General features: G+C 39.9%; 1 protein-coding gene across 1 annotated transcript; it reads left to right on the top strand.

Annotated features, from left to right (window-relative positions):
• Nucleotides 1-44612: 44612 nt before the first annotated feature.
• On the top strand, nucleotides 44613-58415 carry LOC147884680 (uncharacterized). Its single transcript, XM_087397760.1, has 3 exons — nucleotides 44613-44841; nucleotides 45025-45144; nucleotides 55904-58415. The coding sequence occupies exon 3, from the start codon at nucleotides 55945-55947 to the stop codon at nucleotides 58324-58326; it is 2382 nt and encodes a 793-aa protein (XP_087253886.1). The 5' UTR covers nucleotides 44613-44841; nucleotides 45025-45144; nucleotides 55904-55944; the 3' UTR covers nucleotides 58327-58415.
• The last annotated feature ends 13674 nt before the right edge of the window (nucleotides 58416-72089 follow it).

Raw genomic sequence — 72089 nt, 5'->3', positions numbered from 1 at the left:
TAAATTTGCAAGCTTGAAGTACTCAGAAATGTTATCTTGTAGGAATGTACTACGAGAGAGCTCATTCCAAAGCCAAACCATCGAACCTTGCATTTGAACATTTTCCATTAAATTACTTTGTTGGTGCGTGACTTCTCCAAAAAGGGAAGACTCTGAATAAAGCTTTCCAAAATCCAACAAACCATTGTACTTTATATTGTCCATGTCAATGTCCCGTCCAAAGTGTTTTTTGAGAGCATCCAAATGATTCTTTAGACCTGCTTTGATACTTTCATAAGATCCATTGATCCAAAAATGTGGAAATATGATGGTAAATGCTTCCATTAGGTCATTTCATGAAAACCTACTTCTGATCTCATCTACCACTGCACTTGCAACTTCACTAAGGGCATTTTTCACTCTTTGTACTTTCTTTAAAAAAGCCTCTGTTTTAATGTATTGTAGTCTTTTGTGTCGTTTGTTTTCTCTCGTCATCCTGAAAACCTGATTGTTTGCACGAAGGCAAATATATCCTTCCTGGTCACATGTTAAAAGTGAGGAATCCCCATCTAGGTCTATTAAACTTTTCCAATCTTTAAACAATTTCTCATCTTGAAAACTGGAGCTTGACTTCTTATCGTATGCTGTTGTTATACTCAAATTAGTGAGTTTTATTGCCTTGACATATTCATTGATATCAATATCCTTCGATTGCGACATTTTACTCAACATATTCATTTTGTCTAAAAGTGGAATAATGCCACACAATCCCAATATCGAATCTATGTTGGTCAGTTTATGATACAAAATATCTGCCTTTTCAACCTCTTCTTCTGCCTCCATGTGCATTAAATAGACCAAAGTCTTGTATTCATCCCATAATCTTTTCACTGGCTGAACCAAAGATATCCATCTAGTATCCACATTCTTCAAAATTTTCCTCCCTTTTGTACCCAGTGCTTCTCCAATAACTCTAAATTGATTGTATCTTTTTGTACTCTTGCAAAAGTAAGAGTAGCTTTTTTTAACTAACGTATCGATTCGTTGTACTGATGGAAATGTGGACACAACTTTGTAAGCTAGATTTGTGCGATGAGCCATACAATGTATCCCAACACAATACGGAGCATATTTTGTTTCTATATGTACAAAGACACCATTCCGACAACCTTGCAAGACTGAAGCACCATCACATGCAAAACAAGAGGAGATTTGTGAGAGTTCTATTAAACAAAAAGCTTGGAGACATCCGTTCTAAAGATTGGACCCTAGAGAGAGAGAGAGTTTGTGTGTGTTTAGATTTAAAAATCCCATCAATAAATGAACCATACAATTAATTCAATCATAAGAATAATTATTAACAGATGTCTATGAGAGATAGATTGAAATTCATTAAGAAAACTAAATTGAAGTAACATTTGACAATATTGTAATCCAAAAATTTGATATGAAAGGCCAAAGGATTGGCAATAAATTTTTAAATATATATATATATATAGAGAGAGAGAGGGAGAGTTTGCAAAGAAACAATACAATAGTGTCGAATCCGTCAGGTAGTCAATGCTCCAAGGTCAAGGTCTACTTACCTGCCACCATCCAAGAAAAACTAGGTGTTAGAACATCATAGTTTTAGTTGGGTAGACAGGTAATGCCTGTATTCCCTGGCGTGTTATTGCTTTACCTAAGAACAAAGACAACCGTCTAGATTCACAAATACCAAAATTGTGCAAATGTTATATGTATTAACAGTGTCACAAATCCATCATATTAGTCTGCCACCAAAGTGTGTGAGATTCTAAGGGGGGTAGTCCTCACCCTTAAAGGAAAACTTAAAGTGGGGGGTAATCCACTCTCTTAGTTTAGTTAAACTCATCTTGTTATTTAATAAATAAAAGAGGAAAAATAACAAATTTAAAATAAGCAAGTCTATAATCATTAAAAAATAAATATTAAAATCACCAAGGGAAAATATGGTAGAAGGTGAAAAAATCTCTTTGCAATCCTCGTTTAGAGAGCAAGAAAAAACATTATGTCCCCTTGTAGTCCACAAGTAATTAAGTGTTTTAAGAATTCACTAATAAAAGGACATAAATCGTGAAAAAAATCCACCAAAAATAATCCAACAATGATCTAATGAAAATTAATAAACATTCTAGTAAAGCCTTTAAGTAAGTCTAAAAGAAAAGCAAGAAGGTGCCACCTAGTCTATCATTAACGTGAATACAAGTATAAGTTTCATAAGTAAAAATTGTATCAGATGTGCTCCTACTTAAAGATTAATAATAAGCAAGATTTTTTCTTGAAAGAATAATTAAAGAGCCAAGAATTTGACCACCTAAAAGATAATAGTTATTTAAAAATTTAAGAATAAGAATGAGTAAGTACAGAAGTGTGTGTTTAAAACAAGCAATTAATAAATTTCTTTGAAACAAGTAATTAATTTTAAAAAATTGAACCTTAGGAGGAACAATTCCCCGTTTATTACATTTAACGAGTGAGAATTGCAACATTACTAATAACACGTGCAAGGAAGTGCAATTAAAATAGTTACAAACTATAGAAGATACTTGTGAGTTTAAATGCACATCGAGGCAGGCCATAAGTAAGGAAAGTCAATTAAGGGAGATCAATTGATTATTAGTCTATATATAATAGAAGACAAAAATTAGATTAGGAAGAAAATAGAGCCCATTAGTCTATATATATAAGAGTTGGATTAAGCACTAACTCTTGCGTGATTAGAGTCATCAATACCCCATCACTAGAACCATGGGAACTGGCAATTCCTGGATTTTTTGCACGAATTTTTTCCAACAGACTGGGAGAAGAGCAAAAGATGTAGAAAGGGCATGCGGCATGGCAAATATAGATCTATAACATTAATGTCATTGGTAGTTCGTGAGCATCAATAAATAACTAATGAAATAAGCTGAATGCAACGCATGCAAAGTTACATAACTATGCGCTATGGAAACAAGTCGAGTGGGAAACACATAAGGACTCAAGTCTTGTGGGAGAAGAAATTGAGTGGGAGTCATGTCGCCATGCTAGGGAGCTATGAAGCTATGCTAGTGGAAAGCTGAAGAAACAAAGCTTACGAAGAAAACCGCGCTGCCATAGGAAACGGAATCACGTAGAGAAGAAGGGTTGAGAAACTGTGTAGCTGACAAAGGAAAAGAGAAATAAAGTCATGAAAAGTGAAGGTAAGAGGCAACCCAACACGTTGTAAACTTCATTACGTAGAGGAAGCACAGGTTGGAAGGAGCAACAAAGGTTTGCGACAAGCACAACTACATGAAATGCTAACCCAAAGAATAAGAAGGTACCGTACGTGAGCAGCATATGTAGCTAAGGAGAGGAGTAGCAATGGGAACCAGTGTAAGAGGGTTGTAGAGGCAACAACAATAGGGCAAGGGAGAGCAAAGCTTCAAAAGGAGGAAGCTAATTAGAGAAAACGGTAGCGAAGCGGTCGGGTGGAGTAAAGCAAGGAGGTAGCACGTATACCAGAGAGGTAGACTTAGAGAAGGTGAGCCATGAAATGTATAAGTAGTAGCTGTCAAAAGAGCCAAGAAAGGAGGAGGTACGTGTGAACTACACCAAGTAATAAGAGTAGGGTGCATGTTATGTTTATAACGGGATGAACATTTTAAAGGAGCATTTAAGGCAAGGAGGGATCTAAATGAAGGCCAAGCATGGAAGAACCAGTGTAAAAGCCTCCAACAATAATGACCAAGAAGCACTTTAAAAAGCGTAGGGTAAAAGACCACTATATTTAGAAAAGCAAACAAATTCACCCAAATCCAAGGGGGGTAAATAAGGGTAATTATTATCCTAAAATACACGGAAAAAACCATGTTATAGTAAAAGACAAATTGCAACAAGTTTAAGGGAAAGTTATAATTAAATTAAAAGACCATTAGAAAGGCCCCAACCAATTAAATATAATAGCTTGCAATAAATACAAGGGGGTACTTAAGTGTAATTATTATTAAAGCAAAAGTATTTACATTATTGGAAAAAAAGAGGGGGATATTTGTTATTAAAAAGAACTCAAAGTGCTAAAATAGAGACTTGAGGGGGGGAGAGGGGGAGGAAATAAAAAAGAAGAAAAATTTAGGAAGGAAGTTCTTGAATTATTAATACAAGATATATATATACATATCATGCCAATAAATAAATAGAAAGGTGATAGTTGTACAAGGGTTGGGGTTTTGTGAAGTTGAGGTTGGGAGGAGTTGAGAAATTAATTTACACTTTTAAAAGGGGGTAAGAAATTAAATAGAAGGGGAGTTTGTGTGTAAGGGTGTGTGTATGTGTATATGTGTGTGTGCATGTGTGTGTTCGTAAAGTAAAGAAAATGTGTGTGTGTGTGTGTGTGTGAGAGAGAGAGAGAGAGAGAGAAGGGGGGGGGGAGAGAGAGAGAGAGAGAGAGAGAGAGAGAGAGAGAGAGAGAGAGAGAGAGGACAATAGATGCAACAATTAGGGAAGAGTCCATGCAAGAGAGGATGAGAGACAAGCCCATTTAGGCTTATAGTTTAATTGACTTTAATGGCAGGGCTCTATGTTGCAAGGTTACAACGAATTTGGTTTGGCCTTGGATGAGTGGAGAAGGAAGTAGAACATAGGTAAAGCATGATCACCTAAGCAGCTTCCAAAAGCAACTTGAAGCATGTGCACTAGAGTTGGATGGCAAGTCACCATTAATAATTTCTGATGATGCATACCTTCACGTGAGTGTTAAGATCTTTCATAAATTGGAGGATTTATAAATATAGTTCGTCATTGTTTGCCCTTAAAATTATGTGCATATATTAGGTGATTTGTAAAGTTTCAATGCACCTATAAGTTGATTCTTTTTCTAACCAAGGCTCTCCGAGTTAAATTTGCAAGATCCAATGTCTGTGTGTAAGAGGAGATTTGTGATGTGAGAGATCTATTAAACAAGCCAAAGCTTGGGGACATCCGTTCTAAAGCTTGGACCCTAGGTGAGAAATATAAGATCTACCCATTTGGTGATCCTATGTAGGTAGACTAACTCTTTTTGTTCCTTGAAACCTTAGATCCCAACCTTAAGACCGACTTCAAGGTAACCTTAGATCCCAACCTTAAGACTGATTTCAAGGTAACCTTAGATCCCAACCTTTAAACCTAATGGAGGCAAGCTTTAATCCCGTCGTAGATGGGTCATGCAGCTCGTGTTTATTATGGAAGGCAGCCTAAGGGAAGTTTGGTTTTTTTGAGCCGTCGTTGAGCCACTTGTACAACTCTAGGCCCTTCATCTTGGATTGATTTAAGGGGTAGAGGCTTTCCTTTTAAAAATCAATCCTTCCAAATTTTGTAAAAGCATTTAAGACTGCCTTTTGGATTGTTTTATATATAGGTGAAGAGTCAAGAAACCGCGTTTGACTTACAATATCATGCAGGAGATCTCCTACAATTATTGGGAGACTGCTACTCTTTATTAGATAGGTCTTCTCCTAAGCAGAAATCTATTGTGGATGTGGTTGCATGGAAAAATGGTGAGGCCAATCATCTCTTCAACTCGTTCCTTCCTCCTCCTCTTACTCTCATCACAATATATTGCTTCTTGTTGCTGCATTGCACGACGATGATAAGATTCTTGTCGCCTTCTTTCAGGCAATTATAGGCAGTTACTTCGAGAGCTGGAATGCAAGCAATGATACCTCGTGTGCGTGGGTTGGATTCAGCAGCAACACAAATCTCCAAGTAGAGGCGCTCGATCTCTCTAACTGGTTGGGATCTAGCGTCTCGATTGCCAATTTGACTACGCTCACTCGCCTTGATCCTTCATAAGCCTCTCTTCAATCCCCCCTGCCAGCCACCTTATTCTCCAAGCTCACAAAGCTACGATACTTATCCCTCGCCGACAACTCCATCCCCAGCCTCGATGGTTTGACGAGCCTGCAGTTCGTGGATCTTTCTGGCAATCTATTCTTTCACCTTGTTCCTCCATCGTGCACGTGCGAATTGCGATGTTCTGGCTTTAATGTTGTTGGCCTGCCCTCTAGGTAGCCTTAGCAATGATGCAACTTTGGCAAAGCAAAAATTAGGCATTTCTTAAATTTTTGAAAGTGCATTTTTCCTATTTGCTCTTCTTCATTGGACCTTAATGCAAACTTTAAAGTGGTTGACTTTCTCTCTCTCTCTCTCTTCTCTTCTTTATCTCCTCAACTCCTCTCTCTCTCTTCCTCCACACCATTTCGTGGATTCCTTTTTGTTTACTTTTTTAATCTTGGGCAAGCCTTATGAAGAATTGAATATCATTCACCTTGTTTTACTTTGTATCCCATAAGAGCTCCCTAATTCACAAGTCTCGGAACCTGTGCCCGCCAAGAGAGTGCTGGAAGGCATTTTAGACAAGTTGCATAAGTATGTTGCCCAACCTAAGTGACTCGTCGTTGTAAGATGAACTCTGCCTCCCCTAAACACCGTGCGGAACCCCCCCAATTCCAAGAGAATCACGGAAACCCTTCGTGTAATCGTGCAGTTCTTTCCATGAAAAGCGTTTGGGTTTGACACTAGCTAAGGAACACTCCAGAAACTCATTTTGGATCTCATCGTCTGTCATTTTCCGTCCTCCACTACGTCCTCCTGCTTTGCAACAACTGGTGCCCATGGTTTGGCCTTCGCTCCCTCAAGCTCTGCAAGCAGTTCCTCCAAGGTTGTTTTTGGGTTCTCCCTTTTGCGCACGAGAATCTCGCTCACCTCCACTGGTGTAATATGAGTGTCATCTATTATGTGCTCTACTTTCGAGAGCAAATGGTGATCCTCGATGCCAAGCTAGAATCTTGAAGCAGGAAAAGTGCATTAGGACATAAAAATGTGCATATCTATCCGTCTTGACCGAAGAATAGCAGGATCAAGCTTTTCAATATGGTTCGTAGTTACTACAAAGAAAATTAAACCAACCGTAGTTCTCGTACGATAGGCTTCTTTTGAGAAAACCGATACTGCTTGCGTTGAAGAAACTGACTTGAAGAAACCGATACTACTTGCGTTAATGGAACCAACCTGGAGGCTGCTTACAAGATCTGTGACGTGAGAGCAGGAATTGGTTTCGTTCTTAGAGATCTCCCACTTAGAGGGACGTTTGTGAGGAATGGTTCACATTTTCCATTGGAGCCAAGTGGTCTTGACTAAAATCTTCTCGCTGGAGAGGCAAGACCGGTTTATATTATGGGATGGGCTATGTAAAGAGGAGGTTCCAAAGGAATATTACGCTCAACCACAACAGCAAAAAGGAGATTTTACTGACGAGCAGTTCTTGTCCTTAATCAACACGTCACACAACAACCTTCATACGCACGAAGACGCGCGCTTGAGATTCGCGTGAAGTTCTAAGAGAGAGTGTAATTACAAGAGAAAGTTCAGATTCACCCAAATGAATGGAAGGCTAGGAAACCATGAGCGAATGCGATGTAGCTTGCTGTATAGTCCTGCGTTGCTTTGTTGACTCAATAACAATCGTTGCGATGATGAGCATAACAATCGTTGCTATGATGACTTGGGACGTTCGTTGCTATGAAACCATGAGCGAATGCGATGTAGCTTGCTATATGAGGAGCGTTGCTTTGCATAAAAATATTGATTTTGGAATCATTACAAAATGATCAAGGTGGGTTGTCATCTCTATTTCTCTTTGAAAGTTCTCAGATTGAACGCCCAAGGTCCTGCAGGCCTACTTCATTAGATATTTGAGCTATCCTACCCTTGACTATGTATAGAAGCCAAAGATCATGCTCCCTCTTTGATCTCGTGAGAGTCGACCCTCATCACCGCCTACTGGAACTTTTGGGGCCTCTTTACCATCCTTCTACATGATTCCCTCAATGCATGGAGTCCACGTGGACAAGCAAGTCCACTAACCAACTACCCCCCATGAGGATGAGCCTACTCTCAACATGGCCTTCCTCGCCACAATAATTACATTTTTGTGAATCTCGTGCCGGTTTCTTCTTCTAGTCACTTGCTTGATCCACCTTGTTGTCAAGCCACGTGAAGCTGCTACGTTTCTCTTCAGTCAAAAGCATCCCCACATAGTCCAAGAAGTCCATATCATCATCAAGCCTGAGAATTTGAACAATCTCACCATACTGTTCTACTGGTAGACTCTTCAACAAGATGGCTTTCTTGCTCACCATACTGTTCTACTGGTAGACTCTTCAACAAGATGGCTTTCTTGTTTGCGTCCTCTACATGTGCTCCTAGGTCACTCGATTGTCTTAGAAGTGATTGCATTCGATTGAGAAAGACTCCCAATGTTTCTGATTCATTCATCTGCAAGTCAAAGAGATCTTGATTCAGATTAGATTTTGAATGCTTCATTTGTATCCCAAAGAGCATCTCCAATGTCTGCCAACTCTCGCTACAGTTACTTGGATATCCAGGTGATGAAAGTATTCTGGCCCTAGAGCTCTACCCACATATCTGAATGCCTTCTAGTCCTTCAGCTCCCATATTGGTATCTTACCAATGTCATGTGATCTCTCCTTTATCTTCTTCTCCATGCTAGAGACTATGCTCCATAGCCCTTTCTACATGAAAGAAGCCATGTGGCCAACTGTCGTGACGCAAAGTTCTTCCCATTGAAGGTGACCACGATAGCCTCGTGCTTATCCTTCTTGGAAGAGTCCACACTCACAGTCTTTGTGGGTTGAGAAGGATTTGAAAGCATGCCTCTGCAAGTACATTGAGAGAATTCTTTTGACCATCTCATTTTCTCCTTTTTTTCTTCATGACGTTGAAGCTCAACTAGAGCCGTGCAACAACCCTAGACATGTATGAACCGCAATAGATATTATTACGAAGAAAAATGACAACAACCATGGCTCTGATACCATTGATGGCTTAGTGCCTCAAATTATTTCACATCAATTCAGCGTAGCCCTCAGTAGAGTTGTATGCATCATAGCAATAGTGTTTTAGCACTTCCAAGGATGTTAGATGGCAAGGCTGCTATGTTTGGGTCTGACCTTGTCCATGTGCTCATATTTTGGTGGGAGACAGCTTCACGGACATGTTTCATTGTTGTTAAACGCTATGCCCCACCACCTATAAGACTTTGCAGTGGGATGAGGATTACCAAAAAGCGAGCGGAGAAAAGCGAGCAAGATTAAATAGGTTTCAAGCGAGCGAGAACCTCAACCAGCATCTTATTCCTCTCAATATCATTGGAATAATTGATGTGATCATAAGCAAATTAAACATATTCCAACAATGAAGGCATGCCTGAAACTCACAATTAACTTCTCTTTCATCCCCATACTATCACATTTGAGTCGTTGTGGAGAGGTAGAGACACAACAATACATAAAATTTGCGATAAAAAAAGCAAACACTACTCAGATTGAACATCCACACAGCAAGATAATGATAGATCACAAGGTAGAATATATGACTGAAAATATGTAAACATGATCATGTGCTACATATACATATCATGTCTTTTATGCTTGTAGAAGATCATCCATACATTCGATCCAAAAACATGGAAACAGAACTAACTATGTCAAAAGGAAAAAAACACATTTTCATCATAAGGATTAATTTTGCTTGGTGAAAATACCTATGTAATCTGGACAATACCATGCTTTAAAAAACTTAGGGAGCCAAAAAAGGATTTTAGCCCTCCATACTTCTATTATGACCAATGTCTGAATGATAGTTCTATCGGAACTAGAAATGAATGCATCTAACCACTATGTTGAGTGCTCATCCAGTATCCTGTAGACTATTATGTTAAACTCAATACGTGACCACATACTCAAGCATAAGAGGAGCATGATTCAAGTGAAATAATTGGCAAAGACACTCTGTAACTAGTATCCTGCTGCATCTAACGGAAAATATGCACCAGGCGTTAACAAGCTTCTATTTCCACCCCTATAAGCAAACTCGTATCCTGTAGTATGAAAAACTTTAAGGAAAACATTGCATTTAATGCATCAATTAAGCCAGTGACTACTCATCATGCACAATTGAACAATCATCAAGGAAAGTCTAGTCAAACAAGTTGAAGCAAAAAACCAAATATCTATTCGGATCTATGCCATGGTGTATCCGCCAACCATGAGTAGCAAAAGAACCTATGAAAAAAGCAAAATAGGGATTATGCCACTCTACCATGATCACTCCCATGCTACAAATAAGGGAATACATAGTCGATTTAGGGTACTTTTAGGGTTCATTCCCAACCACTAAAAAGAGATGCTATCTATTTGTATTCATAAAATCTTTATGAACATTATCATGTTCAATATAAGGATAGGAGCCAGCTCAATGGGTAGTCTTAAACAAATATAAATACTATTCGAATTTTAACCTTATGCAAAAGCTTTATTTTAAACACAAAGTAAAACTTGATTATACATATAGATGGGAATCAAATCACCATTGTAAGTATGTATTTAGTGATTAAGTTAAAAATATTCCCTTAGAAAAATAGCTCAATCAACATAGTACCCATATTATATATCCAAAATTTACAAGATCTCATTCATACCATTAGATTGTTTTCATCACTTGTCATAAGTACTAACCTCAATTGGCATTATGTATTTGGGTCAAAATAGTTTTTAGTATAGGATATAATGGATCAATACATTTATGTAATATCTAGTGATCATAGTTTCTAATATAGGATAAAATGGAGCATAGAGTAATGTTGTCATTCAAAAATGATAATATACCTTCTTTGACCATATACAAGTATCAAGCATTCATAAAAAAAGTTAGTCATAAACTGCAATATAATGTGCCCATAATGCATGTACATTAAATCTTCACATGTTAGAATGTGAGAAAGGGAATAATTTAACTATGAAATCATGGATCAATGTAGGAAATGGGCACACATATATGCTAAGGGTCCATCTAATACAATATTGGAAATTGATGTGAGTATAAGTGTATGCACCCATCGGTGATGTATATGAGTATATGCATCCATTTATGATGTATATTGTTGTACTAATCCATGGTGCTTTACAGCTTGAGTTCTTTGTAGCGCAATTAATCACAACAATGTTGTATTTTTTGAGTATTTTTTAAAAGAAAAATGCCATAAAAATTTCATGCTGCAAAACACACACAAAAAAATGGCATTTGTAGCATTAATCCAAGCATTTCCTGCAAGCAATCTCCATCCCTCCCTTTCCTACTTACTCTTTCGACCACCTCCACCCTCTTGTTGCCCTTCAAGACTGCCTCTTGCCTCCTCGCCTCCTTGCTTCCTCACCTCCTCACCTCCTTGCTTCTTTGCCTTCTCACCTCCTTGCATCATGCTTGTTGCTGGCAATTCCAAGGCTGTCCCTCCCCTCATTGGCCAGCTCCTCTACTCCTCACGTCATCCTTCCCCTCATTTTGGTGTCTCCAATGAATAGCTTGGGGGTCTTGTTTTTGGAGGGGGGAAGCATAAGAATGGCAACACGTTAATGCGCTATCATTTTTCGTGCTTTTGCCACGCAAAAACAAGACCTGCAAAGCCCTTGCTTAAGCTTGAATGAGCCTCTTGATTTTGGGCGTGTTAAGCCATTTTTGACCATTATACCCCCAAAATCAAGAGGCTCATTCAAGCTTAAGCAAGGGCTTTGCAAGCATTGCAAGTCCAGTAAATGAAATCAATCAAATTAGGAATCGACAAACTCGATTTGGTAATGGTCAGAAATACTTTGTCTTTGAATAATGCCTTGGATCATGGGATTGGGTCCCATGAACCTGCTGCCTGTGATGACGAATGGTTCTGCCCTCGACTAAAGGTGACGTGCGTAGTAGTAAAAGGATAGCCCTCATGGAATCTCTAAGGGGTCTTGATTTTGGCCATGATTTGCACATTCTAGCACTTGAGCCATACATCAATTTCCAACACTTAAGGCATATAGTGGCTTTGCCCACGCAACGTTTCCAGTTGCAATCCAAGCATCAAGCAATCTCATATTCTGTATCCAGAGACGTCATGAGGGGTAGAGCCTCTTTTTGGTAGTCTCACTAGCAATATGTATTGAAAAAAAAAAAATGTATTCAATTATTATATTCTTCCTTGCTATATGAATGCTCTTAATGCATCCAAATTGTAGAACTACTTCAATATTACTTCTTAGTTATATTCTATAATAATCTCCATATGTATGCTCGTGAGACAACAAAAAAGAGACCTGGCAAACCAAAAATGATAGCGCATTGATGCGCTACCATTTTTGCACTACCAGGCCTCTTTTTTAATGTCTCCTGAACATAAGAACAAGCACTTGTATTCCTTACCTTTCTTTCCAATTGGGGTCTTGATTTTGGGGGTGTATGCAAAAAATTGATAAACAACATTATTTGATGCATATAGTTTTATTAAATAGATAAAATAGGCAATAAAACATCTAAATTGGCTCTTGCCATTCGATTTGATGTATGACATGACCCCATTTGGATTTGTAATTCCAAAGATACGGGGTCTTACTTTTAGGGCTTGAATGCCTGAAATGGGCAGCGCGTCAATGCGCTGCCTATTTCATACATTTAGGCCTCAAAAGTAGGACCCCATGTAGGACCAAATGAGGTCCTACTTTTGAGGCCTAAATGCATGAAATAGGCAGCACATTAACAAGCTACCTATTTCAGGAATTCAGGCCCTAAAAGTAGGACCCCGTATCTTTGGACTTACAAATCCCAATGGGATCATGTCCTATATCAAATCAAACGGCAAGAGCCAATTTAGATGGTTTTCATGCCTATTTTCTCCATCAATCAAAACTGTATGCATGAATATATACATCAAGATATGCATCAATATATACATATGTATGTATGTATATATATATATATATATACATATATATATATATATATATATATATATATACATATATATATATACATATATATATATATATATAGATACATACATACATACATACATGTGTGTGTGTGTGTGTGTATACACACACACACACACACACACACACACACACATACACACACACACACACACATATATATACATATAGATATATATGTATGTATATACATACATATATACATACTTACATACATACAACAAAATTAGGACCCCATTGGTTGCCTATCTCATGCATTTTGTTGTCTCATGAGCATAAGAACAAGCACTTGTGTTCCTTACCTTTCTTTGCAATGGGGGTCTTGATTTTGGGGGGGGTATGCCAAAAATTGATAAACACCATTATTTGATGAATATAGTTTTAGTTGATGGAGAAAATGGACATGAAAACCATCTAAATTGGATCTTGCCATTCGATTTGATATATGACATGACCCCATTCGGATATGCAAGTCCAAAGATACGGGGTGCTACTTTTAGGATCTGAATGCCTAAAATAGGCAGCGCATTAACGCACTTCCTATTTCATGGATTTAGGCCTCAAAAGTAGGACCCCATTGGCAACACAATGGGGTCCTACTTTTGAGGCCTAAATGCATGAAATAGGCAGCACGTTAACGCGCTGCCTATTTCGGGCATTTAGGCCCTAAAAGTAGGACCCCATATCTTTGGACTTACGAATCCAAATGGGGTCATGTCATATATCAAATAAAACAGCAAGAGCCAATTTAGATGATTTTCATGTCCATTTTCTCCATATATCAACATTGTATGCATCAATATATACATATATGCATCAACATATACATACATACATACATATATATATATATATATATATATATATATATATGTATGCATGTATGTAAATGCATATATATACATACATACATACATAAAAACATCAAAAGTAAGACCCCATTGGTTTCCCATGTCATGCATTCTGTTGTCTCGTGAGCATAAGAACAAGCACTTGTGTTCTTTACCTTTCTTTGCAATAGGGGTCTTGATTTTGGGGGGGTATGCCAAAAATTGATCAACAACATTATTTGATGAACATAGTTTTAGTTGATGGAGAAAATGGACATGAAAACCATCTAAATTGGATCTTGCCGTTCGATTTGATATATGACATGACCCCATTTGGATATGCAAGTCCAAAGATACGGGGTACTACTTTTAGGGCTTGAATGCCTAAAATAGGCATCGCATTAATGCGCTGTCTATTTCATGCATTTAGGCCTCAAAACTAGGACCCCATTGTGTTGCCAATGGGTTCCTAATTTTGAGGCCTAAATGCATGAAATAGGTAGCACGTTAATGCACTACCTATTTTAGGCATTCGGGCCCTAAAAGTAGGACCCCATATCATTGGACTTACAAATCCAAATGGGATCATGTCATGTATCAAATCGAACGACAAGAGCCAATTTAGATGGTTTTCATGTCCATTTTCTCCATATATCAAAATTGTATGCATCAATATATACATATATGCATGAACTTATACATATACATACATATATATATATATATATATATACACACACACATACATACATACATACATACATACATACATACATGCACACACACACACACACACACACACACACACACACACACACATATATACACATATAGATATATATGTATGTATATACATACATATATACATACTTACATACATACAGCAAAATTAGGACCCCATTGGTTGCCTATTTCATGCATTTTGTTGTCTCATGAGCATAAGAACAAGCACTTGTGTTCCTTACCTTTCTTTGCAATGGGGGTCTTGATTTTGGGGGGGGGTATGCCAAAATTTGATAAACAACATTATTTGATGAATATAGTTTTAGTTAATGGAGAAAATGGACATGAAAACCATCTAAATTGGATCTTGCCATTCGATTTGATATATGACATGACCCCATTCGGATATGCAAGTCCAAAGATACGGGGTACTACTTTTAGGATCTGAATGCCTAAAATAGGCGCCTATTTCATGCATTTATGCCTCAAAAGTAGGACCCCATTGGCAACACAACGGGGTCCTACTTTTGAGGCCTAAATGCATGAAATAGGCAGCGCGTTAACGCGCTGCCTATTTCAGGCATTCAGGCCCTAAAAGTAGGACCCCGTATCTTTGGACTTACAAATCGAAATGGGGTCATGTCATATATCAAATCAAATGGCAAGATCCAATTTAGATGATTTTCATGTCCATTTTCTCCATATATCAAAATTGTATGCATCAATATATACATATATGCATCAACATATACATACATACATGCATATATATATATATATATATATATGTATGTATGTATGTATGTATGTATGTATGTATGTACATGCATATATATACATACATACATACATACAAACATAAAAACTAAGACCTCTTTATTTTCCCATGTCATACATTTTGTTGTCTCATGAGGATAAGAACAAGCACTTGTGTTCTTTACCTTTCTTTGCAATGGGGGTCTTCATTTTGGGGGGGTATGCCAAAAATTGATCAACAACATTATTTGATGAATATAGTTTTAGTTGATGGAGAAAATGGACATGAAAACCATCTAAATTGGATCTTGCCATTCGATTTGATATATGACATGACCCCATTTGGATATGCAAGTCCAAAGATACGGGGTACTACTTTTAGGGCCTGAATGCCTAAAATAGGCAGCGCGTTAACGCGATGTCTATTTCATGCATTTAGGACTCAAAACTAGGACCCCATTGTGTTGCCAATGGGGTTCTACTTTTGAGTCCTAAATGCATGAAATACGTAGCGCATTAATGCATTGCCTATTTTAGGCATTCAGGCCCTAAAAGTAGGACCCCATATCTTTGGACTTACAAATCCAAATGGGATCATGTCATATATCATATCGAACAGCAAGAGCCAATTTAAATGGTTTTCATGTCCATTTTCTCCATATGTCAAAATTGTATGCATGAATATATACATCAATATATACATATATGCATCAACATATACATACATATATATATATATATATATATATATATATATATACATACATACATACATACATACATACATACACACACACACATACATACATACATACATACATACATATATACATACATACATAAATATATACATACATACATATATATATACATACATACATATATATATATACATATATATAGATATATACACACACACACACACACACACACACACACACACACACACACACACACATATATATATATGTATGTGTGTATGTACATACATATATACATACATACATACAAACAAACATCAAAAGTAAGACCCCATTGGTTGCCTATGTCATGCATTTTGTTGTCTCATGAGCATAAGAACAAGTGCCTTTCTTTGCAATGGGGGTCTTGATTTTGGTGGGGTATGCCAAAAATTGATCAACAACATTATTTGATGCATATACTTTTAGTAGTTTTAGTACACTTACATACATATACATACATACATACATATGTGTGTGTGTACATACATACATGGATGCATGCATGCATGCATACATACATACATACATATTGATGCATATAGTTTTACTAGATGGGGAAAATAGGCCCCACTCCAATTTTTGTGGAGAGACAAAACAAGACAAATAGAGCAAGTCCAAGAGGTCACTAGGGACACCCACTGGCAAATGGAGATGCCCATATGCAATTTTAGCACCAATTTTGGGATGTAAGCTGCATAGTCGTGTCAAAAAAAAGTTGTCAATTCTTGCATTAAATGTAGGGTGGTGAATATATCCTATTCCGTCATGGGGTTGGAGAAGACGGAGGCAAAAAATTGAACCTCCAAAAAGACTTCTTTTACCGGTCTATGGGGACCGGCTCTTACTAGTGTTGAGAGTGGACAAGACAGCTACTGTTGGTGTGATATGGGAATCTCCCATTCTACAATTTTAGCACCAATTTTGGGATGTAAACTGCATAGTCAGGTCCAAAAAAAGTTGTGTCAATTCTTGCATGAAATGTAGGGTGATGAATATATCCTATTTCATCAAGGGGCCTACAGAAGACGGAGGGAAAAAATTGAACCTCCAAAAAGACTTCTTTTACCGGTCTATGGGGCCCAGCTCTTACTAGCATTGAGAGTGGACAAGACAGCTACCGCTGGTGTGATATGGGAATCTCCAAGTCTCAAGTTTTGGGGTACATGAGATTAGATCATGCTAACAGTAACTCTAAGAGGTTCCAAAGGCAGGCAACATTCTTCATCATAGCTAGCTCAAATGCAAGGCAGTGAAAATGCTAGGAGAGTTGCTAGGTAGCATTGATTTTGGGAAGGGATATGATGATACTTTGTTGTGTTATGTAGGATATTAATTTCCATTAAATTTGGGACATGTTAGATATAACTTCATAAAATCCTAAGTCATGAAATTAATACATTACAAGTTCAAGCATAAATGATAGTCGTGAAGTTAATGCATTAAATATTCAAGCCTAAAGAAGAATTAATCAAGACCTAATGCACCGTACCAGAGACTTTGGCCTTACCCTCATTCCATAGACTTGCCAACGTAAGGCCAAAATTTTCATTCTTAAGAATATGTGGAAAGACCTTACATTTGGCCCACTTTTGGCAAAAAATTTCATTCTAAAGAATAGGTGGAGTGAAATTGTGTTTGATAAATACAAATCAATGCTCAAGTTTGGACATAAATAAAGGTATCCTTTTGAAGATATTGGAACACATGAGAGAAATAATATTGAAGATACATGAATTTTTAGACATACTATTAAAGACAAATGAACATATAATGGATGAAATCCTATTGATGATACATGAATTTTCAATAGAAATGTCATTCAAAAGATTTGATGGATTGAATGTAGCTTTAATACATTATCCCTTTTACAAGGGTGTTTGAGTTTGAGGCTTGAAACATAAGAATGAATCTGTGTTGAAGGCTAGTGGTTTGTTAAGGATATGTGAAACTTATAGTAAAAGTACTTACAATGGAAGGGATTATATCAAGATCCTATTAAGGACATGTGAACATATAGTAGAATAATTCTACATAAAATCAATGGATCAAACTTAATGGCTCAAAAGCAAAAAAGGATGATGGTGCAACCTAGGGGCTACTCTACGGCACTATGGCAGCAATCTTTGTAGTTACTATCAAAGGTGGTGTTACAAGGAAAGAGATGCGAACCACTCCACATGACCTAGATCTGTATGACCTAGGTTGCACCGACTTGTTTCTTTCATGGATAAAAAGTGACCCTTAGGTGATGCTATAGCACTCCCTTTTTTGGTCCATTATTATAGCACAATTGGGGCCTTTTGACCTAATACTAGCTACCCATCAAATATTTGTTGTAGATGTTAGCGGTAATTACAAAACTACTAGTGGTAGTTTTGTCACCACCATTAGTAATTTTATTAGAGTGTTCCTTAATGGTAGTTCTCCTACTACTACATACAATATTACCAATAGTAGTCCTAATCCCAATGATAGTACACATAATATTATTATGACTGTCCAAATTTAATCATCATTATATCTATGAATGCATATATATAGGTCTATCTATATCTATACCTATTTATTCCTCATCCAATACGTTTGCATTTATTTTTGGTGCTTTGCTTACTTTGAAACTAAAGATAATGTGATTTCATTATTGTTTGCATTCTTGTCAAACATGAGGAGCTCGAATGCATAAGAGTTGGGAGGCACATTATAATTTCTGTGCAGATTTGAGCCATTGAATAGCCTATTGATTCTGATTGTTTTCTTTCTTTTTAAATCCTTAATTTGGTTATTTCACACCGAACATCGCCATATCAATTCATATTTTTTTCTTCTAGTAATGTCCTATCGCAGCATAGTCTAGGGTTGATCATACAAGATAAATGGGTGCTCACATTTAATATATTTTTGAGAGTCAGAGGATAGTGGCTGTAGACTACAAAATCATCACTTTGAATAAATTTGGCAAGATTCTTCTAATAGAAGGAATAATTTCTATTGTACTAACGATGAAAGAAAATTATCAAAAGGCTGATACAAGGCTCAAAATCACACTGGTGCTACTAGGCTTAATAGTTGTAGGCTAGTAGTAGTACTAGTGTATTTACTAAGTAGTGTGCGTGCCTCTCCTCATTAAAATTCATAGTCTTCAAAAATATATAATACATGAGTCAAAATATTCTAATTAGTTTTATCATCCTAATGTTGAAACTAACTTAAATTCATAGTCTTCAAAAAGGTATAATACATAAGTCAAAATATTCCAATTAGTTTTATTGTCCTCATGTTGAAACTGACTTTCTCTTCCTTCGTCTCTTATGAGCTTCAAACCTTTAATCCATTAATCTCTCAAATAGTAAGAATGGTCTTGTATTAAGAGGCGATGATATCTAAAGTGATCTACAAATACTAAGAATGGTCTTATATTAAGAGGTGATGATATCTCAAGTGTTATACAAATCGTAAGAATGGTTTTGTATTAAAAGGTGATGATATCTCAAGTGTTTTACAAATAGTAAGAATGGTTCAAGTGTTCTACAAAAGTATTAGGTACCTCTTTGTGGCTGAATGGAAGGAGTGATGATATCTCAAGTGTTCTACAAATAGTAAGAATGGTCTTGTATTAAGAGGTGATGATATCTCAAGTGTTCTACAAATAGTAATAATGGTTTCGTATTAGGAGGTGATGATATCTCAAGTGTTCTATAAAACTATTAGATACCTCTTAGTGGTTGAAGGGAAGGGGTTGGAAGTATGGGCAAAATCTCTAGGAATTACAGAATGGTTGTAAGAACAATTTTGAATGTCATAAATGACACTTGGGTTTTTCAACATACGGGTGAACTATTTTTAAACATTCACTTCATCGTTGATAACACTTTTAATAAGAAGAACCATTTTGAATGTCATAAGTGTTGATGCAATCCCATGCTATGAAGTCTACAGACAGTATTTTTTCCCTGCACATGGGTGAAGTGATGTTTACGTTACTAAGTTCAACATATCAAGCAACACATTTGTTTTGATTATTGAAGGAGTTTGATAATAAGACCCATTTCAAATGCAAAAGAATTGTTGTATCAGTAATGGAATCTGCTTTGGAGTGGAAATTTGGTTTCTTTCAAACCCACATACTATTGTTGCATAATGTGAGTATGGCTCCAATTGGAAGTTAATGTAGACTATAATTCGCAATATTGGTATAGTTACACATAGTAACATAAGTTTTATTTTCGAGAATCTTCCCAAATAGTGGTTTCCACAAAGCTATGTTGAGTACGTCGATACGGAAATTGTGGGAAAGCTCGCTCGCTTTTTTGGGCTCGCTCGCTTTTTCTCGCTCACTCTGTCGACTGCCTCAAGTGGGATCTGTGTCCTTGCTCCTGAGTGATGTCAATCACTAGTTTGTCTTATGGCACTGAATTTTTGAGGGCTCACTCCTATCGAAGCTTTAGCTACTTTTACCTTCTTTTTACAATTCTCTTCCTTCTACTTCCACTTTAGTTTTGCCTACTGCTATTGGAGTGCCTCTTTGCTACTGTTTCTCCGCCTCTACTTCCTTTTGTCTACTGCTATGTTCCTCCTTCCTCTTTTTGGGCAAGGGCTTTGTGGGTGTGTTCCATGGTGTTGGAACTGACAGTAGTGTGCTATCTTTTGAGGCATCGTCATAAGCTTCTGGGACTAGATCATTTGAAAAATAATGTATGATTGGCATAAAGAACATTGGGTGGCCGATTTTGTCTTTAGAGTGCATGCAAATATTGATGATCTCCGTGAAAAAATGACCAGGCTAGTTGGTTTCCTCAGGTGTATGCAGGCGCGCAAGATGATTTGGCAAAATTACATTGTGGTGCTCATTGTGCTGTATTTGAGCTAGTAGTGTGACCACACGAGTGGCTTTGGCGATGGCTACCTTGGTGATAGAGCTGATAGGGATCCCACCCTTATGCATTTTTGTATTATACTTGATGAGTCCTTGTAGCTGCTGATCCATCCGTCGAAGCATTGCATAAGGCTTGGGAATGCTAGGGAATAGAAATGCCATGCAAAATGTTTTAGCCGAGAAGTGATAAAAATGGTATTCCCCATCCGCATGGAGCCAACTAATCATCTGCAATGTGTTGACCACAAAGTCGACCACTTGCCATGATTCAAGTGGCATGGAAACTTGTTGGTTACTAATTCAAGGCCCATGGCTTGGATCATGGGAGCCACTTCTGGGTCTTGGAGTGCTTGGTAGTTGGCCACAATATGGCAGTAGAGGTGGAAGTCCTTGATGTTGCATTTGAACTGTGAGTGAATCACAACCCCCCGTATCTGCTCCAACTATTCTGGTCCAAGGGGAGAAATGAGTGATTTGTAGATTGTGTTTAGAGTAGTTGAGCTGAGGCCTTGGGCTCATGGGTGGTCTGCATTTCAAGCTGATCCATTTGGGAAGGAAGGGGTAGGGAGAGAGTGCAGGAAGTGGAGGGAGTAGTAGAGGGTGGAAAGCTAGAGGAGGCTTCGTTACTTGGGAGTAGTTCTTCGGCTAAAAAGAGGTCTTCTGCACTAATAGAGTGTGGAGTCAGCTGATATATGGGGGAGATGGATTGTAGTGAGTTCCAAAGGCAATGGGAAATTGTGGAAATTCATGAGATTTTTCGGTAGAGTTTCGGTAAGATGCAAATTGTGGAGCTGCAAAATGAGGCTGCCTTCTTATATAGTGATCCTGGTAATGCAGCGGGTCAGGTAGCATTAATGCAGTGATTGGTGTTATTAATGCAACGATTGGAATTATGAACATTATTATCGCAGTGGGACATGTTATTAGTGTAGTGGGATAGTGTTAGCCTTAAAGTGGAGTCATTGCATTAGGAAGTAGTCGCACTAGAATTACAGCAATGACTAGTCTTACATAGCAGTGGGTCAATGTTATTAGCGTAGGGTCTAGAGTTGTTATGTTAGCCTTATCATAATGGCTACAACATTAGTAGTTGTGCTACATTATCCTTAAAACATCAGGGTAATTTTATTTGACTTGTTTTGGAGTTTTAATGACATGCTAACTCTTCTAGACTTCACCTATGTGCTTGTGAATGCAGAAGGAGTTGTGCTGATGCTTTGATTATGGTGTGTGGACAAAACCATTGCGCTGATTTGGAATGGGACCGTGCGACCTAGAGACGCTAGAGATGGAACTTGTGTGAACTTGACGACCCTAATCACCTAATGGACTTGTGTTGAGTTGACCTCATTAGTGCAAATGACAAGTTAGTGGAAGGGTCCTATTATCACGTAAGGGTAGACTGGAAGTGAGGATTCCCTTTTTTCACTTAGACTCAAGATATGATCAATGAAATGAAATCAAGTTTGTTAGGACTTAATGTACCTGGCCTCTTTCCAAGTTGTATACTTGTTGAAGGAAACTATAAAGAGGGCACAGAGATGTTCCTTGGAATTATAAATGAATGGCAAGATTAGCTCATCGGTGTTGAATTTTGTAGGTTAGGCACTAGCATTGATTGGGAGGAGTATAGTTTTAAGGTCTTCATAAACTTGAGGAACCACTCGAATGATTAGGGAATGTGTTGATATGTTTGTGCTTGAAGCTAGCTCCCGTAGCACAGTGGCAGTGATAGGCTCTTAATATGATACTGCTCCATTTTTAGGAGTAGGTTCTTGTGTGACTACCATGCTTGTTGTTGATGTCGAGGTGGAAGCGGGCACTACATTCAATAGGAGCATATTCTTGTGTGACTACCATGCTTATTTTTTATATCGAGGTGGAATTAGGCACTACATTCAATAGTTTGCTTTTAGGAACCCAGCAAGCATCACTTTTATCCCTTAATGTAGTAGGTTCTTATGTTGCCACCCCCTTTTTAGGAATAAGTTCTTGCAGCACTGCTATGGTAGCTGATGATGTCTTCCCTTGCAATATAAGAACTTGGGGGTAATTGCTAGAAGCTTTGCCTTAGCGATATTTTTCCTTGAGGAACTAGCAGTAGGTTCTTGAGGCACTACCTCCATTTTAGAGGTAGGTGGTTGTGGTGCTATTGCTATTTTACCTATATATGACACCAAAGGTTGTTTTGTTATCAATGGGGAATTTACAAGAAGGTAGAGTGGCTATGTCGCAGGACTTAGGCATCCAAATATACTCGTTGCCCTCGTAGTAATGTTCAGCATGAAGCAGCCTTTTAGGAATCAACCTAGGGTGGTTCTTTTGCTTTTTTCTTGTTGCTGCATGTTACCTTCTTTGAGATTTCTTCGAGTTGGCAGCTTGCCTCCCTACTGGTGTATGAAGTAAAGCTGGAAGCAAGGCTGTGCTTTTGAAGAGTGGTGGCCGAAAGAATACCATTAGGAATGTCAGATTTAATCGCCATGGATGCTTTGTTGAGGCTATGAAAAATAGCGGTCGCTTGATAGCAATAGGAAAGAAGAAGGGCAGGATGTTTACGTTGGATGCGAACATGCCTGAATTGAGTGCAGCAATGTTTGCACATGGGACTGGTGTAGTTGCAGATATTGATATTTGGCATAAACACATTGGTCATGTTAATGTACAGCGACTTAAATCAATGCAGGCCCAAAATATTGTTGTAGGATTGCCTAAATTCAAGGTTGTAGAAATGCATAAGGTATGTGAAGCCTGTCAATTTGGAAAACAGCCAAGGAAACCATTTCCTAGACATGTTCAAGAGAGTAAGAAGCCATTGGAATTAATCCACTCTGATGTGTGGACTACTAAAGCTGCATCTATTGGAGGCTGTCATTATTTTGTCACTTTTATTGATGACTATAGCAGAAACGTTTGGGTGCATTTTATGAAAAAGAAAAGTGAAGTGTTTGGGCATTTCAAAGCTTTTAAAGCTATGGTTGAAAAAGAAACAGGCCTACAAATAAAATGCCTAAGTCCAGATGGAGGGGGAGAGTACCTCTCAAATGAGTTTGCAAGGTTCCTGCAGGAGCATGGCATAAAGCAGCAATATTCATGAAGTCATACCCCACAGCAAAATGGACTTGCAGAAAGGAAAAAGAGGCATATTGGAGAGGTATCTCAGGCCATGCTAAATGAAAAAGACCTACTAGATTATTATTGGGCTGAAGCAGTTGCTACAGCAGTTTACATAATGAACAGGACTCCCACTGCAGCAATACATGGCATGACGCCAGAGGAGATGTATATTGGTAGGAAACCAGATATTTCTCATTTGAAAATTTTTGGTTGCATTGCCTATGTTCATGTGCCAGATGAGTTGAGGTCCAAGTTGGATCCAAAAGCTGAGAAGTGCATCTTTATATGGTTATTCTCTACAGCAAAAAGGGTATAGATGCTATAACCCTTCTACTCATAAGTTTACAGTGAGCAGAGATGTTTTTGATGAGATGAGTAGTTGGTATAAACCAGTAAATGTGATTGATGATATAGATGCACAAAATGGTAATGCTGCACAGAATTCACAGCAGCAGTCACAAAATATTAGTGGACCTATAATGTCCTCTAGAAGTGGTTCACATACTTCGCCATGGACAGGCAGATTGAGATCATGAGAATCTCCTCAAAGCAATGCAGATAGCGGTATGTAGGTATCACGAAAAGGAAAAGTGAAGGTAGATCAGCCCATGTTTGATGTGAATGCAGGTCACTCTTATGTGGATGGTGAATCCAGTGGCTCAGAACAGAGCATTGATGATGAGTTGGGTATTCCTTCTGTTCTTACACCTGGAGTAAGGAAGACCAGGGATGTTTTGAGAGCACCTGGAAGTGAGCCTACTTTGCACAGGTCTACCAGAGCTAGGTATCCTGTGGATAGGCTGAAATATGATGGATTTATAGCCATTCACTATGCCTATATGGTCAAAGTGATACAGGAACCAGAACCCACTTCTTTTGAGCAAGCCATGGGAAAAGAAAAATGGGAGAAAGCCATGGATGAAGAAATGGATGCCTTGGAAGCAAATGCTACATGGGAATTGGTGCCTTTGCCTAAAGACAAGAATGCAATTGGTTGTAAGTGGGTCTATAATGTGAAGCACAATGCAGATGGTTCTGTGAACAGATACAAGGCAAGATTAGTTGTCAAGGGGTATGCACAGACATATGGCATTGATTATGAAGAAACATTCAGTCCGGTTGCAAGGATGGCAGTTGTAAGAGTAGTCATTGCTATGGCTGCATCAAAGGGATGGTCTTTACATCTGATGGATGTAAAGAATACCTTCTTGCATGGTGATTTGCAAGAAGAGGTCTTTATGGATCAGCCACCAGGTTATGTTCATGCTGTTCATCCTGAGTTTGTTTGCAGGTTGAAGAAAGCCTTGTATGGCTTGAAGCAAGCACCTAGAGCATGGTCTAACAAGATAGGACAGTATCTTGTCACTATTGGCTTTCAGATTTCGAAGGCAGATTTCTCACTTTATGTGAGAAAAACAGAGAAAGGCATTATGATGCTTGTCATTTATGTTGATGATTTGATCATCATAGGTGATAGTGATGAAGATATCCTTCATGTGAAAATGCTATTGAAGCAGAAGTTTGAGATGAAGGATTTGGGAGAGCTGCGTTATTTCTTGGGCATTGAGGTGATTAGATCACCAAGTGGGATACAGCTCTTGCAGAGGCAGTATGGATTGGACATGCTGTCCAAAATTAGGATGATAGGCTGTAAGCCTATTTCAGTTTCTTTGGAGCAGAATGTGAAGCTGAGCACAGATGCAGGTGAGCTTCTAGAAGACCCTACTATGTACAGGCACATAGTAGGAAGTTTGATTTATATGACTATTACTAGGCCAGATTTGAGCTATGCTGTTGGATTGGTACATCAGTTTATGCAGGCTCCAAGGAAACCACATTTGGATGCGGCTAGACGTATACTCAGGTATGTGAAGTCCACATTGCAGTATGGACTATTTTATGAGGCTGGGGTTCAGATACAGTTGCATGGATACACTGATGCTGATTGGGCTGGTAGTATTTTTAATAGACGATCTACCAGTGGATATGTGTTCTCTTTTGGGAGTGTTGCAGTCACTTGGAGCAGCAAGAAACAGCCTACAGTTGCCTTGTCGACCGAGCACAGAGGCTGAGTACAGGAGGGGTGCAGCAATGGCTGCATGTGAGGTAGCTTGGTTGCATAAGCTACTCTATGATATGCATCGGTCTACAGATGGGCCAGTTGTCATTTATTGTGACAACATGAGCAGTATACACTTGGCAAATAACCCAGTCTATCATGCTAGAACAAAGCACATTGAGGTGCATTATCACTATGTGTGGGAGAAGGTTTTACTAGGTCTTATTGATCTAGTTTATGTCAGCACACAGGATTAGGTAGCTGACATATTCACGAAGGCATTGGGTGCAGAGAAGCTGCGCAAGTTTAGAGACCTACTTGGTGTGCAAGAATTGGGATTGAGCTCGAGGGGGAGTGTTGAGATATCGAGCTCCACTTGTGATATGCCAAGGTGACCATTGTGCATTTATGTCACCGACTTGTTAGCTGCAGATGCGGTTGGTACACCACCCATGAATAATAGCTGGATGATAGCTATCCTTATGTACTCTAGTTCGTGGCTCAGTTAGTATGCCACCTTAGTTAGCTGAGTTTGGTTTGAGACCCACATATAGGGTTCTCCTATTTCTTTGTACAAGAGTTCTTTTTGGCTTTCACAACTAAGAAGAGGAAAACTGTTTTCAGCCTCCACCTTTGTGTGTATTCCCCCATTGTGTATGTGAGAAAGCTGCAAGTGAGACTCCTTCCTTCTCTCCCACTATCTTCACATCTACTTCTATACATTTATATAATTAGAAATTTATCACAATGCAAAGAACTTGCCAGTCAATAGAGGCTTTAAATATAAATGTACCCTTCAAGCATTCTCATATATTTAGTACACTTAAGCCATCTATCCAATCTCACAATCTTGTATAATGGAAGATTCTACAGATTTATGACAAAGAAGAAATGAACTAAACTAAAATGCCACATGCAAATACTTAAATATATGTATCAATGCATAGGGGGACATACTCTCTTTCTATTTTCACACAAACACACACACACACACACACACACACACACACACATGTTGTTGGTCTTGGCATTGAAGTCCCATATGAGCAAGACCTCTCCTAGCTACATGCACCTCTAGATGTCCTCGTGGAGTGCTAAGGAAGATAAGATATGTCCCTAGAGATTGTCCTAATATAATTCAATGTCTGTGGGGATACATAACATGTTGTAATCCCCTCTCTTTCCCAACTTGCTTTAGGGATGCACATTGATGAATGAGCAAAGGGTGACAGTGGAAGAAAGGAAGAATTAAGAAACCCCATCTTTTGCCATGTCTATGTTAGCCCACCCCCTCCTCTATCTGATGTATGCCAAGTGGCCATGTGTAGGCACTTGAGTTTAGGGGCCAACTCATGTTTGAGCTTTCTCCTTTGTCTTTGGCTTAGCTTGCGGCTGTGTCCCTGATTGATTGTACTTACTCTCCACATCCACAGGAAATAGTGACGCCAACAAAAATAGCCATGAAAGGAGTGCCATGAAAGGAGTATAGCTCAAACTTAGGGACTTTGTTCCCCAAATATCATCCCGAGACAAGGTTACCATTGAGTGTCTCAAACGAAGCTGAGCCTCGCTAGTCTAGGTTTGAGTCTCATGCATCATGCATGACCACAAATACGTGAACGTGTGAGGGCGCTCAGGGAGTCTTAGGAGTGGCGAGGCTAACATAAGCGCTATTTGAAAATTGGTTAGGACCACCTCCTAATACCAGGTTTGTCCCAAGAACTTTAATACGGTTAACACAAGTGCCATTTTCGCTAGTAGGGAGAGTCGGTAAGAATAGCAATATGCCTTGGCACCCTACGAGCCCAAGAGCTCATGGTTGTAAAGTCAAGGAGAGTGCTAAAAAGGAAAAGGGTTGGCCCTCCCTTCAAAAGGTGACTTGTATTAAAGGCCAAATGTTTGACTTTGGTCTTCATTGTTGTTTGCACAAGTTTGAATACAAGCTCCCTCTTCTCTTCCAAGAGAGTGTTTTGGGTTTTCTCTTGTTTCCATTGTAGTGCCTTTGTGGTTGTCACTCTATCCCCCTTCCTCCCTCTCCTCTTCCCTTCCTCCTCCTCCCTTCTCCCTCCTCTTCCTCTCCCCTCCCCTCTTCCCCTTCCCTCTTCCTTGCGTGAAACCACATTGCAACAATCCGGAGGCCGCTTGAGTGACACTTGCAGATGGCTCGTGGTATGCATTGGTCCCACAAGGAGTAGCTGGGAGTGGAAGCTCCATTGAAATATCTTCAACTACCCCACAACACATGAGTCACTGTTGAGACAGACCCACTACATGGGTCTATGAGGCAAAACTCATGAACATCCAATCAATAACAATGCTATGTCTTTCTACTTATATGGTGGGGTTCTGGTGTTTTCAATTATAAATGAATTTCATGCAACCATGATATTGGTTCTTTGTTCGACTCTTCAAGTATATTTAGGCTAATAGTCTGAAAACCTCCGATGTTTTGGTACACTGCTTTACAAGTCTACACTATACATCTCAAAGTAATCATTTATTGACTAACTGGATGGACTTGAGATGTTATACAAACGTTGGTGGCTTTTACAATGGTTATGCAATCAAAGGCACAAGGTTGGCCCATGCTACAATTGGAATGGTTAGTATGATTGATAGTGTGTTGTTGGAACAACGTGCCTATGATTTAAGTAAGGATAAGATTCCATTTAATGCTCTTGGTAGTGCTCCCTAAATCTTTGACGACTTATCTACGTATTCAGTCTCCCTGTATGGTTGCACCGCCTTCTTGTATTGGCATTCTCTTCCATCCCTCTACCTTGCTCTAGCTACCCTACTCCATGCTGAGCGACTGTTCTTTTGCTTTGTAATAATTGGCATCCCATACCCCATCTTCCACTCTCCGTGAAAGTTTGTCTGCTGCTTTGCACTAGTGTTTGGACCACTACGCCTCCCTTGCTCACGCGATCCTATGGCGGATTCTTAGGTACGTATTTTTTATCTTCTTGATCCCTTTGTGTTCCACTTATATTTCTGGAATGTATCTCTCTCTGGAATGCATCTCTGTTAGCCTCAGTGTACGTAGGAGGAAAGCCTTGGCTAGGTCACCATTCTATAGTATTATGTCTTGATCTCTTATTTTGCTTGCTCTATTTTACTTGCGCTATTGACGATCATCTATATCTCTATTTGGATCTAGATTGCTAAGGTCTGACTAGCTCCTGACTACTGTCACGATCGATACCATTTCTATTTTCTTCTATGTTTAGTTGCTTCTCTGGCGGCCTGCTGCATGGGCTTAATATTTCCTTGACCTTGTCGTACTTCAACTCCGAGATCTAGCACTTGTTTGATGATTGTCACAACTTTATCCAGGCGTACTTCTACATCGTGCAAACCCGTCTGCAGTTCTCTCTAAAATGTGGACATCTATCGCATTATTATTTCAGTCGTGAAATAATCTCCACTCCAACCTCTTACTATGCTAGCTTTCATGAACGAGCTCATCACTGGGAGGCAGGAGGAAATATGTAGCATACTTGGTGATAGCGAGCTGCTTACTGTGGCACATACATAAGTACACTTTGGCTCGGATGTAATTGGTTGCATCTCTTGGTAACCTCAATTCTTAGCTTGGGTCCTTTTGCGCAAGTCCTTTGCTAAAAAATTTCCGGTCGCTCATGGTCTTGCACATTGCTCCTATACGGTTGTTCTTACATACTGGTCTCTATTGCATTTTTCATGAACCTAAAGAATGTGTCTCACAGGCTTCAGTTTTTAGTCTTTAAGGTGTAGACTCACTAGTTCCCACTCGTGGTTGTCCCATTGATGGACTGGTTTATTGATCTATTATGTCTCCTTGGTAATAGCTAACACTCAGGACTATGGGAGAGGTATTTACATATCTCTGGCTTTCTTTTAGCAAGGCAGTTTGCACTTACCACTGTTGCTTATCACTTGAGAGTGGATGGTTCTTAAATTCTAGAGGCAAGCCATACCAAAATTTCATTTATGAGCAAGCATATGTAGTAGCTCCTTGCATTTGCGCTACCTTGAGCTCCTGGCATGCATGCCCTAGCACTTGCCTTCTACTAATGGCGTCCGTATTCCCTACTATGAGGAGGATTTCCTTCTTATTTTGCATGGGAATGTGGAACAACCCCTTCTCAGTTTCTCCTACTCTTTACGTGACTTTTCCTCAGGACAACGTCACACTGAGCACTCAGGACTAGCGATGGTGGCCAAGAGGTGCTTAGCTCCCCCTGAAAGCTTGTATGCACTTTTGGTGTAATTGATTAGGACAAGTCTCCGTCAAAGGTTGTAGCTCGTACACGATGACTCAGACTCGACTCAAGAACGTCAAGATGAGCTCAATTATGAAGATTATTTCGGCCCTCGCTATGTAGTACAATTTTCACACAATTAGTTGGTATTGGGGCTTGTAAGCTCCATCATCTTATATAAACAATGCACATTTTCATTCTCAATTAGCTGCATACTTCAGTTGTATTGATCTAATAGTATCAGAGAGTAGTGGTTGTTCTACATAGTGGTTGATGACTATGAATGTGTATATGTATGAGCTTTCATTATTTTGACATTTAAGACTTTGGTTGAAGCTGGCCTTATAGAGTAGAGGTCGTGTAAGTTTAGGTTGTAGTGGTTGTGTAGATGATAGACTATAAGTTTGTTCCATACACAAATTTTATATATATATATATATATATATATATATATATGTATGTATATATATATATATTAATGTATGTATATAAATAAATAAATGTATTATTTAGGTACATGTAAGTTTTGAAAATTCCTCCTCCGATTTGGTGGAGTTTTTTCTAAGAACTTTTTTAACGCTTTGAGGTTCATTTAATTTTGAGTCTAATTATTAAGTATATGGCAGGACTTTCTCCAGCATAGGGTTCATAAATCATTTAGCATAATTATTCATGATAGTAAGTATGGGGTTACCCGTTAAGCATACATGTGCACAAGCATAATGATGTCTACTCTGACACAATTATTACTTTATACACTTATCATCTTCAACTTTCGAATCTGGATGGTGGTTTGGTTCTCTAGTACAAGCAATAACAAGCTAGGGTAAGTAGGCATTACCTATCTTCCCAATCGAAACTATGATGTTCTTACACTTAGTTTCTCTTGGATGGTGGCAGGTAAGTTGACCCCGACCTTGGATCTCAAATTACCGGAAAGATTCAACATTTAAACTTTTTGGTATTGATCAACTATTTATTATCCCACTATTGATCTTCCTCTCAGGCCATCTCTGTCTACTCGGCAAGTTTCTTAGATCTAGCTGACAACTTGAAAAAAAATATGCTTATTTATTTTTTAAAAGTTTTTGTTGTGGATATGCATATGCATCATTGTCTGGATGCATGATGTGATGTGCTCTTTCTTTTTCAATGTATTTATTGGTCCTTTGTATAATGTAAGTTGAAATCGGTTTGGCATGATTTATATAGTGTAGTATTATGCTTTCAAACATGAAAGAAGGGCTTGGTTCAAGAAGTGGTGTCTGGTTCCTCGCTTGGTGTCTAGTTTCTGTTGTGAAGAGAAAGAACACATAAATCGTAGCATTTTCAAGCAATTGCATAACACCGGGTGCACAATTGCCTCAGACGGGTGGACAAGCATAAAACACCATGCTTTATTGAATGTGATGGTTATATCGCCACGTGGGGAGGCCTTCCACACATCGATTGATGCCTCACATGTAAAGAAGTCCGGGACATATATGGCTGGTGTGTTATCCAAGGTTATAAGAGAGTTAGGCTCTGAAAAGGTTGTTCAAGTTGTCATGGATAATGCCAAGAGTTGGTAAAAGGCAGGAAGAATATTGCAAAGGGGGTATACCAATTTATATGCATCTACATGTTGTACACATACTTTAAATCTTGCATTGAAAGATTGGTATAAACAAGTACCATGGTTCAAAGAGATTGTTTGTGAGGCTTGAGACATCGTCAAGTTAGTACAATTGAAGCAACGTCTCGAAGCAATCTTTATGTCTCGTGATGGTTCTACCATGTTGCAATTGCTAGCAACCACGAGATTTGCCACGTACGGCAATCTCTAGTGAAAAATAGGAATTTTATTATAGAGACATTTCATTGTGATGCATTTGAATGATGGATGTCAGAGTTGACTGATACGGCCAACAAAGGAGAAAATGCATGACCTAAAAGAAACATTGGGATCCCCTGCATTATGGAAATCATTTGAGGATGCCGCTAATGCTATGAAACCTATTTTATATGCACTTAGGGCATTGGACTCAAAGTCTCCAACAATCAGAAAGGCATGGATGCACCTTTGGAGTATTGAGCAAGCTCTTATTGTGAGGAATCCCCCTGCTCGCCTGGGCCAAGAGAATGAGAGAGGACCATTTAATGCTACAAAACGCAAGGAATTGTGGCAATTATTTAGGCCGCAATGGGAGCAAGCTCATAATCCATTGCATAGTGTTGGGTATCTTTTAGACCCCGAGTGGTGGAATATGAAGCCCGAAGAGATCCCAATTGTTATGCATGACTTTCATAAGGTGGTGCGACAATGTTATCCCCACAACCATGAGTTTGCAAAGTGTTGTAACGAGTTAGCCAAGTATTGATGCAAGGAGGGGTTGTTTGCATCGAGCGACGTTCAAGCATTGGCAAAAACTACATCTGCTTGGAAATGGTGGTGGCACGTGTGAGGCTCTACTCTTGATTGCAATGAGGGTTCTTTCTCAGACATTCTCAAACTCGGGCTCTAAAAGAAACTGGAGTCATTACAAGTACATTCATAGTACTTTACGAAATAGACTTCTAGAGGATCGGGCTGAGAAGTTAGTGTATATCTATGCCAATCATAAAATCCTAGAAACATTAGGAGATGTGGGATATGAGGAGAAAGTTCCAAAATGGACCTACGATATCCCGCCAGATGCTATACAACTTGAAGCAATCCCATCGTTGCAGATACCAGAACCCCAAGAAGAGGATGAAACTCGGACTGATGGTGCGACATCCAAGGAAGATAGTGATGAGGAGGATGAATCTGATGAAGATGAAGGAAATAATATTTGCCTTCATCATGGGTCTAAAGCTAAGGACATTGATGATGAACATGATGAGGATAGTGACTTGTGAATTGTGGCAATGATGGGAATAGGGTTTTGAATGTCTCATTGTATTCTGAATGTGTTCTTGTTTTTTGATTGCAGGTTGTGGTTTAGGGTTGGATAATAATTTTCTTGTTGTGCATTTTGTAAATATCTTGTGTTTAGGGTTTGGTCTTTGATTCTTCCTTGTCGCTATCGCATAAGCTTCTGGGTTGTAATGCCAATTGTTGTGCTCTTGACCAAGTTCAATTGATCAAGAGCATGGCAACTGGCATACCACTCTGTCTCATATGCAATAGAATCTTATGCGATGATGTGAGGAAGAAGCATGTGCAAAGTTTAATTTCTCGTCTTTGGTAACACTTTTCTTTAATGACTTTAAAGATAAGTTTTAATTGTGAGAGAGACAGAGACATGACTTTAGGATTGCATGTGACTTAAGCTTGCAGTTTAGGGTTGGATAAGAATTGTCTTGTTGCGCATTGTAAATATCTTGTGTTTAGGGTTTGGGCTTTGACTCTTCCGTGTCGCCATTGCATAAACTTCTGGGTTGTAATGCCAATTGTTGTGTGATCTTGACCAAGTTCAATTGATCAAGAGCATGGCAACTGGCATACCACTCTGTCTCATATGCAATAGAATCCTATGCGAGGACGTGTGGGAGAAGCATGTGCAAAGTTTAATTTCTTGTCTTTGGTAACATTTTTCTTGAATGACTTTAGAGATAAGAGAGAGAGAGAGAGAGAGAGAGAGAGCGCTTGTGATGAAAGTGCATATAGTTATATTTCAATGGCAAATAAATGCTTTTAATGTCTACTTTATATAGTTTATAATGATTAAAGTTTCAAGTTTACTTTATATAAGATTGCATAGTGTTTTATATTCCAAATTCCAATTGATGCATGGGTTTAGGTTTTAAGTATTAGGCTAGATGCAAATGAGTATGACCATTGGATTATATTTGTTTTCAATTAACCGTAGCCAGCCTTAAATTATTTATTATGAAATAATATATTGACACTATTCCAATTGATGACTTTAGGATTGCATGTGATGGGTTTAGGGATTGCATAGCGCAAAATAATTATGAACATTGGATGCATGCAAATTAATCACTAAGCATTTAAATATATTAATCCCACTGGATCATATAGTACACCATCATAGAACTTCAATGAACTTAAAACAAAGGCATATATTTCCATCATAAAGAGATTGTATACATATATTTCCATCATAAAGAGAATTTATAACTTCATTCAATGTCATGGTCCTGGATACAACTGTCCTAAGCCCAACACCATGTACAATGCTATTGATAGTTGGGCCTTACAAAGTGGACAAATTGGTATAGTTGGCAAGTAATCTACTAGACAATAAAGATGAATTTTATGACCGCAAGGCAGAGAGTAACAGCCAGTACAATTATCAAACAAGCATTGGCATATTGGGCACAAGCAATTGTGTGGGCTATCGGAGGGAAGAGGTTCCACGGCATATGGTTGTGAGGATGGATGGCGACAAACAGCTAATCGTACCTCCATACTTACATCTCCGATTAGTGTTGCACGTGCTTTGTGGGCCTCTTGCCACAACCCCGTGTTGAGGTCCTCCAAGCTCTTCAATTGGGCACGTAGAGCAATAATCTTGTTCTGTAACTCTGGCTCGGTTTGTGGTCTTTCAGTCTCTAGGCATTGAAACCAGGCTACGTTCTCTTTGCGAAGTTGCGCCACTTGTTGCTCCAGTGGGCCACATGCACCCTTCAATGCCTGGACAATTGTGATTGGATGATCATCACTTCTGTATGACCAAGCGTACGCTTGTCCTTGTAAGACGAGAAGTCTACCTGTATACCCTTAATGAAGTGCACGTACAAGAATTTGGCAAAGAACATTGCCACTTCATTATGGTGTGGGGGCTTTCCATATACCTTGATGTAGATTTGTCTGGCATTTTGCTAAATCCCTTCGTCTTGGCAATTGGCTATCTTCCACCTCCCGTGTTGGTCCAAAGCTTGGGTTGGTGGGGTGCTTCCATTTCCCTCTGTTCTTCTACATCTCCTCGCCTAACTACCATTATCATTCATGAAGGATACTCCAATGGGTCCAAGACTACGTAAGAGGAAATTGCATCCAATGAATGCCAAGAAAAGTAGTCACTAGAAGCGTCGAGTGAGAGCTTGTAGGAGTGTTTCAGAATTCATGTCTATCCATGATGAACACTATGGTGCTATGGGTGAAGTGTTTATGAAAAAAATGTTAGAGTCTATTATGCAACATCCAAAATTCAAAAGTCAAAAATCAAAGATAACATTTGAGTCAATGAACAAACTTGTGGAGTGTTTCAATGCAATGGGAATGCAACTAGTGCACAGGGAGTTTGTGATACTATAGGGATAAGTACAAGGGCATATCGGCTCATATTTAAGAGCTTAAAAACAACATGTCTTTTGTGGGAGCAAAAGTTGAAGCCCCTCTTTCTAAACCAATTGATGTTGATAAAGCTAGGCAGGCACTCAAATTGGGTATACTTGATTTAGTCGGTGAGCCCGAGCATGTATGTAGAGTACACTAACTTTGAAAACAAAGGCTAGAGAGTCTAAAGAATTGGAATTGACAGTCGACAATAACTTTGTGATGGATGTTCGAAGAGTTTTGCAAGCCATGGTGAAGTTTTATGATATACCTATGGAGGAATGCAATGGTACTCTAAAGATTGTACTAAAGCTTGATGAAAGTGAGGTAGTCAAAAGTAAAAAATTAGAAAGAGCTAATTTGACAATGATGAATAGAATACTGGACTTTGAAGTTAAGCTTGATGATGCAAGATAGTTCAATGTGTAATCAGAGTAAGAAATTTGATGGTTGGCTGCCTTTGAGAGATATGATGGAAATTTGAATTTTAATGCAATAATGTAAAAAGACTTAATATTTTGAAATAACATGTGAGTTTTTTTTGTAGGTGCCGAAAGAGTCACATTCAATTTTGAAGTGGTTTTTTGACCAAACCGATATCCCAAGTGTGATCTAAGGTCATAACAATGGTGAGCTACTTGAAGTTGAGGGCTATGGATCCTACCGTGTAGAATGACATCTAGATGTTGACCTCGACTATTAAATGTATGTTTAATGTGGCACATGGGGCAAATACAAGCCATCCTTGTCCATTGTGCATGCAAACGAGAGTACTTGCAAAGGGTGGTAAAAATAATCAAAAGCAATGGGCCTCTAAACATGTAGAGATAGATCAAACTAAGGCACCAGATAGGAATGCTCCAGGGAAAGATCCATCATGGAGCCCAATTCTTGAAATTCCTCTTGAGCAATTACACATTTGTGTGCTTCATGCTATTGTGAGAATAATTGAAAAGTTGATGCATCTGTACATCATTGATGCATATAACTTGAAGCCCAAGTTGGTGCATTTGTACATCATTGATGCATATAACTTGAAGCCCCAACAAGAGAGTGAGAGTGATTGCAAGAATTGAAAAGGTTCTTTTAGATATGGGACTACACTCTGGGCAAGTAAAGATTACAAAAGATGAGAAAATATATGAAAAAACAGGCAATGTTCCTTGTAAGACAAGCTTTGGTGGTGTCAAGGCTTTAAAATTCCTTTCTGCTGCAAAGAAGAAGAATGACAAGCTCAAACGTGCTAATGAGTTTGATGTATGGAGAAAGTTACATAGTGCCTATTGTGAACAAGGAGGGAAGGGACAAAAAGGATTGGAAAAGGCACGAGTGTGGCTAGCTCTTGATAGTTTGGTACCTTTACTACAAAAGAAAAGATTCGAAGATGATGATGCACAATGTTTCATCAATGTTGTGAATGACTTTAGCCAAAATATGGAGATAGCTTGGGAAAAGAATCATTTCACACAGTACATAGTAATCTCTAACTTGGACATTGAGATGTGCATATTGAATGGTCCTATATTTACTAATCTGTTTTTCTATTTGGGAGCACATTTTATATGCTCATGCATCATACATGGCATGGAATTATGGAAGCATCGGAGTGTGGTTGGTCCACTCAGGGCATGGAAAGATCACATTAGCAAGCACATTGTGCATATAATAGGGAGACCCAACACGGGGGTGGTAGAACTAAGTCAAGCCCAATGGTTCAATCGATTCAATGGTGGTACATGCGTATCGAAATAAGAGCAGCTATAACTCTAGTATTCAAAGAGTCCTTAGTGTCCCATGCAATGCAAGATGTTAATGCGGAACATCATCGAAGAAGAATATACAACTCATCAAATGCACAAGACATAATCATGTAAGGTGGTGTGCAACCCATCATAGACAAGGGCGTATATGGGTGGAGAAAGATGAAAATGATTGTATAGACTATTCCAATGTGGATGCCCATGCATAAGTTTTAGAATTTCTTTGTAATTTTAGTAATGTGATTTGTAGTAAAGCCAACGTATAATGGCCATGAGTTGCAGTACAAATGAGAAATGTTGAGTTATTGGATGTTAATTATAAGTATTTAGCTCAAGGTTGCACCAATTTTACTTTTTTAGAGTTTTTATTAAAACAAGTATCTTTAAAAATTAGGGTTTTGGGCCCTATATAAAAGAATGGGCTCTCATTTTCATTTTATTATTTAAAGAGCTCTCCACTTCCACACCACCTCCCACTTGCCCTTGACATTTCCACCCTATCTCTTGCACCCTCACCCTTTCTCTCACACACTGTCTCCATCCCCCCCATGGCCATGTCCAAGATCAAGGCACCACGGAGATTGGCACAGCAAGACCCACCTCCAGACTGAGAGACAGAGAGTGATAGCATCCCCCCCTCTCCCCCCAATGATCCCCGTCGAAGGGAGAAACTGCCATTCCAGAGGCTAGACATGGAGCAAGGAGCAGACAGAGGGATAGACTTAGATGTGTACTTGGACTTGTGGCAAACAATAGAGGATATGGAGCTTATGCAGATGGATGTCAAGACAGCTTTCTTGCATGAGGATTTGCATGAGGAAATTTACATGATACAGCCAGAAGGCTTTGAAGAAAAGGACAAAGAGCATTTGGTTTGCAAGCTGAAAAAGAGTCTCTATGGCCTTAAGCAAGCGCCTAGAGAATGGTATCACAAGTTTGATGCTTTCATTTAGTCCCAAGGTTTTAGAAGAAGTGAGATTGATCACTGCCTCTACACTAAAAGGACTCAGAATAATAGCTTGATACTCCTGGCACTTTATGTAGATGATATGTTATTGGCTAGCAAGAACACTTATGAGCTTGATGCATTGAAGGCCAAGTTGCATGAGGCATTTGACATGAAAGATTTGGGACTTACAGGTCATATTCTTGGTATGGGCATCATGCATAACCGAAGTAGGAAACTCCTTTGGCTTTCATAGATAATAGCTTGATACTCCTGGCACTTTATGTTAATGATATGTTATTAGCTAGTAAGAACACTTATGAGCTTGATGCATTAAAGGCTAAGTTGCATGAGGCCTTTGACATGAAAGATTTGGGACCTACAAGTCATATTCTTGGTATGGGCATCACGCATGACCGAAGTAGGAAACTCCTTTGGTTTTCACAGAAGGAGTATGTTCAAAAGTGTTGCAGCGTTTCAATATGGAGGGGGGGAAGGCAATAAGTACTCCATTGCCTCCATATGTGAAACTAAGTCAGGTAGATAGTTCCAAATCAGATGAGAAGAGGGCCATGATGGCCAAGGTTCCGTATGCATCAGCGGTTGGGAGTCTTATGTATGCTATGATAGCTACTAAACTGGACATTGCATTTGCAGTAGGAGTTGTTAGCCAGTATATGGCTAACAACTCCCACTGCCGGAAAGAGGCATTGGGAGGTAATTTAGTGCATCATGAGGTACATGAAGGGTACCAAGGAGGTGTGTATCTGCTTTGGCAAAGGAGAGATTTGTGTATTTGGGTACACAAATTCCGATTATGCAGGGCATGTGAATAGCAGGAGATCCACTTCTGGTTGTGTTCACCTTTGCAAGTGGTGCAATGTCATGGATGTCTCGTGCACAGAAGTGCATTACTTTGTCTACCACAGAGGCCGAGTATGTTGCAACCATAGAGGGTTGCAAGGAGGCTATATGGCTTGATCGGCTAGTGAGAGATTTGAGGATTCATACAGGTGTACCAACATTGCATAGTGATTCCATGAGTGCTATTCAACTAGCACGGAATCCTATCTTTCATGCAAAGACCAAACACATTGAGGTTAGATACCATTTTATCAAGGAGGTACTTGAGGACAAGCACATAGAGCTTGTCAAGATTCATACAGATGATAACCCTGTAGATATGCTGACAAAGAGTCTACCTAGTCAGCGGTTTGAGTATTGTCGTGTATTGATGGGCATTGGATAGTATGCTTATTGGTTGTTCTCCCTTAAAGGCACATTGACCTTTAACTGGGAGGTTGTGGGGATTAAAAACCACTGTACCTTAACCCCGGTTATGTATAATACTCAAACATACATATATATGGATGAAATAGAAGATTAGGGTGTTCTGCACCCACCAAAAACTTGTGTCTTCCTCTCTCCCTCTCAGGCTCCCTCTCTCCCTCTCAGCTTCCATTGTGTCCTCACACCAGTCCAATTCTAAGCTCTTGCAAGTATAAGTAATCTTTGTTTTCCTTAATTACCTACAGCTTGCAAAGAAATCAACAAAGCATGAAAATGGAAGAAACCAACTCAACCTAACATTTCTTCCATCAGTAGTTGGCTTCATAGCATTTCTTACATCATTAAACATTCTATTCTATATGATTCAATTATGTCCATGCTTGGGAGAGGCCATTCTGGACTATCAAAAGAAGGCAAGGAAAGAGATTCTAATCTATTATATTGTCCTTCTTCATCTGGCACAATGAACATTGGGTCATAGAAGTTCCCGTCCTTTTCTAATTCTGATGGTGTGCGACCTTCATACTAGAGACTCCCGATTTCAACATGGAAGGCATGCAACACCCCAGTTACGCATGCTGCAAGCTCCCACTCTTTGTAAGTAGATGGATATAAATCTGTAAAACAAATACAAGGCATAAGACAGTTATGTCAAAGTCCCCAAATAAATGCAAATACTCTAATACAATTGAGCCTACGATATGGAAGTCCTGCATTCGGATGCACGTATATGTTTGCATGGGTAAAGACATGCTGAAGATATAACTGCGTTACTATGTTACTGCTAGGAGAAATTTCAAAATCTAAGATCCTTCCCTTCCAATGTTTGGAGATGTCCATTGCATCCTTTCGACCCACTTTGTAGCACCCACGATTAGTGGGTTGCATTGTGATCCAATAGAGCTGAGGAATTCATTCCCCATGCTCATCCTTAACATTTTTCAATACAACAAATTGTAAACTACTTCTATATCTATCATTTTCTACTTCCATAGTTTCTGCCCCTGTACCATATGATTAAAATTAGCTCTTTGTACCTCTTTCTACTTCCATAGACCCTCAAAATTTATGTCTTCTCTTCTCTCTTTCTCTATCCCTCTCTTTCTCTTTCTTTGCAAGTCTCTCTCTCTCTCTCTCCTTTCCTCTCTCCTTTAACTAAACCTTTCACAAAAACAAACAAAAAATTATTTCAAAAAACATAGAATACTTCTCTCTCTTAGTCTGTCTTCCAAGGTACCCCTCACACAAACAAACATCAAATTATTTTGAAATACTTAGTTTAAGATATGCTCTCTTCCTACTCTGTTTCTCCACAAACAAAGAAAACATTGTCAATATCATCCCTCTCTCTCTCTCTCTCTCCCTCCCAAAACTCTTTGATTAGGATCTCTTTTTCTTCCTTCTTTCTCAAATACTTCTAAAACCTTACAATTTGAAATACAATCTCTGTCTCTGTCCCTGAATCATCCCCTCAATGGAAGAAAACATAACAGTTCGAAATATAATCTCTCTCTCTCTTTTCCCTTCCTCTATCTACCCCTCCTATACTAGCAAAGAAACAAACGACTATTTTTTGTCTCTCTCCCTCACTCATCCCCTCAAACAGATAAAAAAACATAGCAGCTTCAAATATAATCTCTCTCTCTCTCTCTCTCTCTCTCTTTTTCCCTTTCTCTATCTATCCCTCCTATACCAGTGAAGAAAAAAATGTCAAAAATCGTCTTTTAGTTTTGAATATCATCTACCTCGATCTCTCCCTCTTCCTTGTCTTTTATAACAAACATATAGACAAAGTGTGATACAAAAACGTATCTACTTAATATAAACAAAAATTTCAAGACAAAATCACTTTATTACCTACAAAGTATGTGTTCCTTCTTCTGAAGTTGACTCTCTATACTCCAAAAAGGTAGAGAAAGAGCCGAAAATGATAGAACACCCATTTTTCTCACTCCTTCCAAGCAGATTTAGGTCACAACTTTAGGAGTTGACTCTCTATACTCCAAAAAGGTTAGGGAAAGAACAAAAAATGAGAGAACACCCATTTTTCTCACTCCTTCTAAGCAGATGTAGGTCGCAACTTTGGTTTCTAAGAGAGTGAAATAAGTAGAGAATGAATGGAAGAGAAGAGGGATGAACAGAGCTTGGGCAGAAGTTTCTCTGAGAGATTTTCGAATGTCGAAGAAAAAGGTGAGCAAAGAGGAAAGAGAATGACTAATCAAGAGTGGAATGAAAATATTTTGAAACCAGCTGCTAGAAAGTGGTGGGAATGAATGTTTGAAACGTTTTGAAAGAGAGAGAATAGGGAGAGAGTTGGTTAGAAAGTCAAAGTTTGGGCCAAATGGTTGAACCAAATGAAAAACGTGAGCATAGTTCTAGCTAGGGGATAGTTTGCCATGGGAGAAAAACAAGGAGACTTGACATGGTCAGGGCAAGCCTGCCAAATATAATTTTTTATTGTGAAGCACCAATGACGTTTTTTGGGATATTTTGAAAAAAAACTAAAATTTTTCCTAGATTTGGGGAGTCTGTCAGAGAAGTCCACATGGCATAATCTCCTTCATGGATACCATATTCCCTTATCCAAGTCTCTAATATTTTAGTAGTTCTCTAAAGGGCCACTTTTTTAGTCTAATTTTTTTGTAATGGCTAACATTTATAATTAGTTGGTACTTCAATTTAATGTCACAACCTTTGTCGCATATCACTTGTCGAACTGAACGACAAATATCAACTGTAAAGCTCTTTGCACTAGAAGAGCCATAGACAAATAAGCCAACAAAATGTGAAATTTTACCTTCAGCGCACACTTGCTTTGCAGCAGCATGGGATGCAATTTTCGGTGTCTGCTTTGTATTCTTTCGGATACCAACTTCCTTCCTTGGAGCCAAAACCAAAGGCAAACTTGCAATCAATGATGGTTTTGGAAGAGAAGTCTTTATCAAGCATGTGCCTGAAGAAGAAACCATACCATGTTGCACAAGAGCTTGTCTTGCATCTCTCATTGGAGGAGCTAGTCCTGCATTAAACATGAAAATGAAAATCAAAGACTTGTAGGGAAGGACATTTCATACTACGAGAAACTAAGAAATAGGTACAAAGATTTCCTTGTACCTTCCATCGGATTAAAAGCCTCGTTTATGCACATTGGATTTCCCCCTTAAATTAATTAATGATGAATATAGACTTTGCAACTACTGGTATAATAATTGTTCAAAGTACATAGGAAGAAAGTCATTACTGTAGGAACAGAAATCACTGTGATAGAACGAAAGAGACCGTTGCAACAAAGAAAAGAGCCATGTTTGTGGCGATAAATGGAGCGTGGACTATGGTAGTGGGAGGGAAGGAGGTGGCAAGTGATAATGCAGAGATGCAAATGATAGGACCAAGCTTGCATGAGGAGGTGGGCGGGGCAAGCACATGGATGAGATCGTGGAAAAGGGACTATATATAGAAGGAATAGATCCCCGATGGGAACTGGCGTGATTAAGGTGGGTGAACTTATTGAAAACTACGAGCATGATGTTAATCCTGCCTTCCGCTATCCCGCTAAGTCGAAGTTGTTATGCTACAGTAGACAGAGAGAGCACGCTGGAGAACTAAGATTTACCTTGATTTGACTGTATGTCTTTGGGATATTGCTCTGCCGCAAGCAGTCATTTTTTCTATTCCGCATGTATATCAGCACAGTCTTGGTCCTCTGGCGCACATAAACGTTGCTGACTTTTCTCATTCGATTCATCCACCTCCTCTGCGATGGTGAAAGAACAACAGAATACGAATTTGCGTGACACCCAACAGGCTCCATTGGAAAGACATAATCCGAGCAAATAGAAATGAACGAACCTTGCGACTTGTTTGAATGTTTACCTCCAAGGAGCACATGTAAATCCTCCTTGCATGGCTTCTTTGATCCCGCCATGTTCATAAGGCCTACAAATGTAATCAAACCTTAGAATGGAACCAACGGATCGATTAAAAATTAGATAGGAATCGCGAAAAACCATACGAATCGAGACCTCTTTCAAACTCCCCACTGCTGGTATCCATCGAGTCTCCTGACCCCTGTGATTTATTTTCAGAAGCAGACTTGTGTCCAGTGGACATAACGAAGAACAACTACTAGGAGATAAAAAAAGAAACTCAGGAACGGAGAGAGGAATGCAGAGACGGAGAGAGGCAGCAAGAACCGGCAAATCACGCACAACAACAATCCATCAGTTTTATAACACAACCTCACAACTCTTGTTTTGGAAGGGAAATGGGTGTGGCCATCCCCTTTCAACATGCTTTTGCCAACGTGATCTAGTGCTTGCCTTACCATGAAAATCTCACACGAGTACCTGAGACAATCTTGCATGCATGGAGGTAAGAAAGACTACCAAAAATGGTGAATCCAGACCAGAGACTTGGTCCAAAGATGCAACTAGCTCATCCCGCTTGCCATGAGCCCGCCATCAACTACGGAGCTACGAAACAGAGCCCGAGCACCTCTGCTCGACTAGTAGGTCTTGCAATGAAGCTCCCTTCTGCCTTTGCACTCCAAGGCTGATTTTCGTCCAGCCTGAGAAAACCTTTGCACGCCTTCGTTACCTTTTAGGAGGCCTACGCCCCATAGCAACTATCTACCTGAGACTGCCCCTCGGCCCATAAGTCTTAACACCAGGTACAAATGTCAACTGTCGCACGGAACGGCGATCATCTTTGTCCGGACGAATAGAATCAGGGAGAAGCAAGGGGCATGGCTATGGAGAGATCGAATGGAGATGGAGAGATGAAGTGAGGATCAAGGGAGAAGTGTGTGTATGGCGCAAGTGTGCATGGAGATGAGATGGAGTCAAATGCAGGAAGCCAATGGATGTGGCGAACCAAACAGCACAGGCCATGTGCAGGGGGCCGAGAGAGCGAGTGTAAAATGAGCAAAGGTTGCTCAAAATTCCCACTAATTGGTTTTTAGCTTCTGCCGGACATAGTCTTCACTTAAGCCTCCCAATAAAAGAATCCAATCAAATATTTTCTCCAACTTCTGCGTTGACAGGTTGCATCGCCATCCTTGCATCACTTTTGCATGGCACCCCTCACCGCACCCAGTCCATGAATTTCAACAATTGCGACATTGCAGAGCTCCTCTCGCTTCATCCCGCTTGGAGTACGCCTTCCCATCAGAGCACTGGTGGAATACATATATTTCTTTTCAAGAAGTGGAATACATATTTTAAATTATAACATTTGGGAAATGCAATCGTCCGTGGAGCCTGGTGGCGGATGCGCAGATAGACTCGTCAACTGGCAGCCTTGAAAGAGCCTTGACCACCATGGACAACGTGGTAGCTTGAACCCCCGTGCAAAGCGGACTTTTAGTTTCGGGAGGACTGAGAAGTTGGCCCAATGCATTGTGCATTGCGTACAGGTTAGTTTCATTTACTTGGGGGAGAGAGAGAGAGAGAGAGAGAGAGACGGTACAAGAGAGGCAGTGCTCGTTGCAGTCTCGGGAGGCCACTTTGTCTGCAAACTAATGTTTGATTGCTCACGCTCGCTTGCCTTCTCTTCTCCAAGGACGGTCGGTCTAACATTCGCGTTTTCCAACCTGCAGCGCCCAGTGTGTGCGCCATTGACAGAGTCCTTCGCTCTGGCCGAGCTAGTACTGATGGGCAATTTGGTTATGGGAAAGACCTTGATGAGCATGTCGACGATTTCAGAAATGGGTAACGAGGTAGGTGGAGGTGATCGAGTCTGGAATTCGATATAGACCATGAGTTCATTCACCAGTGTCTTGAGAGAGATTCCATGAATGCACATTTTATTGTCAATCGTGTCCACGGGTTCCATTTTTAATACGTCTCAGCCACAGGTCTACCCCTCCTCCCAACCATGACTATAAAAGATAGATGCACATTGCAAAGTGATGACTATGAAGAGGAACGAAATGTTGATCTTGGAGGAAGTCAAAGATATTCCCAAGGTCGTAGCTAATCTCGCTCACTTACGCGAGAGTACAGGCTATTCTAGAAAGGCATGCTTTTGCGTATCTTGAACGGCTTTAAAACAGCGACTGCCATATTTTCCTTCTGCGAGAATAATGTAATACGGCCCAATTATTTCTTTCTGTAGACTGGGTTAATACGCTGCCTATATTGGTTGGCTTCTCTCCAAATTAGAGACAGAGAATAATGTAATACGGCCCAATTATTTCTTTCTGTAGATTGGGTTAATGTCCAAATTAGAGAGAGAGAGAGAGAGAGAGAGAGAGAGATTGTTTGATGGTTTTTTTCATCCGTGCACTCTGAAACATGAGAGCCTGATAGAAAACACCCTTACCCTTCACCTTTTTATAAGTATCTTGTATGGGCTGGTCAACTGAGCTAGCGACTGGTGCATGGCCGATGACACTGAAAGCCGTATACAGACAACTTTTCAGAGAGCCCTTCCCCTCAGCCAAAAGGGTCTATGTGAGCTGTTCAGTGAGTGCATGCATATGTCAAATGCACATGTCCAGGTATAATGTGGACATGCTCCCTACCTATTTGTAAATGCATAGGAATCTAAAAAGCATCGTGGGCTAGTATTTTGACTATGGGACGTTTCTGAGATCAAGGAAGGCTGTCAAATTCCGTTCGTGATTAAGCACAGGTGTCACTCTCATGATGCAACGCAACAAGCAGCACGTGGATCCATTACCATAACTAGGAAGATTTATAGATGCTCAAACGTGTCAGTTGGGAGTCCTAGTCAGACCCTTACAGATGATACATGGCAGCCCACGGTAGTGCCACTCCATATGCATGTCAGCACATAAGAGTACCACGCACATGGCAGCCTGCAAATGTGCCGCAAGAGCACATGACAGGGCCATGTGTAGCACCTTCCTTGAGAGCTTTGGGCCTACATAAAGCAGCCCTACATAGGGGAGTTCACCTACAGCAAGGAGCCTTGGCAATGGGCATTGCAGCTTTTGGACCATAGTTGTTTAGATTTAGATTTAGATGCTCCTTGGGGAGAGACTAAAATGAAAATGTTTAGACTTCACAAGCAGTTGTAGCTTGAATGAAGAGATTTTGGACTACCTTTTGATTAGCCTTCTCCTTTAGTGCTAGCCTTCATGGCTGAGTCTGCCCTTCACCTCCGGAGTGCCGACAAAAACTCAGTACGAAGACTTTGTATAAATGGATGCTCAAGTATGTGTGGGTGTGTGGATTTGTATGTGTGAGAGCATATTTTTATACTAAGGTCTACACCCACTGTTGGGCGCTGATGACGTCAGTGGGGATGTCATAGTAGCTAGTCCCTGCCATGCATGATGGAGTTTATGGTTTTCAACCTTGTGAGTGACTATCATGAGATTGAAACTGCACTATGTTGTGTTTTTAGAGGATGAGTTTGGGAATGTTCCTGGATTCATCTAGGTATATACATAGTTGTTGGTCCCCTTTGCAGCTCTGTTCTTTGTACTTTGAAGTTTGTGCTTGCTCAACACAAAATGGCGGCCATTGCAAACCAATATCTTGACAGCTGGATTCCCAAGTGACTGCAGAATTCTCTCAATGCATCCAAATGTCTTGCAAGTTCTCCTTGGTTGAAGACACCTTCATATGCTCGTAGTAAGCAACAGGACACCGTCATACCTCAGGACACTATCATACGTTCAGGACACCTTCATACAAGTATTGTTTCACCTTAGCGGTGTATGTCTTGGTGAAGGGTAATCCCAATTCGATTACCTTCGATGAGCTTGTTTCTGTACTCTTGCAAGAGGAGCAATCTAGACATAACAGGACCGTGATGCGTGTGGCTGATCAGGCTTTTATTGCCAGCCAGAAAGGCAAAGGTAAGGCTGCGTTTCAGGGGGGCAGCAAGCCCAAGAAAGATGCAGGCCAGCCATCTGGCAAGTATGAAAAAGAGGGTGACAAACCCAAGAAAAAGGGGAAGTGCAACTATTGCAGGAAGCCAGGACATTACATTAATGAATGTCGCAAGAGGCTTGAGAAGGAAAAGAGCAAAGAGGCCAGCATGGCAGTGACGGATAATGTCCCCAAGTTGGATAACAAAGAGGCTGCAAATTACACTTATACATCCTCCCATGATGAGGAATGGGCTTTTACAGTGTTATGCAGTTACAATCCGTCTGTTCATGATGCATGCCCATCTGTGAGTGATGCCAATGTATGGTATTTTGATAGTGGTGCTAGCAAGCACATTACCTCACAGAAGGATTTGTTTACATCTTATACAGCTGGTTCTCATGGAGGCACGGTGACATGTGCCAACAACTCCTCCCATCCTGTGCAAGGAGTGGGAAAGATTGTACTTACCGCAGCAAATGGTGGTGCATTTACACTCTCTGATGTGCTATGGGTGCCTGGCATCAAAAAGAATTTGCTTTCAGTTTCAGCCATTTCCCGTGGTGGCTTAATGGTGAAGTTTTTGGATGACAGATGCACCGTACATGACATTAGTGATGGTGATACAATTGTGGCTTCTGGAACTTTATGCCATGGTCTTTACAGACTTGATCACTATGAGAGTGCTTTGCATGATGCTTTATTCACCACCATCCCATCACAGTTGGCAAATGCTGAATTATGGCATGCTCGATTTGGCCATCTCAATTTCAGAAGTTTGCTGCGTTTACACAGCCATGAAATGGTGTCCGAGATGCCACACATACATACTCCGACTCGCCATGTATGCGAGGGATGTATCTTGGGGAAGATGCATCGCACACCGATTCCCAAAGATGGGACTGTCAGAGCTGTCCGTAGATTACAGCTTATACACAGTGATGTTTGTGGTCCTATGAGGACTCCATCTATTGGGGGATATCTGTATTTTGTCACTTTCATTGATGATTTCTCTCGTTTCACGTGGCTCTACCCATTGAAGGAGAAGTCAGAGGTGTTTACAAAATTCAGACATTTTAGGCTGAGAATTATGCCTCAGAAAAAGTGGGTACACTTCGCACTGATCGAGGGGGGGAATACATGTCCAAGGAATTTCATGCATATCTTGCAGAGAGAGGCATCATCCATCAGTGTACCACTCCATACACCCCAGAGCAAAATGGGCTGGCTGAAAGGAAAAACAGGTCGGAAATGGAGATGGGTAGATGTATGCTCAAAGGCAAAGGTTTGCCCAACAGGTTCTGGATGGAAGCTCTCATGTGTGCAAATTATGTGCTCAACAGATGTCCCACAAAGGCCTTGCATAATCTCACCCCGTATGAGGCATGGCATGGTAGAAAACCTTCTGTTGCTCATCTCAGAGTATTTGGTTGCTTGGCCTATGCACATGTGCCACAGCAACATCGTACTAAACTTGATGATAAGGCTCTCAAATGCATTTTTGTGGGGTACAGTGTTGAAAGCAAAGGGTATCGGCTGTATCATCCATCCAGCAGGAGGATTATTACAAGCAGGGATGTCATTTTTGCTGAGGATTCCACTCAGCCATTGCTGTCCTGTCAAAAACAGCCTGATGTCTACTCCAGGGATGTGTTTGAACAAATGCTGCCCATGACAACTGAAGGTCCCTCATTTTCAGAACATTCCAGTTTGATTCCCCATGCTGTTACGCAGGCCGGTACAGCACCTAATCAGCCTATTGTGGCTGAACCACATATGCCTATGGATGAGGCAAATATTGACCAGGCAGTTGATGAGGAAAGGACAGCCATTCAGTCATCCAAACGGGTGCCCAGGTGGCTGATTGAAACATTACGGGACAGCAGGTCACATATTCCTTTACCTGCGAGGACTCGTGCAAAATCTCATCATGCATCTGGGTTGTTTACTGATTATGCCTTTCAGAGCACATGCAGTGATGAAGAACCTCTGATATTTGAGGATGCTGCAGAGGACAGTAATTGGATGGCAGCCATGCATTCAGAATATGATTCTATCATGCAAAATGAAACATGGCACTTGGCTGAATTGCCTCCAGGCAAAAAGGCCATTGGTACTAAGTGGGTTTACAAGATTAAGCGGAAGGCTGATGGTTCAGTAGACTGCTTCAAAGCAAGACTCGTTGCGAAAGGGTATGCTCAGCAAAAGGGTATTGATTTTGATGAAACCTTTGCCCCTACCTCTCGCATGACCACTATCAGATGCATGATTGCCATGGCAGCCCATCATGGATGGCAAGTACATCAGTTGGACATCAAAACAACGTTCCTACATGGAGACTTCCATGAGGAGGTTTATGTTACACAGCCTCGTGGATTTGTGCAGGATGGTCAGGAACACTTGGTGTGCAGGCTTCGCAAAGCTCTGTATGGCCTTAAGCAGGCACCTAGAGCTTGGTATGAGAAGATACACACTTTTTTGATTGCTAAGGGATTCCGCAACAGTCAAGTGAGAGTACCCTCTATGTTAAGAGGACTAAGGATATTTTTTTGGTCATTGTTTTATATGTTGATGACATGCTGCTCACAGGCTGCGGGAGGCCTTGAAAATGACAAGCAAATCAACCTATACAATGATCTCTCCAATGAAAGACAATGGGAGATGAGAACCCAAGATTGTAGACAATAATAGAAAACCTGTAGAAAGTAACTGCTGGCAGCCTCAGGGCTGAGTGCCGTAATATCTCCATGCCTATCTCTCAAACTCTGAAACAAAACATAGAATTCAAATTAGAGATACTTAGAGCTAGAAAATCCTTAGAAATCAATGTTTTCAACCCGAACATGACCAGAGTCCTTAGATTTCAAGGAAGGTCTAAGGCTAGAAGTAAGTGGATTCACTTCCAGACGTAGTCATAGGTGAAAAACGAAATGTAGAACAAAGAAGAACAGCTTAAAATTGAATCGCAATTTCAGCAGTAGTTTGAATCTGTAAATTACACTTACCTCATGACTTGTCTTGGGTGTGGAGAGTAGGAAATCAGCAAACTGAAGCAAAATTTCAGCAAAGTATGAGACTAGGAGGAGTAGGAACAGATTTTGCATGTAGGAATGACTCCACGATGTCAGAAAAGCTTCTTCTGCTGCAAGGGCTTTTTTTGCAGGTTTGGAAATGAATCACAAATCATTTAGGGGCCTCCCGTAGGGGATTATAAGTTTTTGGAAGCAAGAGAACACTAAGGGGAAGCAAGAGAGAGGAAGGCAGCAGCAAGGGAAGCCCAATCGAGGGAGGAAAGCAACAGGAGCATTCCATGATTCACATGTGAATCTACTTGTACCATTTGGAAACCAAGAGTAATCATCCAAGGATACAAAGACCACATGGACATCTTAGTTGGTAGGATAGCTGATCTGGATTGGGACAGCCTTGGCACTATAAGATGCAGCCCACTTACAACTACAAAAAGAAGACGTTGACTGGTTTAAAACGATGACATATCACTATTCAGATTGGAGTCTCAAGCAGCCTGATTCCAATGGTGAGTCATAACTAGGCTCAAAAGGTATTTAAGGAATCAGATTGCTCTTATTTGATATATGTACAAGAGTCAGATAAAGAAGGCAATGAGGATAATCTCACCCTAGAGAGAAGAGTGTCCTTAGGAGAGTTCAAGGAAATGTTCCTATAAGACTTACCTAAGTCACTACCACCCAAGAGACGGAGGATCTCAACATAGATTTAATTCCGGAAGAGATTCAGAGACAAGCCCAGGAATTACTAGAACATGGATTGATTAGACGAAGCAGTCCACCCTTCTCTTAGCTAGTGCTTGTGTCACTTAAGAAGGATGGATCATGGAGGATGTGTGTGGACTATAGGGCATTAAACGAGATGACCATCAAGAATTGTTTTCCAAATCCATGGATTGATGAGATTTAGATAGTTTGAAGGGTGCCAAATTTTCAGCAGGATAGCTTTAAGAGTGGGTACCATGAAGTACGGATCACCCCAAGACATCTACAAAACAGCCTTTCAAACAGCACAAGGACTTTCTAAATATATGGTAGTTCCGTTTGGTTTAAGTAATGCACCAGCTATATTTAACCATATCATGAGCCGAATCTTTCAAAAACTTAAATCTTGTGTAGAAACATTCGTTGATGACATCATAGTGTTCAGTGAGGATGAGGAGGGCACAGAGAACACTTGAGGATCGTGTTTGAGCTGTTGAAGCCTGAAGGAACAACCACTGTTTATAAATGCCAAGATGAGGGCGTTCTTCCTTTTAGAGAGAAATTAAAATGGATCCTGATAAGTTAAACAATAAGGTTTTTGGGCAGTTTTTGAGAGAGAAGCTAAAATGGATCCTGATTCTTGAATGTCTTGATTTGAAGACGGTACATGAGGTAAGACCATTCCTTGGGTTATGCTCATTCTACAAGAGGTTTATACATCATATTGCTTGCAAAGCATCTCCTTTGCATGACCGAACGAAAAAGAGAAAAGCTTTCGCTTGGGGAGATAAAGAAAAAGCAGCATTTGAGCAATTGAAGAAAGCCCTAACATCAGCCCTTGTCCTAGTGATGTATGACTTATATAAGTCATTTGTAGTTCAAGCTAATGCTAGTGGTGGTTGCATTGGAGAAAATATTTTACAAGGACATGCAAGAGCTTACGAGAGCAGGAGGTTGAAAGAAGCTGAACTGAATTATGATGTTTATGAGAATGAACTTGCTGTGATTCATGTTTTATGCATTATCTTTTGGGTATTGGTTTCCTTATCCAGACCGACCACCAAAGTGTCCGCTAATCTCTCTCACAACCACTTGTTAGGGAGAAGCACACGAGATGGGCTAATATCTTAGCTATATTAATTCACCATACTCCAGGGAAGGAGAACAGGTAGCCAATGCTTTGTCTCATAGACCGCAGGTTCATGAAGAGCTGAGGAGGAGGTCATAGAGACTACTATGTGTGTCATGGGTACCTGTGGAACCAAAATCGAATTCGTGTGACAAGGGATATGAGGTAGAAGGTGATCTAGGAGTGTCACAACCCCGCATCCCGCAATTTGGAATTCACATTTTCCTACCGATGGACAAAGCGAAGCTACAAAGGCTGAACTCCCTTGCCAATTTGCATCACTTTCTTGCTGTCCCCTTGCTCTCTCCTGGTCTGGAAGAATCTCCAAAGATGAAACCAACTTGGATGAAATAATATTATGGGATGAGCCATTATCAAACAAGAATAAGGCTGGTTTATCTCATGTCTCTCCTTGGCTACCTGCTTCCCCCCCTTCTCTCAGATTGATTTCTACCATGAGTCCTGAAGTGCATTATTAAAGGGCTGAAAACTTTTTCTTAAGATCAGTCTCTATCTCAGCTTCGAAGGAGTCAAAAAACTAAAAGCTATCTAGTGCCATCTCATCTCTAACATGATCCCCTTTCACGAGAATCTTCTTCTCCTCTACTTGGAGTAAATTGGTCGCATCCTATCAACATGCCTCGCAGTGTTATGTTGCTCCGTGCGTACTGGCTTCTTGGCTGCCAGGATCACATTCTTTGTCAATCCTCCCTTGGTTCTCCTGGTATTCACCATGTTAAAGCTTGGGGTAAGCGCACACTCTCACACAACAACACATAATCACACAATAGGAGGATGGGAGAAGGTACTAAAGCAAATGTTTCCAGCTGCACAAGAGCAAGGGCGGTGAAGGATGAGTTGATTTTTTATAGGAAAAAATATGGAACATGTAGCTCTGAGGATGCATAGAGAGATGATAGGTACACAGTGGGGTTTGCTTTGTGGCGAGAGGATTATGGGGCAGATACACCTTGTTGCAGAGTCTCGCTATCTGTATTTTGAGTCAAGAAGCGAGTTCCTCTCCTTGTGAGCACTTGTGGAGTAGCTTTGGTCACATTACATTAAAGAGAGGAGCAGACTTCAGGCAAAAAAGACAAATGACCCTTGTCTTTGGGCATGCAAAATTGTGTTTGCTTCAGAAGACGATTGCTGGGTACAGCATTGGATGGGAGCAAAAGGATGGTCAGCTAGGCCAGCACATAGTGCCTATGGTGGGTACATCCATGGTTCATGTTGGAGAATGACCAAGGAGATGGAGGTGATGGAGATGATGAAGAGGAGCAAGAAGGCAGCAACCACAATGCTGTAGATTTAGATTGATCATTGATGTGGACAATGCTGAGTGGATCACATCAATCATGCCATCGTGCATATGCATGTAGCTAGCTTTCTAGGAGGTCCCCTTTTCTTGTATCCAGAGTCCAAGACGTGAGTTGATTTCAGACACTTGTCTCTTATGGACATTTACTTTGTATGCTAGTTAGCAAGCTGTATCTTGTATGAATGATCATTCATGATTCATCTATCATCAAGATTTTGTTTATGTCTTGAGTCTTGACTCCAAATTTGGTCAAAAAGCAGTTGTAACTTGTTTTGAGCTGTGAATTATGTGTTCACTGACCGGATTTCTTGGAAGTTGAATTCTAATTTCAAGGTTTCTAATGTATAGAATAATGTGTTTGTTTATGGGTATACACGGTGTTTCCTTTGCAATTTCCCTAGGATTTTGGCGTTCCTGCTCCCAAGGGGTCGGTGTGCATGTTCCCTAGTAACTACGTCTAAAACACATGGAATTCTAATTAAAAATAGTTAGAGTTACAAATTCTATTATGGGTATGGTTACGTGGTGTTTCCTTTCCATTTTGCTGTTCCCTAGGATTTTGGCGTTCCCACTCCCAAGGGGTCGGTGTCCTGTTGGCATGCATGTTCCCTAGTAACTATATCTAAGACACATGGAATTCAAATTAGAAATAGAGTTACAAATTCTATTATGGCTATGGTTACGTGGTATTTCCCGTTCCCCAGGATTTTGGCATTCCCACTCCCAAGGGGTCGGCATTCTATTGGCAGTGTGGTCAGTAAACATATGAGAAAAGTAAGCAAAAATAGGATATCCAATAATGATCCATAAATGTAGTTGAGAAAAGCGTAGGAGTGCTTGCTACATCCGCATAATCACGGCTTTGACATCTTTACTCCTTCTAAAAGTTACACAAGCATAGAGCATTGCAACCATAACCTCTCATAGCATGCCAGCCATCTTTGTTATAGGCTATCTAACAACAAAGCAAATCTTGTCATAATCTTTTTTAACTTGATGGAGAGATATACCCTGCCCTAACTACACCAACTTTGTCTTTAAAAATTCACATATGCTCAACTTGGCATAGAGCACTAGCTTCAGTGTAATTAAGAGAACTCTAGTATGCTCCACCTGTTTTACGAGTGATCTAGTATATAATCTAAAAGACAACTATACCTTCTCCTATGGATCCTATAGGGTCGCAAGCGGACTTTAATACAGTCATATCATACCATATCATTTATCATTTGTTGGAAGTTGTTTGAGCTAGTCAATCCAAAGGGCATGAGAAAACTTTCTAGTGCTCAAATATGGTTCTATAGACCATCTCAAGCACATCCTATCCTTTGATTCGCATTAGATGATATTTAGACCTTATATCTATCTTGGTGAAATATTTTGTACCACATAGACAATCACTAAGGTATTTCATCAGTCCCGGACTCTAATGAAGAAATGAACTGCTCCCATTTGCCCTGCTTGGTTTGTGGTATCTTTGAAAAGGAATCACCTACCTACCTTGTCCTCCGCAAACTCTACATTATTAAATTCTCTTCCCGGTGGAGGGACAGGGGAATGGACATCAGAAGATGAGATGGAGAACGGGTACGCAGAGGCTCAGTTGGAGGAGGCTGCAAGGTTTCCTCTAGGATTGGGAATGTCTTTCCTGAGCTGGCTGCAGAGTCGAAGCTACTGTGGCAGGCTCCTAAGGTGTAGAGACTGCTACAGGAGGATTTGGAAGATTTAGGAGGTGGGAGGCTTGGGGAGGAGTTCAGGGAGCTCGATCAGAGGTCATCAATATCTTTTGTGATTACTGGGCAGAGGTAAGCGTCTTGCTGTATGTGTTTGCTCAGGTTATTCTCTTATATTGTGTCCAGGTGGTCAATTGAAAAGATTTGGTTTGAAATTTTCTTGGGGGCGATCTTGCACCATTGCTTTCTGCCCATGTGATGATTTTTGATATTTCCTTATGCTATATAGCTCGGCCATGAATGGGCTCACTATCAATGTTCTATTGTTTCTTTTCCTTATGATCTTACTGCTCTTTCATGGCTAATGCTATCTTATCCATTTAGATTTCACCGGTTCATTCAATGTGAGGACAAACTGGTGAGTTCTTCCACTGCTTTTCTGGCATTTCTGCTGCCCCCCTTATATATCTGCACAATTGTCCTATCCTATGCCTACTACTGTCCCTCCTAGTGTATTCGCCTTTGAAAGAATTCCTCTATAACTTCTAGTAGATCTCTTATCTCTTCTTGGGACTCCATGTTCTTCTCAATTAAATCCATGTTCCCTTATTGGAGTCGTAAGATGCCCTGTCTCAAGTGGTATTTCTCCTTCCTGTAAATTTAATAAGTCTCCACAAAGAGGATAGTTATTCTGCTTAATTTCAGAGAGAGAGAGAGAGAGAGAGAGAGAGAGAGAGACTATTTCCTCAATATCCTGTGGCACTCCCATCTGAACAGCTCAACTCCAGCACTGTCTGCGTCTCAGGGAGATCCTGAGAATGGAATGTAACAAAGAGGAAGCTATTAGGGCTAAAGCCATCTCTGAGAAAAAACTCTCTGTTGGAGACTTTGTAACTGCCAAGAAATTCGCACTTCTAGCCCAACGACTTGGACCAGAGCTTCAAGGATTACCTCATCTTCTAGCAGTGCTGGATGTACACACGGCTGCGCTAAAGAATGTGAAGGGAGATTATTCCAAGTGGTTCAATATTCTTCAGGTGGAGGTTGATGCGGATGATGATGTTATCCAGAATCAGGTCAGGAATCTTATTCACCTTTTAAGTGCTGGCTGTAATAACCTCCCTGGTGCTGAATCTGCTTTTCAGCTTGTTTCACAAGCTTGGCAGGCTGTTTCCTTTCACAGAAAGATGTCATTTGATCCTGCTTTTCCTATATGCAAATTTCCACAGCCAGAACCTTTGGCAAACGTGGATACATTCCTGACTGCATGCCCTGTGTGCAAGAAAGCAAATGAGTGCTTGCGGTCTTTTGTAAATGAAACCCTATATTGTGCTTTTTGTGGAGCCTTCTTTGCAGCTTTCGAGCATATCCTCGATGATGAGAGTAATTATGCAACGGCCATCCCCTGCAAGGTGAGTGGAGACGAGACAGATACTAGTACCAGTGAAAATCAGGGAAAAGAATCACAGCTTTGGTGGAATGCTGAGCAAAAGGAGTCCCTCAAGGAAATCATGTCTCTTTCGATAGATGATCAAAGGATGACCACTAATTTTTGTAAAGAGGCATTGGAAAATTCGCGAGCTAGGGGTATGCTGAGCTCAGAACCTGTCTCTGAAATGTCTTCAATGAACCAGAACATGAACGAGGATACACATGCAGACAGGAAAGGGACTGCGAAAAACGGGGGGTCCTACAGTGAACATGTGACTGTATTTGAACGATGTGAAGATGTGGAGAACACTGGAGCAAATATGACAGGGAAGAGGAGAGTCTCCACGATTGATGATGATGATGATGAGGCAGATGTTGTGATACTAAGGGAAGTAAAGTCACACAATAGCATTCCAAGTCAAATGAATTCTGATGTAAATACACACAGAATGGGTCTGAGGAAGTCTCTACGGACAAAAAGACATGTGAGGTTCTCTACCCCTGGACGTGTTGAGCAACCCACTCGAAAGAAGAGAAAAGTGGGAAGGAAAAGGGAAGAGGAGTCTAAGGCACAAGCTTCTGGCAATAGTGAGATCGACCTTGGAAGCAACAGAGGAAATTATGCTTTTGATGCCATTGGAAATTCTAGCGATTCCAGAGGGGGCAAGGAGTCGGGGAAAATTCAGGAAGAGCTGGTGGAAACATCTTTCCCCAACGAATTGAAGTTGAAGATGGCAGAAGAAATAAAAAGGCAGGTTTTGGATGGACTCAGTGTGGCAGGCAAGGCTGCCTTGCAAGGTCTCCAGGTTGTAGACATTGAGGAGATCCGTCGGTGCACCACATCCAGCAGTAACTGCCATACTGAGGGCATTGCAATGGAAGGCCAAAAACATACTGTTCCGGAGGACTACATAGCTAAGGTGAAGCTGATGGCTACTCTATACATTCCTTTGACTATTGAAGCAGCTAAAAAACAACAAGAACCCCAGTGCTGTCAGAAACCCCAGGGACTAGAGGAACAACAAGAACCTCAAAGTAAGGTTGAGGGAGGCCCGAATGGCTTGCCGCCAAAAGAAGGCGATGATCTCCTTGATGTGAGCGATCCATGGTTTTATGACTTCGACATTGATAGATGTGAGAACAAGTTCGCTGAAGGCCAGATCTGGGCCATATATGATGACAGAGATGGAATGCCCAGAAATTATGCACAAATTATAAAGGTACTCAGCATCAGCCCTTTTAAAGTTCAGATTTCGTGGCTGGAACCACAAGGTTATGCTTTAGAAGCACTGCAATCAGAGAATCCCCTAGCATGTGGTGAGTATGATATTGAGGACTGTAAGGAGCCTTGTACCATGATTCATATCGACTGTTTTTCGCATGTGATGAAGTGGGAACGAGGACAGACAGGGAAGATAAGGATCTACCCTGCCGAGGGTGATGTATGGGCTTTATATTCTCAAAGAGCAAACCATGAATATGAGATTGTCCGGGTGGTGGCAAACAGCAAGGAGGGTTCCATGGTGAGTGTCATGCCGCTGGTAAACTTTAAACAGTCAAAAACACTCTTTGTACAGAAAGCGATTGATCAGGATCCTCTCCACATATCTAAGGACAACATAACCAGATTTTCTCATCAGATTCCCATGTACAAACTAGTTGACGATGAGGTCTCTAATACTTTAGAAGCTTATGTAGAAATTGATCCTGCCTTTACGCCTTCAGACATAATTTTTGAACTTGATCCTGCCTCAGCCCCTCAGGCCTAATTTTTGACAAGTGAACCCGAGGGTGCTTCCTTGGACTGTTTTGAGCTGGTTTTACCTGAGTGCTTTGTATGATTTGTATGATTATAAAGAAGCCCTGTCATTGAGCTGCAAGATTGTGGTGATGTTGACTTCTCTTCTAATTAATTTTATAATGTTCTCTTTGCTACTTTCATAAAGGGAAGCTGTGCATGTAGACTCTTCCATATTCATGAGACTGCAAACCGTTTTGTTGTTCTTTTGTACGCAACCTTCCATACATTTTATGTACTTGAATCTCCCCGTGGAGTTTCTGTTGTGAGCATTGCTTCCCTGAACCACCTGCTTAAAGGGAAATTGTGGCATTCTAGTAGTGTATCTATGATCTCTGTGCCACTGATCAGCTTTCAGCAGGTACTGTTATCCTCTCAAAACTACAAATGAAAGATTTGGGTGTGTAGATTGAATTCACGTCCCTGCTGTCCCCAATATTGAACCGTTTTGTTGATGTAGTAACAACACATGATTGATCATTCAATGCGGTGGCATATTTGTAGTACCTTGGACCTTGTAAGTACAACTGATGTCAAACTGTCTCCTTGCCTTCTATTGTATTTAGCATATGTGACTATGCCCCATGGTTGCATGTTTTGTATGGAATGTTCTCTAGGGCACGAATGTTAATATTGGTGCTGTACGGGAAAACTTTGAAGGTACGTCAAGTATGTGCCATTGGTTTGTAAATCCCCCCGCAATCAATCAGTCAATCAATCAATATATATATATATATATATATATATATATATATGAAAAAATATATACACAGAGACATTTTACAAAGGCATATTACATAACATAATACACGTGTGACTTATGCTTGGCCTTTAGCCTACATGCCATTACAATCACGAGTTGAGCAGTAACTTACAAAGTTTGAGCCTAACCGTGAACATTTAACATAAACATCTAACACTCTAACGTTTAAGTTCTAGAAGTTTATCATTTTATGAAGAATCCTAGGAATGAGCATCATGCATGGGTAGGTACAAATTTTAAGCAAGAGTTATGATTCATAGACATGTCACGGAAGTCTTGTCATCTACAATGTACCAATTGTTACAGTAAATTCAAATAGAAAACAATAATGAAGTTAAACTTACTATTTTAAAATTTAGGGCTTTCGGTTTTGTTCTTTGGGTACCGTAAAGATGCCATATGTATGGTTCATTCCATATGGCTCATGACATTAGGTATGAGTATTTATGTCACCCCATTTTTGGTTTTTAATTGAAATTGTCGGCACTACATAAGCATGCATGTAGGTTCTATGCTATACTATGAAAAGTGTTGTGATCGTCATTAATTGACAAGCTCTTAACATTTGTACAACTGTGTGACAAAAAGTTTGCTCATTCTTTACTCAATTCTAAGCATTCATATACATACTAGAATGTAATGGGTGTACGGATGTGCTTGAGTAGAGGATTGCTCTTTCGTTTCCTTATGGATTAGGCTACATAATGACAAGGTGCATAATACATTGTGAATCATGATTCATGAAGATTGGATTACATGATTATGGGGAGGAGCTCAAGGAAGATTTTTTGTTGATTCTTGCGAAGTAATGCCCGAGGGACAATGGAGACATTGGTCCTTGGGAAGGATGAAAATATTACAATATTCTTCTCTCTATATTGATTCATGCTTTATGAAGGACTCACACATTGTTGGGTAAATGGATCACAAGTCCTTTTCAATATGATGACTCAACTCTTGTCACACATTTGGGTTGGGCACAATTTGGAAGGACAAAAGTCTTTATTGATCCTTGACATTACCCAAAGGACATCTCTTCAATCCATAGATTTGTTGTTATGGTTGGGACAAGGGAACTTCGTAACTTATAGAAGATGCTTGTATAGAGGACCAAGCATGACATATGAGTATACCCATGCGTACACACTATAAAGTCACGTATCGGTCACAATTGCAATTACAACATGCACAACCTCTTGATCCTTGACATTACATAGATTTGTTCTTATGGTTGGGAAATTCAAGAAGATGCTTGTACAGAGCACTAAGCATGACGTATGAGTATACCCATGCGTACACACTATAAAGTCACAATTACAATTACACATGCATATGGACTAAGGTAGGCATGTAGCGCATTTCCAATTGAAAGCGACATTTACGAGTCATGACAAGGCTAAGAGAAAGAAATACAAATCCGCCTTTATGCATTGTATCGAAAGTATATTAGATTCTTCCTAGTTTCTTCACTTTCCTTCACTCTCTCAAGCTTCCTTTGAACCTGTGATCAGTAAGGCAACAAACATTTCCAAAGAGCTCTCTGTTGCGCCTTTTCCCAATTGATTGAGGAAGCCGACTTAACTTTCCCAGGAGCGAATGTTGACCTGCCCCTAAAGTTGACCATCTCCCAGTGTACATGACTCGAGTCAATGAACTAGCACATCACTAACTCAACAACACGAAAGAGCTCGTTCGTTCTAGTGTCCAGCGCATGTTTGTTTGGTATTAGGAAGAATGGAGTATGTTCGATAAAATCAACATTAGGGCACCAAATCAAGCTTTGATCAATTACATGCAGGCAGTGCCAAGTATAGAGGACTTGGGCGACACGGTGCAATAGCAGGGAGGGTAGAAGCTAAATGAACTTATAGTCAGTAATGAGTTCCCTCGAGATCTCATAGCTTTTATCAGCATAGGGTTTTGGGAAAGCTAAGCACATCATGTGTGAGCGTTAAGGCCATACTAGACTACGTTGGCCACGATGGAATAGGGCAAGATGACAATAGAGGTACATGCACGAATAGCAATGAAATGCTGCACACCGAGCGAACCAAAAAAGGCCAAGAACATTGGAATGAGCTCAGTCTTTACAGCTATCAACAAATATTTGATGATGATCGATCTCATAAGGTGCAGGCAGGTCTCATAAGCTAAGGCATTCAAACTCGAAGAATCGGACAGGCTTCTTGTTCCGAGAAGGAGACTCAGTCGAGGAAGGTCTGTAGCAGGGACGTCTTCAGCTCCACCCACAAATGAACACGGATTCTTCATCAAGGTAGGAGAAATACGATGTTGAATCTCGCAACCACACGGAGATACTTATCTTGTTGGAAAGATTGGAGGATGAGGAAGAGGAGTAGACCATGAGGATGGCTAGCTATGTATACGTTCCATGGATATGCTCCTGCACGTGCAAGCCACTGCGAAAGACCATGAACAAGATGAACAAGAGGCAAAGGGTGCCGGCCCTCCAGCAAAATTAGAAAAGAGAGAGAGAAGGGGAGAGGCGACATTGAGTGGAGGGGGAGAGGATAGGACAAACTCTACTTTTCTAAGGTTAAAATCAATTTAGGACGTTCCTTCTAGACATGGAAATGGCAAGTTTCTGGTTGTTATAGCCTACCCCTAGTGGGCTAGTGGTGCTAACAAGAGAGATAAGGCTGATTGACAAGTCCAATCCATAGGGGGTTGTTATATTCGGCAAACAAAGACCACACAAAGGATGCATAAAGCAAGTTCGACTTGCGTCAAGGTCGCATGTCGGTGAGGATCTAATCTCCATCGTCCCATCACCTAACCCCAAAATGTTGAAAGCGTCATCAAAAAACCACGGCCAACAACACCACATGGCCACATTGCGACACCTTCCCAATTCACTTGATAGACGAGAAAGGCCACTTGTCAGCCTTCTCGATTGGATTTGGCTCCCGACCTAAAATCTTGCCAGACTCTCAGGAATGGCCTCCCGCTACCCACATCAAGCTCGATTACAGCAAGGTGAAGCACAAATGCATGGAACACTCGATTTCGGTCAATGGAATTGCTATTCAAGAGGATTGAGAAAGAACACGTTCTATGGGGACAGAGGATTAATTCTCGAGAAGGAATTGGGAGTCAAAGATTCAACTAAGGAAAAAAGGACTTTGGTGCCAACTCTGAGTGAGCTCTGGGCTTCTAAGTCTTGAAATTAAGACGCAGAGGTCATCACAATCTAGCTGCAAAGAACCTAGGAAGCAGCTTATGCAATGTTAGCCATCAAGCGACGAAACGTGCGCATCTTATAGGAGAATATAATAAAGGCAAAGAATGTATAGGCTCCTTTGGAGTCTAAGCTAGCTTCATTCGATTCAAGAGGAACGAATTGAAGGCCAAAATCACAGCATTGATGCATATGTTAAGTAGCTCCCATCGGATTTGTAGTGACATTCCTTTAATCAAGTGTCACTACTACTTCATAATGTAAATGTCAATCGACATATTATAACGATGTTGCCTGTGGCACTGAGCATAACACCACCTACGTACAGGTGAGTATTTAGTACCATTCGTTGGTCTACAAATCATTCTTGCAATTATTGCAGCTTTTGCAATTTAGTCGATAGGAGTTGTTGAGTGATACTGTGTCATGGGACTCATCAAACTAAGTGCTAAGATGAGCAAGTTTAGGATGAGCAAGCAAGACTCTAACGTTCATGTCTCTCAATCTGTGTAACCTTGTTGGTGATAGCATCTGCTCGAGCTGAAGAATTCATTATGATGTGCATTTCCTTGTCGAATTGTTGGAGCTTTAGTGCTTTCCTTTCGTGTTGCATTTGTCAAGCTTCTATTAATGTTAAGGTTTTCAAAGGTAATAATTCTACTAAATCTATAGGTATTTTCAAGGTCAAGGAGAGTGTAGAATCTTGATTCTTAATGTAGATCATTCAATGTTGAGGAGTACCGAGACTAGAGTAGTAGTGAGAGTTGCTCTCTCAATCACCTCCCTATTTTTGTTGAAAATTGGATGATCAATCACCTCCCTGTTTTTGTTGAGAATTGGATGATCATCACATCCATACTTGGTGATTCTATGTGGGAGGTACATTTGAGTGGGTGTCTAAGGTTCCATTGATATGCTAGACTTGAGACACATCTGAGTGCTATGTGGTGACATATTGTAATCACCTCCTTGCATGTGAGAACTTGGAGGTAGAGTGCTTAGTGAGGGACAAGTGGACTCTTCCATTTTTCCTATTTCAGGTCTTGTATAGAAGTGTGTGAGACATCTACGTGACTTGTATTCCCTTTGTGAACAATAGAAACTTAGTGTTGCTTTGTGACATCTTGCCTCCATCTCTCATCCACATTTCTCTTTAGCTCTCTTTCTAAATGTTTAACATGGTATGAGTCTAGCACTCATCTTGTTAGGAAGAGCTTGAGAGAGAGATCCTCTTGTTGAGAGGGGGGGGGGGAGAGAGAGAGAGAGAGAGAGAGAGAGAGAGAGATCATCGGTCCTTTCCTTGGTGATATCAAATTTAAGATCGCCAATCTATTCTTACTTTGTGAGCTAGAGTGAGTACATGTATTGATTCTATCACATCTAGAAATTGGATTAAATTCGGCACTCTATGTGCAAATTGGCTTCTAAGCGACAACAAAACTTACAGTGTTTTCTTCATTCTCTGGATATTTACGATTACAAAGGAGGAGGAACATTTTCTTTATTCTTTGGCAAGTCCTTCACATGAAGCTTGGGAATGTTTCTAACGTGTATTTGGTATAACTAAATGCGGCCTCTCAATTATTTCTTCGAAAGAGCCTATACTTCCTTGAAATGAATGAAGGTGTGAAAGTGGCTAAACATATTAGCAATCTCCGTGCCTTGGTGGATTAACTTGTTGGTGCTAGGGTGACGATAAGTGATGAAGAAGCTATGTTTGTTCTTCTTGCCAACATGCTTGAGACTTATGAAGCATGTGTGTCTGCCTTATCAAATCAATCTACCTTAACTCTTAGTGATGTTGCTGTTGCTCTCATCGTGGAGGAGACACAAATTGCTCCAAGAAAGGAGAATGGCAAGGAAAAGGGGAAATATGTAACCTCTTCAATGGATGAAAAAAGGAAACGTCTAGGTGAGCATGCTCTCTTTGTGAAAAAGCCATGGATTTTCTTCGGCCAAGACATGTAATTAAGGAGTGTCACAAGAAGTAGCGTGACAAAAAGGTTAATCGTCATAAGGATGCCTCATGTAATCATGGAGCCAACCTTGCGACTTCTGAAACTATATTGTAAACTATGTGATTTTGCATGTCTTTGTGATCAAACAAGTTCTTAGCGAGTCTTAGTGGTGCGTGGTATGGATTCTTGATCAAGAGAGTGTTGAGAAGTGGATGATCATAGCATCCATATTTAGTGTGAGAGCATAAATGCAATTTTATAAGCAAGAAATCAATCCGATGGACAGCTATGGAATGCAGAAATACCTCGAGAAAGACATATCAATATTTAAAAGACATTTAATCTATAAAATCAGCACCAGCTCACATGATCTCGAGGTGGAGAGGGGAAGATGGGCAAGACCCGGGGTACTAAGAGAGGAAAGAGAATGTAAAATCTGCCCCGCAGGAGAAGTAGAAAATGAGCACCATGTACTCCTAACATGTCAAGCATATGCACAAATCAGAGAATGTTATGGGGGCAATAGAAGCAACCTAAAATCCCTACTAGAGTGGCCAGCCAAAGAGCTAGGTAGCTACATAGAGGAAATTTTAGAATATCGCGACAAAGTACTTGGTCTAGCACACAGGCTAGCACAATGGGTACTCACTGCATCATGGATGATTTTTTCGCGTTAGTTTCGTTAATAAGCGAAAGTTTTATATGGCTTGTGAAAGTTTATATGCTTTTATAAAAATAAGAGCTTAGTATATTCGCCAGAATCTGAAACTAAAATTAAAAAAAGAGCTAAGTTTAGCCTTTAAGATTATAAAATTATAAATAAAGTCCATGAAAATTCGCCAAAGTTTTATATAATAGATAAATATATTTGGAAACTTTCGCCAACATATTATATATACAATTTAAAAATTTGGGTGGATCTATAGAATTAAGCACCAAAAGAAGACTTGTGCAATCAAGTATAATCTAGTGTTAACATTTAATGTTTGCCTCGGGGGAGTCACTCATCATATGTAACCCTATCACGTGAGTTCAACAGATGGGTTATTATTAATTTCATTACTTACAGATATATATATACATAAGGAAGTAAATTAAGGCCTAAATGTTAAAATACAAAAGGGTAGTGAAAATTACAAAAGTTTCAGAAGCTTGAGTGGTTTATGTTCTGTGATGGTTGAAATCCCTACCTTGGATTATTGTGGTGATATGTAATCTTTATAATCTTTCACATTTTTTATATGATGGGAGCATATGTCTAGGTTTGCTAGCCATGGATTATTGGTTTTTAAATCTATGCCCTGTTTAAATTTATGCGGTGATCAAAGAATTGATGCTCATATTTTTCCTAATTTGGAAGAAATTTTAAGTCGGTAATTTGTGATTTTCTTATTAAAGTGTTATTGTTTCATCCAACTAATTAGTAGGTGGTTTAGCAAAGTTGCTTTCATAGAAGGGTCCCAAAGGTTATATGCTCCTATACGTTATTGCATTTAATATATTTCTGATATATGGCTATAATACGGTTGGCATGTATTACCAATTAATAATAAATATTTGAGTTATAAAAATAAAGTGTTTTAGGTTTCCTTTAGGTTCCTTATCTCAGTTATAAATGTCATGACATTTAATTAATTAGGTAAAAGTGACATTCAACCTTTCTAATTGTTTTGTATATATTTACTTATAGATCTGTATTTTTATATAATTCACACTTTCATCTAGAAGTAGTATCTTTCGCTTTGAGTTCACTTCATCATAGTTATAGATAATTATATATTAATTTTCACACACACACGCACACAGAGTTTGATATCAATTGGTAGTAAGATCCCTTCGTATTAGAGTCTAATAGCTTCTCAATTTCTTATCCTGTGGTCCTTGATCTTGCATTTAGTTGGTCTACACGAGGTCTACACTAAGGGTTATCTTCCTAGCTGGCTTTAGATATAAATTATATATTTATATAATCTAATTTCATTTATATATTTATCTAAGTGCATATAGACACAGACTTCATTTCATTTCTTTTAGTTAATCTTGTAGCTAATTTTAAAGTCTTGGTTCATTAGAGTTAGAGTGGGCAGGTTAGGCTTTAGGGATATCTCGGGTCTTGTGATCTTAGTTTTGATTTCTTATTGGGTGGCCTTTCTAGTTGTTTTAATCTTTCTTTGTATTTATCTAAGTGCATAGGTTTGATTTCTTTTAGTTAAGCTTGTAATGAATATTTATTATTATTATTTGTTGTTGAAGATTAGTGAAATAAGCTTCTCTTGGGCGTTTTTGGGTTCTTATATATATTTTAAATTCTTTTACCATCTATTTATATAAAGTTATATAATTTTATTAGAGGTCCTTTTGTAAAAAAAATTACATTAAAACAATCCTAGTCTCTTGAAATAGTTAGACCATATGATCTTCTTGTGATAGGTGAGCTTACTTGAGTGGCTCAATCATTAATATCATCGACTCTACCATCGACTCTATCATCGACTCCTTCATCTTGTTTTGAAACTAGCTCAACACTTGATCATACCATTCGATTGCCAGTGTTGTTCACAATCTTAGAAGGGTAATAGGATTCAACACTTTGTCGTTTAGTCGGCTTGTGGTGTTGTTTTCTTAGGTACATAATTTGCAAAATAACTAGTCTTCGACACTTGGTCATTCATTTGGCTTCAGTGTCGTTGTACCTTATATCATAAATTATTGTTAGCACTTCGACATGTGGTCATTTATTTGGCTTGTGGTGTCATTGTAGCTTGTCACAAAATACAATAGTCTAATCTTTAAAACACTTGGTTATTTATTCGACTTCTCGTGTTGTACTTTAAATTGTTAATTGTACTTATCTAGGTTTTGACACCTAGTCATTTATTTGGCTTTCGGTGTCATTGTAGCTTGGATATGAAATGATTGCATATGCTATTTACTTCAAAATTCTTGGGTAGTAGTGTAGCTTGGATATGAAATGGTTGCATATGGTTGTATGTGTCTCATGGCTTGACCAACCCTATCCTCTTGTTGACCAAGGTTACTGTACCTCGGTTTCGGTTACCTTGACCCAAGGTGGGTGATGTGGCAGCCTTGTGATCAATGTGGTGACCAAGGGGATAAGGCCAACCCTATCTGCCACATGGCTTTTCCACGTGTCATATTTTTGGACCAAGGTAGAGATAATGTTATCCTTGGTCTGTATGCAGGTGGCCAGCTATGGAGACGCGATGATGTGGAGTCTGTGAAGGTGATGGAGCGTCTCAGCTCTGGTGCGCGGGATGTAGGAGCTTAGGTTAAGGCTTGGAGAAGCTGCTACATCGCTGGAGAGGGCTTTGTTGTGGTGAGCTTTCCAATCTGGGAGGCCACGTCTGAATAGCTTCACTACGGCTGCTCTTTACGAGCAGACTCGCCTCCAGCAAGCTTCACATACAGAGCCTGGTGGGCGTAGCTGAAGGAAAAGGGAGTCGAAATCATGGAGCTGTCGTTGATGAAGCTAGGCCGATGGGAGGCAGATTTTGTTTGCCAAGGAGGTGCCGATAGAGCGGCTGTTGGAGTAAAGGTTGTCAAGGATCGTTGACGGTGCGGCTAGCTGGAGTGCTAGTAGGAGGTCTACTGGCCCGTAGCTTTGGAGTAGCAAGTCGTGCTTACGGCTTATTGATGGCCAGCATAGCTTTCTGGATGGACGAGGAAGCCGTTGCTGCTGTGGCTAGTCGGCTGTTTGGGACTAGCTAGAGATAAATGAGCCAGCCATTTGGAGTCGCGCAAGGCAGAAGAAGTCACGGGAGCTTGAAGTCATAGGATCTTGAAGGCTGAGGCTGTTGACGCGACTAAGTGCAGCAAGAAGGTAGGAAGCGCCATTTACTGAAGCATGGAACTTAAGGTCCAGTTGACCCATAGACATGAATAGAAGGAGTCGTTGCATGCGGGCGAGCAATAGATGGTCACGGCTGCCAGTAGTTGTATGTTGATGCCGCTTGAGGATGAGCCACCTTGTGTGGCTAGTGCTAGCTGTAGGAGTTGCAGGAGCTGCAGTCCTGCTTGCTTGTTGAAGATATTTGGCTTGTTGAAGCTAAGTTGATGCAGCTAATTGTCTCGTACAGTAGAGTCTAAGAGACTCTCTCTCTCTCTCTCTCTCTCGTGCATAAAAGAGAAGAATATATCTCACATGCAATGAAGCAGTAGTGACTCTAAGGTTAGTGGTTACCTCTTTTTGCTTTTTATTACATGTTTATATGTTGAAAGTTGCCACATGGCAGATCACCCACCCACGTTAATGTGGTAGTCTTGCTACCACATAAGCATTGGCCATGGAGGCATCCTTATCCATGTTATTAGCAGGCTACCAAGACATCTAATAAAACATGTATTTGCTATACTTTAGCTTTGTAATGCTGTTTTTGCATTATTGGATATACAGGTACTACAAATTCTTCCAACTACTTTCTTTTGGTTTCTCTAAAAGGGGGTTTCTTATGTGTTGTCTTTCGTTTGTGCAGTGACGGTTGCTTTGGGGCAGCTCCTTCTTTCTCGTAAAGCTTCAGCCAGAGTTCTAGTCAGGTGCCAGGCAAGTTTTTTGTACTTATTATGATGTTTTTTTCCTCAGTATCAGGTCTGTTGTTTTCTTAGGCCATCTTTGCTTCCTTTTTACCTCATATGATTGCAACCTGATTGCTGCATTTGTTTTTTTTTGAGAGCTTGAATCTATTCTTTGACCTGCATGAACTTTATGCTAAATAGTAAATGTAGAATTATTGATTCAACTTTCAACTGCTTGTTCTTTGACCCAAATTTTGCAAGCATCTAAGTAGTCATTGCACTGTAATATTTTACAGATTTACGCCCAACCATGACTCAAAGACAAACAACTCTTTTTGCTTTTCCTAGAATGACCAGATTGATCCCTCCTATTAATTGTCCCTTGGATTTGTGCAGGTCACCAAGGAGACTCTCTTTTCCCTTTGTGCCTAGTTAGCAATCCAAAATCAAAACTATAATTGAAATAAAGGTATAATAGCTTTTCTTTCTCTGCTTAATAACCCATCTGTTGGCAAATTTTCGATAAGTTGATAATCTTTTTTTGGGGGGGGGTTTCTTCTTCACGTACGTTCGATGTAGTGTCGTCTTTTCATATAGTATGTCAATGTCATAACTTCTTTATTCTTGATATTACATGACTATTAGATATCGACGTGGTGTCGTATATAGCCTTTCGACATAATACATCGATCATCTGATTTGTAATGTAATATTTGAGTCAATTACTTGGGCCATGCATTTGCATGGTGCTTATCTTTCCGCATTGGATCATATTACTCGATTATATGTGCGGTTAAGTAAGTAAGTCTGCATTTCGACATTTGGTTGTAATATTCAACCTTTGATGTCGTTACAAGGACTCCTTCTCATTGTTTTGAAACTAGCTCGACACTTGGTCGTATCATTCGGCTGTATGTGTCGTCTCTCAACCTTAGAAGAGTAATAGAATTCAACACTTTGTCGTTTATTCGACTTTTGGTGTTGTTTCTTAGATATATAATTTATAAAATAAGTAGGCTTCAACACTAGGTCGTTTATTCGGCTTTCAGTGTTGTCGTAGCTTATTTTATAAAACAAATGTTTAAACTTCGACACATGGTCATTTATTTGGCTTTCAGTGTCGTTGTAGGTTATCAGTGTTGTAACTTGTATGATAGTTTCGGCTTCAACACTTGGTCGTTTATTCGACTTTTGATGTTGTTGTCCTCTTTGGAAATATTTTGTGTAGAATATAGGGGACCATTGCATAAATGCTAGTGTGTAGAGGTTGTAAACTTTCCAATAGATATACATCTGAGATTCATGCTCATACATCTAAGGTAACAATGCTAGAGCCAATGATATTTGTGTCTTTGATTAATGCCTATCCATGGGGTCTTTGAAAGCTGCATATGTATAAGGATTCTAAGTTGAATCTTATCTTTAATCAATTGTGGGTCATCAACCATTGGATATTATTTGAAATACTCTTCCAATGTTGATTATCTAGTGTCTAACACACACTTCTCCACACACTCAAATGGTAGGCCCATGCAAGCATGATGCAAATTTCATAAGAATGGAGTTCGTTGTGTTCTTTATTGTAATTAACTTTGTGTTCATTGATTATTTAAAATATGAATATATTTTAGATTCTCTCTCAATACTTGGTTTTTTCATGCATGTTTTGCCAGAAATCCTTTTGTGAAAAGATGCAAGCAGAGCAAAGGAAAAATTGGCTCAAAGTCATTAGGCAGCATCTTTGTATAGGGATAAGTAAGATGAGCAAGGAGCAAATAACAGACATAACTAGCAATGCAATACGGATAGAGTGTTTCTACAATGAGGTCATAGCCAACACAATGGGAGAGACGTTGCCCAAGAGTGAAATGAATGAAGGTGGAGTACGTCACATGATCAATAGCATCATAGGAAATATGAAGAAATGTGCAGAAGACTTGCGAGATGACGTGCCTCCTAATATTGACATGGAAAAATTAGGTTTTTGGGATTTGAAGTGGAAAGAGGAGAAGGGTAGAAGCAAGAGGGCAAAAGACATAGATTCACATTTCACTATTTCGAAGAGAGTGCGATATGAGCAATCAAAACATTCATGTGATCCAACTTCTGAGGCATGGTTGGCTATTGATGGTAGTCGCGGGGATGCTTCTCACAAAGCACATTCATTTAGGAATGGTGATTGTTCAATTGTGTTAGGTATCCCCCATGAGGCTATAGAGGAGGGTGAGAATCTTGGTGCTGGCTCATTTGGAGTATGCTTTAAAGTCACTTTTAATGGAATCTCTTTCTTTCCTCGAAGTATTACTTATGCGGCAAAGCGCTACAAAGGGAACATGTCGCACACCTTAAAGTCATTTGACAAAGAATATGGAATGCAAATCTTACATCCAGGTATTGTCAGATGCATAGGATTTACTAGAAGCTTGCCTTGGATCAACATTTTTCCATACTTCAATGGAGGGAGTATTGGAGACATGATGATGCAGCTACCCTTTGAGAAAGGGACTTTCAGAAAGCAAGTGTTATGCTTAAAAGGCAATGGAGTCACTAGGAGAGAACCAGATCCAATACTAAGTGATGTACAGCTTACGAGATTAAAGGCATTTGTGGAAGCTACCCCAGACATCATACACGCATTGGTTGATGCATTAGCAGCTGTACACCAAGAAGGCATTATACATTGTGATCTACACCCTTTCAATGTCATGCTAGATTTTACCAAGAATCATAGTCCACGGGTTGGCATCATTGATTGGGGATTGCTGCTTCAATACAGTGAATCAAGAGAAGCTGTTAATTTTGTGAAGCGTACTCCAGATATGGATGATGTGACTTATAAGATCAAGAAGAGTACAGCTAAGACAAAATTGACTCCGGCCTTGGCAAGCTCCAGAAATAATCGACCCTGAGAACACCAATGCTTACAGTAAAGAATCAGATGTGTTTGCCATGGGATACATGATTAAAGAGGTTATTAATTTTTATAAGGAGTGTAAGGAATACTACTTCAAAGAGGATTACACAAAACAGTCAGCATGGAGTGGCAAGTTGCGGCAGATTTATTTCAATGCAACTAACTATATGTTTGTGGAAAAACAAAATAGAATGACACTGGCTGAGATGAATAATCGACTAGCAAGATTTAACACTCAACCCCATGCATGTTTGCGGCCTGCAGTTGAGATGATGCCTTAGTTTTATTAATCCGATTTTATTATAAAGCTACTCTTGGACAATTATGTTTATAAACTATAATGTTACTCTTTCAATGCATTTTGAAT

The sequence above is a fragment of the Dipteris shenzhenensis genome, chromosome 26 (assembly GCF_047967505.1).
Source record: "Dipteris shenzhenensis isolate YYH24624 ecotype China chromosome 26, Dip_SZ_1.0, whole genome shotgun sequence".
In the NCBI taxonomy this organism is placed as follows: Eukaryota; Viridiplantae; Streptophyta; class Polypodiopsida; order Gleicheniales; family Dipteridaceae; genus Dipteris; species Dipteris shenzhenensis.
Note: the sequence above shows the minus strand (reverse complement) of the source record. Positions and strands in the feature narration are given on the sequence as shown.

Bases quoted from the DNA above. Each gene is read 5' to 3' on its own strand.
- LOC147884680 (XM_087397760.1), top strand. From the start codon at position 55,945: ATGGAATGTAACAAAGAGGAAGCTATTAGGGCTAAAGCCATCTCTGAG.